Source organism: Salvelinus namaycush, chromosome 18, assembly GCF_016432855.1.
Source record: "Salvelinus namaycush isolate Seneca chromosome 18, SaNama_1.0, whole genome shotgun sequence".
In the NCBI taxonomy this organism is placed as follows: Eukaryota; Metazoa; Chordata; class Actinopteri; order Salmoniformes; family Salmonidae; genus Salvelinus; species Salvelinus namaycush.
In genome coordinates, this window is record NC_052324.1 from 19332216 (window position 1) to 19404304 (window position 72089).

The following is a 72089-nucleotide window of genomic DNA, read 5'->3' on the forward strand; positions in this document are numbered from 1 at the left end:
CTAAAACACTTAAGTGTCTCTCTTGATCCTAGGTCCTGGCAGAGTTGTGCAGACTCAGGACAGCTGAACTTTGGAGGAATACGCAGATTTAAAGAGGAGTCCGTAATTTGCTTTCTAATGATCATGATCTTTTCCTCAAAGAAGTTCATGAATTTATTACTGCTAAAGTGAAAGCCATCCTCACTTGGGGAATGCTGCTTTTTAGTTAGCTTTGCGACAGTATCAAAAATAAATTTTGGATTGTTCTTATTTTCCTCAATTAAGTTGGAAAAATAGGATGATCGAGCAGCAGTGAGGGCTCTTCGATACTGCACGGTACTGTCTTTCCAAGCTAGTCGGAAGACTTCCAGTTTGGTGTGGCGCCATTTCCGTTCCAATTTTCTGGAAGCTTGCTTCAGAGCTCGGGTATTTTCTGTATACCAGGGAGCTAGTTTCTTATGACAAATGTTTTTAGTTTTTAGGGGTGCGACTGCATCTAGGGTATTGCGCAAGGTTAAATTGAGTTCCTCAGTTAGGTGGTTAACTGATTTTTGTCCTCTGACGTCCTTGGGTAGGCAGAGGGAGTCTGGAAGGGCATCAAGGAATCTTTGTGTTGTCTGAGAATTTATAGCACGACTTTTGATGCTCCTTGGTTGGGGTCTGAGCAGATTATTTGTTGCGATTGCAAACGTAATAAAATGGTGGTCCGATAGTCCAGGATTATGAGGAAAAACATTAAGATCTACAACATTTATTCCATGGGACAAAACTAGGTCCAAAGTATGACTGTGACAGTGAGTAGGTCCAGAGACATGTTGGACAAAACCCACTGAGTCGATGATGGCTCCGAAAGCCTTTTGGAGTGGGTCTGTGGACTTTTCCATGTGAATATTAAAATCACCAAAAATTTGAATATTATCTGCTATGACTACAAGGTCCGATAGGAATTCAGGGAACTCAGTGAGGAACGCTGTATATGGCTCAGGAGGCCTGTGAACAGTAGCTATAAAAAGTGATTGAGTAGGCTGCATAGATTTCATGACTAGAAGCTCAAAAGACGAAAACTTCTTTTTTTTTTGTAAATTGAAATTTGCTATCGTAAATGTTAGCAACACCTCCGCCTTTGCGGGATGCACGGGGGATATGGTCACTAGTGTAACCAGGAGGTGAGGCCTCATTTAACACAGTAAATTCATCAGGCCACGTTTCAGTCAGGCCAATCACATCAAGATTATGATCAGTGATTAGTTCATTGACTATACCTGCCTTTGAAGTGAGGGATCTAACATTAAGTAGCCCTATTTTGAGATGTGAGGTATCACGATCTCTTTCAATAATGGCAGGAATGGAGGAGGTCTTTATCCTAGTGAGATTGCTAAGGCGAACACCGCCATGTTTAGTTTTGCCCAACCTAGGTCGAGGCACAGACACGGTCTCAATGGGGATAGCTGAGCTGACTACACTGACTGTGCTAGTGGCAGACTCCACTAAGCTGGCAGGCTGGCTACCAGCCTGCTGCATGGCCTGCACCCTATTTCATTGTGGAGCTAGAGGAGTTAGAGCCCTGTCTATGTTGGTAGATAAGATGAGAGCACCCCTCCAGCTAGGATGGAGTCCGTCACTCCTCAGCAGGCCAGGCCTAGTCCTGTTTGTGGGTGAGTCCCAGAAAGAGGGCCAATTATTTACAAATTATATCTTTTGGGAGGGGCAGAAAACAGTTTTCAACCAGCGATTGAGTTGTGAGACTCTGCTATAGAGCTCATCACTCCCCCTAACTGGGAGGGGGCCAGAGACAATTACTCGATGCCGACACATCTTTCTAGCTGATTTACACGCTGAAGCTATGTTGCGCTTGGTGACCTCTGACTGTTTCATCCTAACATCGTTGGTGCCGACATGGATAACAATATCTCTATAATCTCTACACTCGCCAGTTTTAGCTTTAGCCAGCACCATCTTCAGATTAGCCTTAACGTCGGTAGCCCTGCCCCCTGGTAAACAGTGTATGATCGCTGGATGATTCGTTTTAAGTCTAATACTGCGGGTAATGGAGTCGCCAATGACTAGGGTTTTCAATTTGTCAGAGCTAATGGTGGGAAGCTTCGGCGTCTCAGACCCCGTAACGGGAGGAGTAGAGACAAGAGAAGACTCGGCCTCAGACTCCGACTCGCTGCTTAATGGGGAAAACCGGTTGAAAGTTTCTGTCAGCTGAATGAGCGACACCGGTTGAGCAGTCCTACAGCATTGCCCTCCAGAAGCCATGAGAAAGTTGTCCGGCTGCGGGGACTGTGCGAGGGGATTTATACTACTATCTGTACTTACTGGTGGCACAGACGCTGTTTCATCCTTTCCTACACTGAAATTACCCTTGCCTAACGATTGCGTCTGAAGCTATCCTCGCCGTAAGGCGATCGTTCTCCTGTATATTATGAGTACAGCGACTGCAATTAGAAGGCATCATGTTAATGTTACTACTTAGCTTCGGATGGTGGAGGTCCTGACGAACCATGTCCAGATAAAGCGTCCGGAGTGAAAAAGTTGAATGAAAAAAAAAGTTGTGAGGGAAAAACAAAAAATATAAACGGTAATTAAAAAGTAAAAACCGTAAAGTTGTCAGGTAGCAAAGTAAGGTTGGCAACAAAACGCACAGCAATACGTAAACAAGTCTGCAAGTTGTGACCTGAAAAAATTGATTTTTATTTGGATTTCATGTAATGGACATACATAAATTAGTCAAAATTGGAGAAGTGAAATGAAAAAAAAAAAAATGAAAAGAGGTACGTGCATATGTATTCACCCCCTTTGCTATGAAGCCCCTAAATAAGATCTGGTGCAACCAATTACCTTCAGAAGTCACATAATTAGTTAAATAAAGTCCACCTGTGTGCAATCTAAGTGTCACATGATCTCAGTATATATACACCTGTTCTGAAAGGCCCAGAGTCTGTAACATCACTAAGCAAGGTGCACCACCAAGCAAGCGGAATCATGAAGACCAAGGAGCTCTCCAAACAGGTCAGTGACAAAGTAGTGGAGAAGTACAGATCAAGGTAGGGGTATAAAATTTTTTTTAAAAACTTTGAACATCCCACTGCGCTCCATTAAATCCATTATTAAAAAATGGAAAGAATATAGCACCACAACAAATCTGCCAAGAGAGGGCTGCCTACCAAAACTAGTGGAACAGTCAAGGAGGGCATTAATCAGAGAGGCAACAAAGAGACCAAAGATAACCCTGAAGGAGCTGCAAAGCTCCACAGCGGAGATTGGAGTATGCGTCCATAGGACCACTTTAAGCCGTACACTCCACAGAGCTGGGCTTTACAGAAGAGTGGACAGAAAAAAAGCCATTGCTTAATTAAAGAAAAAAATAAGCAACCACGTTTGGTGTTCACCAAAGGGCGTGGGGGAGACTCCCCAAACATATGGAAGAAGGTACTCTGGTCAGATGAGACAAATTTTGCTTTTTCACCATCAAGAAAAACGCTATGTCTGGCGCAAACCCAACACCTCCCATCATCCGGAGAACACCATCCCCACAGTGAAGTATGGTGGTGGCAGCATCATGCTGTGGGGATGTTTATCATCGGCAGGGACTAGGAAACTGGTCAGAATTGAAGGAATGATGGATGGCGCTAAATACAGGGAAATTCTTGAGGGAAACCTGTTTCATTCTTCCCGAGATTTGAGGCTGAGACGTAGGTTCACCTTCCAGCAGGACAATGAACCTAAGCATACTGCTAAAGCAACACTAGAGTGGTTTAAGGGAAAACATTTAAATGTCTTGGAATGGCCTAGTCAAAGCCCAGACTTCAATCCAATTGAGAATCTGTGGTATGACTTAAAGATTGCTGTACACCAGCGGAACCCATCCGACTTGAAGGAGCTGGAGCAGTTTTGCCTTAAAGAATGGGCAAAAGTCCCAGTGGCTAGATGTGCCAAGCTTATAGATACATACCCCAAGAGACTTGCAGCTGTAATTCATGCAAAAGGTGGCTCCACAAAGTATTAACTTTGGGGGGGTGAATAGTTATGCACGCTCAAGTTTTCTGTTTTTTTGTCTTATTTCTTGTTTGTTTCACAATAAAAAATATTTAGCATCTTCAATATGGTAGGCATGTTGTGTAAATCAAATGATAAAACCCCCCCAAAAAATAAATTTTCATTCCAGGTTGTAAGGCAACAAAATAGGAAAAATGCCAAGGGGGTGAATACTTTCGCAAGCCACTGTAATAATGGGTGTGGTTTTTGAGAGCGTGTGATGATTGTACCTTTATATTCAAAATATCGGGTGCAGAAATATACCATTGTACTATATTATCCGCACATATACTCTAAAAGGTACCGAACAGTACCATGTGAGATTTTATGTATACCCCTGAAAGTACATTATGTGTATTTTGATATTTTTGTACACCTGGGAAAAATACTGTACCCTAAACGTACTCTTTTGTCTGAGAGTGTAGGATGGGTGTGTTGGGTGTTTGTGTGTGCCGTTGCTATAACCAGATTTGTGGTGTTTCGGTGGAAGTTGTGTGTATGCCGTTGCTACATGTCCCTCCAGTGGGACGGACATGTTCTCTGCAGCACATCAAATATAAAAACAGCCCCACATGCTCTGGGATTAATGGCTCCCTATGCTTCTGTTCACATTGGAGGCGGAGTTTATCAATGGGCTGCTGTATCACAGGAGACCTGAATGCCTAGCCACCTGACTGCCTGCACTGGGCCTATAGGGCTGGCCGCCCCTGACAAGCCTCACACCGTCACTCTCTTGACTTCCCTCTCCCTGGTCACCGCAGCACAGGGGAAGCAGGCTTGTCAGAGGGAGAGCGTGAGGCTAAGCCAGTCTTAACACAGCCCCTCAAACCACCTCATAAATACAGACTTCCTTTTCCAATTTCCAACTGGCAGATCCACCTCTGTCTACTAGCTTGCACACTGTTCCGTTCCAAAGTCTTGGGTGTGAGGTTAAAAATGACTATGGTGCATCTGGCCTGACTCTCAGAGGGCGGAGCTTTGAAGTGCTGATCCAGAGTTTAGTTTAATCAGTCAAATCTCACATGTATTGTAGCTGAAAAGAAGATATCACCATGACAACTGTGGTATATAGCAGTGACAGGCATAGCAGGGAAGTTACAAAGAGATGCCTTTAAATAGTTCCACAATATATGCTTAAATGTGCTTAAATACACAACAACTCAAAACCTCTCCGCTAAAGACACATGTGCAAGCCTCTACCCTTTTAATTACAGCATGAGTTTACACAAAACAGGGACAAAATGAAGGCCTATTCCTTTTTGATTTTACAGTGTGGTTTCTGCATATCATTATTATTTTTCAATATCATAAAGTGGAGCCGAGCGAAAAGTGAAACCATATGAGGCAGCTTTGTGAAAGGGCGCTGGGCATGGCTTTAGAAGGAGCTGTGGTTCTGATGGAGGGCCCATTCTGAGCCAATCTGCTGGGCTAGGCTGGCCACACTCCCAAGCTCACCAGCAATACGCCCCCACAAAATTGCCCAAGTGACATGGGCAACCACAGTCTAAGGGTACAAATTCAGCAGGAAATATCACATATGACCTGCTGTGTTTCTATTCTGGTCTGCTTGGAGCTATGTTACAATTATTACCTTTCAATCCATGAACAATTAGAGAACAATAGGCTTCTTTTAAAGGTGTCAAGAAAAAAGTCCATAGTCACACTCATGTTGTTTGCCAAACTCTGGGTTTTAACCTGATGGATCAGGTTAAAATGGGTTTAATGCTGACCAGGGTATGATACAACAGATACCGTCGCAGGCTGATAGCAAACCTTTATTAAAGGGAGCACATACCCTTGTCATTACCGCTGCTCCATTGTCACATCACAGTGCTCACCCTGCCTTCTCCCAAACTATATAGAGAGCTTCTCAAACTGTGAAGAGAGCAATGTGGTGGCATTAAGACCTACCCCCTGCTTACTTCTAGAGTAAAACATATGAGTGTGCGTGAAGTGTAGTTGTGTGTAGTTCATTGGGGAGGTGCGTGACGGTTCTGTCTCGGGCTGTCAGTGTACTTTAGGGCTTCACTGATGTGGGGTGATGGGTGTCACCTTCATGAACAACAACAACCAAAAGATGTAACAACGGTTCTCAGCAGAGTGTTCCTGAGTCACCTCTATTGGTCAGGTTCAAACCGCCGAACAGGAGACAGACAGCCACAACACAGAGGATTGTCATCTGTTGCACACCGCTAAACACCTGGGAATACTAAAATCCATTAGGAGTTTAGGTAGAAATTATATTAACACAGAAATCATACATTCATAAAGGTAACAAGCAAGTCTAATTAAAGAAGCAAGTCATTAGATTCATGTAATTTCAGAAACTAATTAAATCTGCAGAGATGAGCAAATAGATTCTGATATCTCAATTTCTTCAGAATGATACATTTCAGTAGTTGTTAAATTACATTGATGTAAAGAGACAGAACATGTTATGGAGGGGGGGGGGGGGGGGGGGGCGTATTTTTGATAACATATTATAATAGGGTCTGGAATGTGGGTGGGGGGGGCTCTGAAGTGGTGGCTCTGATGTCATGAAGCTTTGCTCATTCTTACTGCAAAGTGCTCATGATGGACTGACTCTGTGATGGATGTGTGTGCTTGCTGAAACAAGTGTTTTTCATACACCTTCAAAGAGAACTGACTACTTGACTGGATCTGTCTGTCTGTCAGTGGGAGCAGAGCAGTGAGGCAGCCTCCCATTTATTCTCTGAAGTCTCAGTCACTGCTACACAGCCTCAATCCTACATGTTACTCTGACAACCAAAAGGGAGACATGAGATTCAGTGGTAGTCATGAGATTTATAAGGTGTTTATTCATTCTTATACATTACATAACTGAATAATATAATAATATACTGAATAACAATTGATTTAAAACAATTCAACAATCATATCAATTTAACATGTGTATAGCCTATTTGATTGTACTAACTTAGCATTTCCCAGGACCCCAAGAGGTGCACGTTTTGGTTTTTACCCTAACACTACACAACTAATTCAAATGATCAAAGCTTGATGATTAGTTGATTATTTGAATCAGCTGTGTAGTCCTACGGCAAAAACCAAAACATGCCCCCCTTGGGGTCCCGAGGACAGAGAAACCCTGTACTAACTCATTATGAAATATTTTCCTAAATAAAAACTAGAAAAGGTATCAACGTATTTGGAGATGTGCTACAGGATTAAAAATACATTTTCTGATAGCTTTACAACATATGAGGTAATTTGGTTACTGTGGCTCTTATCACACAATCAATAAGTGAGCACAACAATTAAATGAGCGTTAAGCGGAGTTTGCACAGTATTATTATGATCACAAATACAAACATTTGACCATAACTCTGAAACATACAGAGCTATGGAGAGATTAAAAATGCACATTTAACAACATTTAGAATAGTTACCTCCAATATTATGATACTTGTAATTTAATGTTACTAACTTCACATCCTGTTTGTGAGATTTCTGTTAGCCGTTAATTTGAGATAGATTAGAATCCTGTTGACTTCTGATATGAGGGACTACTGTGAATGTGGACTCTAAACTGAACATCAGAGACATCATTCCAGTAAGTGCTTCGTTGTTGTGGAATGAGAGACCATTTGTGAAGGTGCTGTAGTTTTTTACTCTTTTCCTATTCCTCTAGAGCGTTCCTCACTCAAAGGCTCTCTCAGTACTGGCTCTGGGTGGGCCTGGGAGGCAGGGAAGTGCCGATGCTGTGCTCCGTGCTGAAGTTGTACTCATACTGCCACAGGATAGAAGTATAAAGGGATTTAAAATACAGTATATCCAGTACAAACTGTTTGTATATGAAAACACTTCTTCACCAACAGCATTGAGGTTTGTATAAGTAGCTCTTTCAGTAGCAGATCATTATGCCTTTAAGATTACAAACTGGGTATGGGTTTGGGTATGAAGAAAGCTGAAAGGAGAAATGTGTGCAAATACTGTCCCCTTGTGGAATAAGATGAGAATGTATAACACGTTTATAAAACCACAGTACTTATGAATTTTCTTCACACCATCCATCTCCCAGATACATGCACCTAATGCACAGTTCTTCTTGGCTTTCTCAATGGATAAAATAATATATCCTTTGGTCACCAAAAAATATAAATAACCATTGCAATGAAGGAGAACAATTCAAATCAGTTTAGAATATATTTGGAGAAAAAAAAAACTCCAGTAATCAATTGTGATGTTGTGGTCAAAATATATTTCAAGTCATTGTTGAAAGAGTAGTACCACATACCAACTTATACCATTGCTATTTTACTAAAACAAGCAAGCACATACCAACTCATCACTTCAATACACTCTGATCTGCAATACTGAATCACTGCACTAGGTGATGCTGCAAGATCATCAAATGCCTTTTAATATCTATATCCAAAGATCCCAACTAAGCACAATGGATTTATTGGGGATCTCCAACCAACACCCCTCTGTCTTTCAGGAAACTATAAGTTACGAGTCACATGCCACAAGACGGTTAGTTATAATAAAATTCAGCCACGACACCTGGCAAAATAAATAAACAAATAGATGTAAGTGTGAGCGTGTGTGTGGATGATGGATGGGGGAATGGGGTGTTATCAGGGAGAGCATGTATCACTGTCTGCCACTTTTACACGCGGGCTGACAGGACAGTGACACACAAGAACATGGGCGGCAATCACCCAGATGAACAGAGCTTCATTTCCTGTCCCTGCTCCACTGCTAAAAATATGTGACATGTTGTCTTCATTAATTCCACCTCTATTTGGAGCTCTCTCTCTTTTCTCTCCTCTCTCTTCTCTCCTTCTCTCTCTATCTCTCTCTGTCTGTCTCTTACACACTACATGCACCCAGTCACACACACAGTTTACTGCTGAAACACACACACGTCCATAGGTGCAAATGAAAATGTCTGTCAGATTCATACACACATATGAAAAGACATCCACACTAACAGACACACTCTCACACGCTAACTCTGAAAATCATTAGCCAGCCGCCAAAAACAAACATTTTTAGCAGTACAAAGTACATAAAGACGTCAGCTCAAATCGCTTACTAATTAACACTTAAAAAGACACAAATTAGATATGCGTGGATAAAAGCAATTATAATCTCCACAAGTTTTGCGAATCATTTGGGAAATGAAAAGAATGCCTAATTGCTGGAACCAACATCATCTGAGAAGTATGGCTTAAGTGATGCCTGTTAGGAAACGTTCTTATCTGTAGCACTGTATATGATTACAACAGTTTTCCTCAATGACACGTGCAAATGTCAAATACCACCTCTCTTTTATGTATGTCTTTAAAGAAATGTATTGGACATCAGTCAGTTAGAATCTCATTTACCATAATAATGTTTCTTCGCCTGAAGAGAGAAAATGAACTCCTCCAGTGTACACTGACAGGGACCTCTGCTGGACAACTGAACACCACTCACCATGAACAAGAACGGCCTGTTTGTGTGACTCCATATTATAAAGGCTGCACTAAATACTGCACTATTTATTCATAGTGGTATTGGATTTGATCCACTGAAAACAAAAAGATCTAGTACATATTACAAATACTACTTAGCTTTTGATAACTGTAAATATCTGTACATATATGAGCAGGCGTTACTATGTAGTAACTAGGGGGTGCTCAGTGACTATATGTTTTGGCTTCAACCTTCAACCTAGAACAGAAAACTAGTATCTACATTTTATAGCCTAAAATTAAATTATTTTTTATTTTTATTTTTTACAAAAAAATAAGCACTCCAAAAGCCCTGAATATCTATTTGGCATGTGTAATATCAAACTGAAATGCGATATTAATTTCCCATCTCTAGAGATATTGTACTGGCATAATAATGCGAGAGGAGAGAAGTAAAAATAACACAATGGTGAGGGATGTTTCCTCTTGGAAACTAATTATCAAGCTAAGCTGTGACTTCATCCCCATCAGCCTGGCCCCACCATTAATCTTGTGCTGTCGTCCACTTCACTAAATCCTGCGTGTTACACTATCTCACATTTACTTCATCAGTTCCAGCTACCGCTGCGGTAATTAATGATTCCTAGCGCTCTTCCCTTCCCCTCCACGGCTCAGCTCGCCATGTGTCCTGCTGCTAATCACACTAACTGAAAGGAGAGGAGAGCTAGCCTACGGGACGAGCTGCCAGGCTGTCTCCATCAGCAGACCGCAGTGGCCACACACACACACACACACACACACAGACACACACACACACACACATAATATTAGTACCTGAGCTGACAATGACAATGAGCTCCATTCTCAGAGACCAGATGACAAGATGGCGACTGTGTGATTTCTATACTATGTGACAGTATACAGAGCCAGGGAGCAGAACAGACACCCAGTTTGATGAGGGAGTGTTTGCTCTGTAACACATCTCAAACCCAACAGCACCTGTTCTTTTACAGTGGTCTGTCACTTCCTGGCAGTTCTGATACCCAGATATCGTGCTAATGAGAGAGAGGGGGAGGGGTTCACTCTCCTTCATGCACACACAATAACTGTGTGAGAACACACACATGCACACACACACAAGCACAAGAACACACGCACGCACGCACGCACACACACACACACACACACACTTTTCTAATTTTTTTCTTACTAGGAATGCCTGTAGGGTAGCTAGTTGCTCTGTAATAATACACTGTCTGTATTCTTTTCATTTACTCTGCATGAATTTGTATCTCTACTGTCTGTATGCTGGCTGTCTCATTGGGTAAGAAAGATCAAGTAAGGCTAATTGAAACCAAACACATGCAGTATGTGCATCATACTGGCAATCAGTTTCAATAGTGAGAAGACCACCAAAAAAAGAAAAGAACACCAAATGGAATCCAGAGTGTTTTTGTGCAGGACACAGTGAGACTAGTCAGTTCTCAGAGAGAGTGGCTGACCAGGCCCAGTCTGGGCGGGCTTTAATTCAATCTGGGTTTAGTGGAGCCAAAAGGGCCTTGCCCGTCTCAGACACTTAATTACAACCCCCAAGAATGTTTGCTTTGCATTCTGGGCCAACGGTGTCAGTGGCAGCCGAGCGTTGCAGCCCCTACTCACTTCCTCCTCGATCTCTGCCAAGGATTTGATCGTAATGCCCATTAAATTGACTCGCTGCATCTGAAATCAAAAGCAGAGAGAGAAAAAAACAAGAAACACGGCGTTAGGCACATGGCTAAGTAAGCATGCTTAAAATCTTTAATCCTCTCCCTCTCTGTTTCAATACAAAAGGTGATATAGTGACAGCCGCCGCCAGCCAGCCAAATGGACTGCATTGAGCCAGCTCTGCCTGGCTGCATGCATTCATCACTCAGTCTACACTGGAAGAGAAGAGAGGAGAGGAGAGTGCAGGAAGCTGTGTAGACCTGACTGGGGATCAGATCCTGGAGAAGGAAGAATACAGGCTACAATACAATTGAGGTATGTCCTCAATTGAAAAGTGGATGGATAAAAGCTACGTGTAGAGAGCACTTTGTACCTCACAATTTAACAAACTAGAGGCGATGAAAAGAAAAAGGCTTTTTAGTTAGCATAATTCAAAAGCTTTGTGTAAACACTCACTTCTTCAGGGGTTCTTGCAAATTTCTCAGAGATTGTGAAGGGCACATCATCCATTGCTGAAAAGAGAAAATAAAATGTTGAGTGGAAACATAAGAGAATAAAAACATGACAACATGTTTCATACATTTCATACAAAACCAATCATTCCAAAATCTTCATACTGAGTATCTCATCCTGGCTAAGTGTAAATAAAATAATTGAAGACCAGCTCCCCTCAATCCCCCTCCCACCCAACCCTTCCTCAATAGCTTGAAGATGAAAGGTTTTTTATTCTCCACTGTACTTGAGTACCTCCACCCACCCCCTTCCCTCCTTCCCCCAAAACCATCGCCAGCCCGACTCCTCTTTAATTACTCTTGATTATTCCTGATTCTGTCTTGTCAGAGAGATGTTCCACTCCAAAACAAAGACACTCACGCAGAAAAAGGGGAAAGAAGTGAGACAAAACATTCACCGGATACTGATTTGCATGAAAATAAGCCACAGTGTTTGGCAGGCAAAAAGTGGATTGAAATGAGGACTTGCCAAGAGCGTGGTAGTGTAATTAGCATTTGACCAAACAAACGAGCTTCAACAGAGCTATAATTAAGCAGCCCTGTAATTAAGTGTATGCCCTTTATCATAATGATCATGGTTAAAATGGTGTGATGGCTGCCAGTTGATTATTAATGGTGCAACCCCATACTGTACGCAGCCTGCAAAGGAATCAGAGTGTCACTACTGTCAGGCTAGAGAGCAGCCCTTTGTTTATAAAATACATTAGGGCCCAAATTAACGCAGGGTGACAGGGGACACAAAGGCTCTCGTTCCTTTCCAGACGAGAGGTGGTGACTAACTGCCGCTGCTCGGCTACACCAAATCACGAAGCACACAACTTCTAGCTCCCCTCTCTCTCTCTCTTTCTCTCTGAGGGGCCACAAATATCAATTGGCCAACCTTCCAACTGGTGTTATTTTACCCATAGTCCATCAGCCTGCTGGCACAGGAAAAGGAACTCAGAAATAAATGTAACCAAATGCTTCTCATGAGTCACTGTTTTGGATCTGATATTAGTCTGTGGAGAATACAACTTAATAACAGTATTTCAAACAATGTCATTTGAATGTTCCTTCATTCTGACACTTATGACTGCCTTTTTGTGTACCTCAACAGTAGGGATCCATTATACCGTACTTTCCACCCATAAATGTGATTTTTACTGCTACAATGAGGTCTTTGTAATCTACCCGTGACCTCACATAATGTAATGGCTACAGAGCTCTGAGGAAAATACATTGAATATCAGCCCTACCTAAAACCCACCATCACCATTACAAACCACTACTGGTAATCTACACTATGGGTTAGGACAGATGAGAGAATAGCCTTTGGCCACCATTTACCATCACCCTAAAGCCATTCAGAAAGCCAGCCCTGGCATGTGTGCTTCAACCCGCTCAGAGGAGGACTATTTAGCAGCAGTGCTAGCTGAAGGGCTATCTGCAGCAGCAGGGCTGGGTGATTGGGTGGATATGATGGCTTGTTTAAGCCCATAAAAACAAGTGAATAAACATGTGCTACTGTGTCACTGGGAGCAAAGAGGTAGGCGGGCGGGGGAATATATTAGAATCAATACCCAGCAATGGGAAGTGCAGATTGCACCCTGTTGATGGATCTGTGTGTAACAGACAGATTAATCTAGAGCTGAAGGCTGGGGTGCTTCTTTGTTGTTCAAGGATTACATTTTAAATCAGATCTCACTTAGTATCCCCCCACCATCCGTACTGGAGGGTCCATCTCACACCCAGACCAACGGAGGAACTTGGAGCCGATTTTACTGGGCGAGAAATTGATAATTTACCAGGCACACGTACATACAGTAGTGGAAAGTCCTGAAGTAATGTTAGTCCAATCTCATGGTTGAAACACTCCCAGTCTAAAGCATTCACTACCTACTCAAATGGCCAGGGCTAGAGTCTGTCTGAGCAATGAATCAAGTTCCAGCAATTTGTGTGAGGAAAACAAATATTTGACCATTGGTCATGTGGTCCAATCTATATTTGTGTAAATGGTGTAGTAAAAATGTGCGCGTTGTAGAGTGATTGTGTATTTGGTATGATGACATTTTCTATCAAATCAGAGTCCATACATGTGCTCTAATTATGACTCCCTAATGAATTTGATGATGGTTATGATGGTGATCATGACGATAACAACAATGATGATGATGGTGGTGTTAGCGAGTAAGGGCCCTGTGGCCTGACTGATGGTAGTGTAAAGAACGGAGTCAGCACGGGCCCAGAGTGGATCACTGGCTTATTAATGGCTCTATCAGGTGAGATGAGGAATGGCTGCATTGTCATCTCCAGCCCCTGGGCGCAGACGAATGGCTGTTTCAGGACGGGATGGGCTCCCTCGTCTGCTGCGCAGAGCACCAATCCCTCACAGTTCTGTAGTTGGACGCGCTGTCACTGTGGACTACAGCTTCAGTCCCGCTATGACCCATACACAGGACTATAACGCACACAGACACATGTACACACACACATGCACTCACGCATGCACACACACACACATATTTATACAGGGTAATGCTCAGACATTGACTGATTGAGGACTGTGTGGGTGATCGAGCATACCTCACATTACCTGAACCACAACTCTTAATTAACAATGGAAGAATGTTAAATAACTTTTCTTTCATGCTTCACTAATTCAACGTACCTGCACTGATCTGTGTCCACTATAATTACTCAGGTGAATCAAACTGACTCCAGGATCAGCTGGAAAAGTACTGAATATTTACTCTAATACAGTCTTACATGCATATGTATTTTTAAAGTGGCCATATGAATCAGTAATGTTTGGGTTACTGTGACTAAGACTGTGGTACTTCTGCTGAGATCCAGTGAGGGGAAAGCGGGAGCCGAGTATGAGAAATTTGACGTAAAAAAAGAACCAGACTGAACCGTTCCCGTTGGCCAAAATCTATCACAGACTCAGTTTTGAAGTTATTACGGGAGTTTCCAGTTTCCATCTAAGCACTTCCCTGTAAAGACATGATATTAACTGTTTATTGCGCCTTGAGGATTGATGCATCTACTATATATATATTTTTTACAATAGAAACTTTGTGCACAACCACACCAGTGTCCAACTCCAAATACTTTATTCTAGGTTCCTTGCCAGTGTCTCTGCCTCATTTAAGGTAAACGGAGTTTGGATCCACATAGATCAAGAGGAGGAGGACCTCTTCTGCCCACTCACAGCCCTCACCCCGACTAGACACTGACATGAGAAATAGTGGCCAGTCCTGACAGCATCTCTGAGACAGATTGTAGTTTATTTTGTCGCCCGGGCATACCATCTGTGCCATTCCAATAGAGGCTGTTTTCTCAGGCTGCTGTAGGAGAGAGGGCACGAGGCGCAGGGTCCCTCAGTAGCTCTGCAGCCGCGGCAGGTCATTAGTCAAATTGCCTAATGAGAGAGAATACAAATTGCCCCCTACCCTGACAGGAGGTGTCAGAGCTCCTGACCCGTGCTATGAGAACAGATGATCGCGCGTTGCTATTTTCAGATGATTTTAATGACTGTGGCTCTATGATTTCCATTCTTTTCCCCCTATCTTTTTTAAAATTCCACCAGACAGAATGGGAGTTTGGGGGGGAAAATCCTATGAAGATTCTGAAAATGTCCCATTGAAAAGCAAAAAAGTGTTACTTTTAATGATTACAGCAAATGAAAAAAGGGTTGCTAGGGATGACAACTGAATATATTAACTTTATTCATATCCTTTTTCACAAGCATTACAATTGAGACGTTATTCAAATGATATTCAGGATATATTTTACAACAGGTTCATTTTGGACATTGGACTCTATACACTTACTAATGTAGCACAGTAACCCTAGTTAGATTGATGCAGTCACCAAAAATAGATACCCAAACAATATTTATGAAATGGAGACAATTGTAAAATGCCAACACCAATACTGAAAAGAGTGATTTAAATGGTTTTAAGACACACTGCTAGTCCCAGATAGCTTGGAGGGCATGATTCTCAGTGCAGCTAATCATTTGTACTGGTGGATTATATAGGTGTCTCTGTAGACTCCTCAGGGGCAGCAGTGGGGCTGCTAAACACCCAGGTTTACACAGAGAAAGAGAGGAGGGAAAGCGGAGGAGTATTTAGCAAGGAGGGAGTAGAGTTATTTTTCCATCTGTGTGACAAGCAGCCCTTGAAATCTAGTTCTGGGTTGGGAGCCAGGAGGCAGTCCCAGTCGGGCGCTGGTCCATCAGTCTTCCAGAAAGTGGGCACACCTACAGTGAGTTGGCCATAAACACTACGGCACAACAGTGGATATTTGGAGCTCCACAGTCTAATTTCACATAATTTCTTCTATTTGAGGGCCCATATTTTTCTCTCTCTGTTATGAACATTAAATGCATATGATGATACAACAGACACCTACAATTCTATAAAAGGGCGGCTATAGCATAATGATCAATCATGCATAGAGAACTTATCTGGTCGCACATTCTATTTGTAAAATGTTATTTGTATTGTGCTACATGCTATTTGTATTGTGCTACATGCTATTTGTATTGTGCTACATGCTATTTGTATTGTGCTACATGCTATTTGTATTGTGCTACATGCTATTTTTATTGTGCTACATGCTATTTGTATTGTGCTACATGCTATTTGTATTGTGCTACATGCTATTTGTATTGTGCTACATGCTATTTGTATTGTGCTACATACTATTTGTATTGTGCTACATGCTATTTGTATTGTGCTACATGCTATTTGTATTGTGCTACATGCTATTTGCATTGTGCCACATGCTATTTGTATTGTGCTACATGCTATTTGTATTGTGCTACATGCTATTTGTATTGTATTTTGGGGGCTCCCGAGTGGCACAGTGGTCTAAGACACTGCATCTCAATGCTAGAAGCATCACTACAGACACTGGTTCGATTCCAGGCTGTATCACAACCGGAAATGATTGGGAGTCCCATAGGGCGGTGCACAATTGGCCCAGCGTCGTCCAGGTTAGGGTTTGGCTGGGGTAGGCCGTCATTGTAAATAAGAATTTGTTCTAAACTGACTTGCCTAGTTAAATAAAATGTAAAAATGATGCTATTGTATTGTGCTCTGTAATTGCAAAGTCAACAAAGTCAAACATCCCTTTCAAAGTTTCAAAACTCCAATGTAGGCTAACCACGATGATCACTTAGCACAAGTCTGGGAATTGAATAAACATCAGAACTTGATAAGCAGTACATTGTCTTTAAAGACTTAACAGTGGCACCAGCATTGAGCCCCAGCTGTGGTTACTGGTAAATGTGCAGCAGAATCTGTGTATGAATGGGGTACGCCTCTCTGGACAAGTGTTAAAGCTGGCAGAGGGCTGACAGTAAATTGCTTGCGCCGGATGGGACACAGCAGAAGGCACAATTACACAAATCCCCTCTTAATTAGCGGTTCTGTGGGCAAACTAACCTGTAATGATGCAAGGGATGTGGTGAGCCCAAAAAAACTAACTAGGAACACTCCAGAATACTGGTGAGAGGGTCACATGGCCATGTGCCTTCTGAAGAGGATCAGAGAGTGACGTGTGATCCGTTGTGATCAAAGCAGCTGTACACTATGGTAAGGGATGGTCCCCATGCTGCCCTGCTCCCCCCCCAGCTCCTAGCACTCTCTGAGCTCCTTGCCCTCTGGACTGAGGGCAGAGCAGCAAGTCCTACGAGGTTGTGGGTGGCGTTATTAAGTTTTCGATGCTCACAGTACCAGGCAATGTAAAGTGGCACCTCACATGGTGAGTAATGAGCTGTGCCAGGGCGGAAGCAGGAGGGATGACAGCCAGAGAGGCTTCCTTGGCAGCCACTAAGCTGGGCCTCAACCAATTCATCATCCGCCTAAACCAATCCACCAATGCCGCGACGCCATTTGTCATTAATTATGCTAATAAACACACCATTACTCTCCTGGTGAAACAGGCAACGGTTATTAGTTAAGGCCTTTCGGATAGGTTGACACATTGAGGCATGTTTGTACACATCAACGTGTACACCCTTAGAAAAAAAGGTGCTGTCTAGAACCTAAAAGCGTTCTACGGCTGTCCCCATAGGAGAACCCTTTTTGGTTCCATGTAGAATCGTTTTCCACAGAGGGATCTACATGGAACTCAAAATGATTATACCCGGAACCAAAAAGAGTTCTACCTAGAACCAAAAAGGGGTCTACCCGGACCAAAAAGAGTTCTACCCGGAACCAAAAAGAGTTCTACCCGGAACCAAAAAGAGTTCTACCTGGAACCAAAAAGAGTTCTACCTGGAACCAAAAAGAGTTCTACCTGGAACCAAAAATGGTTATATTATGGGGACAGCTGAAGATCCCTTTTAGAACCCTTTTTTCTAATACTGTAGGTCAGTATACTGTATGTGGGTGAGTAGGCCTATAGTGTTTCAAGTTGGAGAGACAAAACAATTGATTCAGTTGAAATGTTACAATAAGTGAGTGCATGGTTCACCTAAAAAGAGACTTACTGATTTTCATTAAATCATAAGGAAAAAAATTCTTAAACAGGCTCTTTGCTATGCTCACAAACATAATGACTCCATCTTTGTAAAAAGGGCGATTGTTTTAACATTTCTAAAGCATACTTCATAGGTCCTCTTAGAGAACCAGTCTGAGCAGAACTATTTAATATAGCTTCTGGGAGCCCCAGATGCCCTTTTCCAAAACTACTTCATTTCCAGAATCTCAATGTGCTTTTTACATCACACTACGATATGTATTATGAGATCATTAATTACAAACTTAACAAGTCAGCAGAGCCATTAAAAGATCTTTAAGGCATATTTGTCCATAAATCTCCTTAAACTATATTTAATGACTGGATTTTGGGGAAATATTTTTTATCAAGTTCTAATTAGATGTGTGATAACAAACCCTGCTGTACATGGAGGGAATGAGGGAGCTGTGACAGGCCATCCATTGATGGTCTCCATGTCTGGCCACTGAGAATAATGGAGCACTGCTTTTATTCCAGGGAAGAATAGACAGCAATGAGGGATGTGAGTCCAGTCTGGTCTGCTAATGCAAAGCTATTCAAAGTCACTTATTTGAGTCTAATGGGGTTCTGAAAGATTGTATTCATATAGTTTGTTGGTAAATATATTAATATGCTTAAATGTATGGCCTTTTGAAATTAGCAGATTAATTAAACAGAAACAATTTGTATTAGCTATCTAGGTAAAATGTGTTGACAAAAGAAAATAGTTGTAATATTCAAGATACTGATAACCAAAATGGTAAAATGATCACCATCTTTTGGGGATGTTCACTGTGTGTGTAAGCATGCTTAAGCACTCTCTTGCTTCTCTCTCCACACTGACCATAAGAATAAATCATTAATTGGTTTTAGAGAAGACACGTCACAGTTTTTCATGCCTTGATGCAAGCCGAACCCTTTGGCTTTGTTTCAGACATTTAGAACGTTTTATCGTACAGGAATTGCATACTTCAAATCTTGTATCATCTAAATTAAAACACAGCAGTAAATCTGCCCAATACCTCCCCCCATTAAATATCCACGCAAGATTAATTTGGCTCAATTTACTTGATCCAGGATCCTTTGGATGGATGCCTTACATGAGAGGAAAACACCACTCTGGTTAGTGTTTTAATGACCCACCAGAGGTGCCACAAGGCCATTGAATAATAAAAACCTGCCAATGACTTTTGTGTCACTAGGCAGAGGTTGTTTTTTAATCCCTCAGCCTAAAGAATGTTGTTATTATAAAATATAACCACACTGGTGCAGAGGCTGTGGAGATACATCATAGCGGGTTGAGATTACAGTTGGAGATTAGCGGGGCTGAACTCCTCCCTCTGCAGAGGCTAGCCTGCAAGCCCAGCACCACAGAGGGAGATAAGATGGAACTTTTGTTTGAAACCTGATGAGAAGCCTCTTAATGAAAGTGCTGGGCCAAAAATAATCTTTTTTCTCAATGTTAGTCAATCAAAAAATGGTGTAGTTGGAGAAAAAGAGGAGAAAGAAAGTAATTTTGTATAATCAGTGAGCACCATCTGGAACAATTAACTGAATTCCACAAAACCCATAGGATCAGTCATATTGGCTTATTAAAGATCCGGAATTATACAAGTAATAAATCCTTGGAAAAACGAAGCGTAGACCCCTGCCTGTCACGACTATTTTAACTTCAAATACAGTGGAATGCTTGATAAGGCTGAAAAGAGGAGATTAATATATGCAAATTATGTCGAGCATTTAAAAGCCCCCCAACAACTGTCTCTTATTACGGGGCTTTATGTTTTATTCATACACCAACTCACCTGTCATTTCATAAGATATAATATTATGAGGGTATTATTAAACAGCGTAAAGTGGCGCTTTAATTGGAAAGCCCCATTGCATTTTCCAGATGCACAAAGTTTAATAAGGATTCTAATATCGTTCCGGAAAATCAAAAATCATTGTCATCCTTCTGCCATTATATTTTGCAAACCCAAGTTAATTTTGAATCTTCCTTTTTTCTTTCTCCTCCAATGGATGAACTGTCTCCCGTCAGTTAATTGAACTTCTTTTAATGGATTAGGAAATAATTGCACTCCATATTACGTTATATCTGGGCCAATGTCAGGATTTTTTGATTAATGTAATAGATATGTTAATGTATTACTTTTTATCACTAGGATGTCTGCTAAATATGACATGCTGTTCAATGGATACACAATAAAGCAAATAGTATATGAACTCCATTCAAAACACCATCATCTTTTTATGCTATATAGTGAAGTAAAGGGAAATAAAAGAGTACTTCTAATTATGTAAATTAATAGAATACTATATACCAGGGGTATTCAACTCTTACACTACAAGGTCCGGGGCCTGCTGGTTTTCTGTTCTACCTGATAATTAATTGCACACAACGGGTGTCCCAGGTCTAAATCAGTCCCTGATTAGAGGGGAACAATGAAACAAAATGCAGTGGAACTGGCTTCGAGGTCCAGAGTTGAGTTTGAAGGCTAAATACCTTTGAAGATGCATTTTGTTACAATACAATACATTTCCTAACACATTTCATAAATGCACATTTCATTATAATTACATGCACCAGAAATAACTTGCTCCCCTGTCAATAGTATAGGAAATAATTGGCAAAGAAACTTGCCTTGGATCAAAGAGATACAGGTGAAATAAACAAAAGGTTGGGGCTGTTGTGAAAACTTCATCTCTGTCAAAATGAGCTTGAACTGTCAAGTGAGAGAAGCTTGAAAAATCTATATGAATCAGTTTTTAATATTCTGGTTATAAATGTCAAAGCGCCCGCACATCACATCTCCACATAAAGTGACTGAAGATGACAGATTTCCCAGACATGTTGCCTCTCCTCCCCTCTCGTTTTTTTGTTTTGTTGGGAAGTGACGGAGGGTTTAATCAAGAACGCAGGCAATTCATCAATCCTAAAGAAGGCTCCTGTACAACCCTGACAGAGCGCACATGGTTTTAGACCAACGTGAACCTGGCCAGCTGTCAACACACCACACACACCGCGCAGCTCACAATTAACACAAACCTGTCGTCTGCTCCGACCCCACACTTGGTCTGCAGGTCGTCACACTGTTAACGAAGGAGGAAAGATACTGCCTCTCACAATCTAAATGTGTGGCTGGAAGGCTCTCTTTTCAAGACAAATGAAGCTGAAAGAGAAAGTCTTTGTACAGTATGACTGGGAAGATGAACCCCTCTCTTCAAACCCCACAAAGTGATTCAAAAAGAGAGCAGGGCTGGAGATTTTGTGACATGGTGATAAAAGAGCAGACACCAACGACATTCGTATGATTATAGAGCACAGCCTCTATTGATAAATGATGATTGCTGGCAGTGTACTGAATCTCTATGGTTCTTATTGTCACTCAAATACTGTCCTAACAGAGGTATAACACATGGAAGGCCACAGACCAGACCAATGTAGGTAGCAGGTACTGTAGATAGTTATTACAAACAGTAACATTATCATTCTAAATAACATAGAACAAAAATTATCCCTAAATCAGTAATTATATGTTATGAACTTTGTGTGAGATCATATAATAGTGGACTGGTAGACTTGACTATCGTTAAAAACTTGTAAGGACACGGTCAGTGTGTGACAGGGATAACTGGGATGATAAGTGCATGCCACAGCCCCGCTATCTCGCCACTGTGGAACAAGAGGAAACCTCACCACATGGTGTCTCTCTCCAGCTGGATAAAACCTGCCTGCTCTACTCTCCACACTCCTCGTCTGGAGAAGCACCACCCCACACTACGGTGTTTCAGCAAGTTCTGACTCCATAGACTAAGCCAAGTTTAAACTAAGTTCCAGACCAGATCAATTTCATTCCACTTTCCACTCTATTATTACTAAAAGAGCATTCAGTTTGCATTTCTCCTACAGCAGAAAACTGCAGGTAAATGTGAGCGTGGCATGTGATGAATCATATTTGACAGCTGTTAAACGTTCTCTTGAGTGTAATGCTGAGCTCCTCTGGGAAGCACTGTTCATTCTTTCAGATAAGCACAGCTCTTTACACGTCTGTGATAAAAGACATGGAATGTGTGCATAGATCAATTACCAAAGGAGCAATCTACACGTTGGTGGAGATTAAATACTTTTATAACAACATATGGCTAGAAATATTAAAACACCTTGATTCTGCAATGAATAGAAGTGATAGGAATTTAAGTCAGCTCACTGGGGGTCAGATTGGGGCACAGTGAGAGAGCTAAACTGATTTAGTTCAGAGCATTTGCAAGACGCCTTACCATACTGTATAATTTGCACAATCCATATCATACACAGTGAGACTCCCTATGTGTAGTTGAGTTTGGTGCAGTAAAGATACAGTTTACCTGATATGGTATAGAGACCGGAGCTCTCTGTGTCAGGCCTGCTTGTGCTCCTCCTGTAGGGGCTGGTGGGGAGCGCTGCAGGTATTTGCCTGGAGGAGATAAAGCACCATGTCACGTCAGACAAGTGTACCACAACATTGAAGGTGACATGTTCTCTGAGATCTGGAGAAGAACGCCAAGGCGTGGATTCAGTGTCAGGAGAAAAAGGGGTTCACTGGGGCAGGATCTTACGATTCCAACCCCATCATCCCCATGACGACACCCCCACCCTCTTCAAGTCAGACAGCGCGTTGATCAGGACAAGACACACCTGACAGAAAAGGGGCTGGATATGGAGACATGAAATAAAAGCTAACCTGTACGTGAGCTGCCCAGGGGGTTTAGTAGGTCTTTAATGGTTTGGGTCTGGGATTAGGGCCTGGTTAGTGCTAAAGGAATATAAATTATATTACTCAAGGGAAGTCTGTTTTACCATACTACAGGCTTGCATTACAAAAAAACAGCATGCAATGCACTTCATGGGCAGTTGGAGCTAACAAACCGTATAAGATTGCAATCCTCATCAATCAAGCTATCATGAATTACACCCTGTGACTAAGCCCTACTGATCGATAAATCCACAGCAAGCGCAAATTATTTCTCAGCTTCAAGAGAGCTGCATAATGTGACTTTGAACATGCATTGAAGTTAAAATGAGTTTGTCCAGAACTCTGATATAGCGATAGGCTACAGTGTGTCCAAATGTAGGGTAATGCTGAGCAAGGTGTTCATGTAATATGGGAACTTTAAATACCCTTAGCTAGGGTCACAAGGATTCAAACAAATAACTCAAATACTGTAGTTGTGTATTGTCTGTATGTTTACGTGTATTTGCCCATTTGCAGTTAGGACAAATCATCTTCAGGGGGCTAAAAAATTCATTTCCAAAAGACTAGCGACATATCTGCACATCCGCATATTCTGATGGCAACACTGCATGAGTTGTGGCCATTCTACATTTCTATCTCTTTTGATTAGATAAATAAATGCTATCATTTCTATCAAAAACAATAAAACAAACTCCCTGACAGGTTGGGGTATTTATGAGCTAAGGCTTGCAACTCAGATTTATTTGCCATGATAGGGTCGACTTTTCCCCTGTTCATTTACATCAGCATTTGGCCATCTTAAATCCAGGCCAATGGTGAATTTTTAAAAGGTTGGCATCAATCTTGTGGAACCGATTGCCACATTTAATGAAGACTTCCCTTACCTTGCAAAGGTTGACTCCAATGCTGAAAAGGGAAGGGACATGCCTCTCCAAGCAGTGAGACATTTCACAAACACTGATAAACTGAAGGGAGATTGTTTAGATGCTCTTTTGAAGAAATGCGCTTGAGCGGTTTGGTTCATGATATAGCATAGAACAATGAACAGATCCATTGAGATACACAAATGTAAATGAAGCATTCAGAGAAAACCTACTTTGAAACATCCATTTGCTCAAATATCATCAATTTGATAAGGTCAAAATGGAGATATGTTTAGGTGGCCTTTGAAAACTATTGTACTCAATATTGCATCTTTCCTGGTACAAAAACAAAGCACTTTATAATGAAATGATGGGTTGCCGCTAAATGAAATCATGGGAAGATCAAACATTGCCATGGAATAGAGCATGGTTGAACCTCCCACACCAACAAACCTTCATGGACCAATGAAATGATCAGCAAACATAAAATCTACCGAAGAACTGTATTGAATGAAATCAGCAATTTGCTCACATAAAGTGCATCTTCTTGTTATAGTATAAAGTAAGGGGTCTAAGAGTTTCCATTTTCATATTAAACTTAAACCCCAAAGAACTGTCTTATTCCAAATTCTGGGATTTCTAGACATGATTTGGGTATACTGGATATAGGGTACCATGTGGCAAATCAAGTCTAATTCTTAAAATAAAAACATGGCAAGTGTATTGCTATGTAATCAACGGTAGCAGTTGGGCTCAGATTATGTTGGCCACTGGAGTTTTGACTACAATGAATCATCATTCTAGGCAACGAGAGGAATATTGACACTTGTTCCTAATTTGAATATTTAATTACAATGTAGTTCCTCATTAAATTACTGTAAAACTGGGAACATAGCCTGAAAGATTTAAACAATTACAACTTCACTCAGGAGCCCATTGGCCCAATAAAATCGATGCGGAATGTAATCACAAACACATATGCATAAAAGCCATATGCATAAATAACAACCTGATCCACTTTGAGCTGGCTCACATCTTCAAGTCAAAATGTTCTAAGTAAAACTAGAGTACTGCTGATTGCTTGATAAGATCAATTAGCTGTCTAAATCCTAATATCAATTTATGGTTTTATATATTTGTTCAGTGTGGTCGGAGATAGAAATGAGGTAAAAGAAAATGAAGCTGTCAATCTGAAAAGAAGAGGAGAACATCTGTTAGACAGTGGACAGACAAGTAGTAGTCTGCAGAGAGGCAAGACAAGGATAAAAAAAGAATATCAGGGAAGAGCCTGAGCTGCCATAGAGGGAGTTGGGAGCGCTTGTTTTGACACTCATCCAGCCTCTTCCATGACAACATCTCCACACCTTCCTCAATATGCAGACAGTCCTGCTTTGCAGGGGCTGCTTTCTCACCCATCATTATCTTCCTTTAAGGTTTGTGTCAGGTGCTGAAAAGAATAGCTGCATGAATTCACAGGAAAATCTCTGAGCACACGGAGCGCATCAGGTTTCACTTGATGATTCTCTCGTTTGTGGCACCGTTCTGCATCCATTTGCTTGATTTGAGATATACATTTGCCAACTTATTTAGGATTCCACAAAGTAAAGAAAAAGAGTGCTTTCAGTAAGTTTGACGATGTCATTATGGCTGGGGGCTCTGTCAAAACAGCACACTCACAGACAATGATGGCCTCCCTCAAGAATATGGTACAGTGCTGGTTAGGCAGCGAGGAATGGGGACAGGTACAATGCCACCGCATATCAGCTGGGACACTGTGGAAAGTGTCAAAAGCAGAGGAAAGGACAATATAAAAGCTAGAGGAGACTGCATCCATGTCAATTGTGGCATTCAATTATATTTCCTGACCCCCATCAGACAGTTACTTTATGAATAATGTTTTAAACCGCAAATCATACAAATATGGTCATGTTACGGTGTGGAAAAGATGATTGGCCTTAACATTTTTATCGTTAGGCCATTTGATTTAAAAAGTGTCCAGGTATACAGTACATCAGGCTATTATTCCAAGAGAAATGTAAAAAAAAACTTGATTATGCAGGAGAAAAAAGACATTGCAATATTAGCACAAGGCTAATTTATGCCACCAGTCCATCTAGAGGTCAGATATCAGCCTTAGCAATGACAGTTTTATCAGGAGAACAAATAGCAGCGTTGGAAAGGAGGAGCGTAGATGAAAGGAGAGGGGGCTGCTGTAGTGGATGCATTAAAAGCCTGACAGGACAGCACAGCTTTTCCACATAAGGGAGTCAGGAAGTGGCTGACTGGCTTCTCTCAAGATGGAAAGAGAGCTGAAGTGGTTGACACCAGGCCAAAGCAATAATTTAAAACGGGACATGGCAGCAAGTAAGGATGTTCCAGACGAAACTGATCAGAAAAAGTACATAACAGCTCTCTTCAGTTTAGCTAAAGGCTCAGGTTATTCAAAACAAGGCCTGTCTGCTTGTTCTTGGATGCTATTATGGCACTCACTGAAGTGGAGGCCAAGCACGTGCAGGGGATGGTCATACGATATTATTCTTCTAAACAAATTAATTGGTTGTACAAATCAAATGAAAATGGAGGAAAACCACTCAGAATTCAGTACCAAAGTACACTAACTTTGACCTAGATGCTGACAGCTTTAAATGCTGACAAAAGTTTAAGTGGCTTAGTGGTTTAAGTCAGAGCACAACTCTAACAAGCTCACATTGCCTGGGGCAACCTAACATTTGTAAGGGATCACCAGCATTCAAAATTACAAGGGTCATAAAAAATGTACACAAAATTGACTGCGTTTAAAACATATTTTCCACTGACTGTGAAAGGCACTTACATTTGAGGGGTGCCGTTCTCAAATGGCCATAAAGTTGTTATAGATAGCCCCAAGACAGCACAGTGTACAGGAGGGAATTCTCAGACGCTGAACATGGATGAGGAAAGAGTTCAAGTGATGCAAACAAGTTTTCAGAATGACAGTTACCAGATACTAACTGCCGGTGTAGTTCAAAAACATGGACATACTTATTTTGGCTGATTGAATCAAACATCGCTCATATGACACTGAGCACACACTGGTTGAATCAAATCAAATGTTATTAGTCACATGCGCCGAATACAACAGGTGTAGACCTTAAAGTGAAATCAAAGTTGTTAACACGTCATTTCAATGACGTTGCGTTGAACTAACATGGAATAGACGTTGAATTGACATCTGTGCCCAGTGGGATGCCTCATAAACACTCCAGAAATATTGCAATGTATGGTAGCACAAGGTACTCAGTGTAATGAAAGTGTGGCCATTCCATGGGTTGGTTGTTTATCTGTCTATAATGAGGAGTCTGGAGCAGCCAACAAAGAACATGCCAGCAATATTCACTTCATAAAATGGCATTGTCTACCTTGGCTGGCGAGAGTTTCTTATTCAGTATATCATCTTGCTCCTATGTGTCTGTGCATTGTGGATGGAAAGGAACTAAAGGGAAGGCTCTCAAGCTGTGACATGAATCTGTTAATGTTAATACAAAAACATGAGCCTGTGATCTCAGCAGGCATCAGAAGGGGGTTTGATGCTTCGAGGTGCAATTTATTCTTACCCCCAACGCCTCAGTGACTTGAAAGTGGGCTTCAAAAGAGCTAAGGATTACTGGTAACAGTTGAGAGGGTACACGGCCTAGGCTTTCTCCATCGTTTCGAGACATCAAACATTATTAACTATCTGCTCCCCAAATATTCGCGATTCACACAACTCTGATTTGTGCGTCTCTCCTCTCAAATCATAGTTTGCGCACTTCATACCTTGCCTTTAAATCAAACAGCTTTCTCTCATCACCAGTAGCCATATGAACAGTCTCACCTTTGAATAGCACTCCATCAGTCTGGCCACCTTCACTCTGACCTCTGCTGTGGAGTGGAGTAGTCTTCATACTGCTCTCCACATTGAGCTTCGAACATTCCAGGAGCAGCACTCCAAGCCGGCAAGCCCATCGATACCCCTGCCATGCCCCCCTCTCCACCGCCATTCAAAAGGAATCTTGATTGTTTACTTACAATTTGCTCTGGAAATCCCCAGTACTTCATTACAATAAATAATTAGGCTGTTGGATCTGGCCCCAGTACAAAGGCCTGCTCCTTCTCTGTGGGCCCCAGGCAGGGCAGACAGAGCAGCTGAGGATGGGGGTACGGTACAGCAACAGTATGGCATGGTGGAGCTCTCTGCACTACCTGCCTCTGTCTTCCCCTCCCTTCCTCTGCAGCTGTTTCTCTCTTTCTCTCTCCAGGCTACGTTTCTTCCCCTTTGTCTGCACAGTACAACAGCACTAATGTCACCACAGTCAGAGAGCGAACAGGCTCTCCAACTTGAGACAGAGACCAAATAGCAGGAGTTCAGCCCTCGTTGAACTTATGTTCCCATTCAGGGGATCCTGTCTAGTTTCCCTTTCTCTCCAGTACTCCTTCACTGCTTTCTCTGACCAGGCACAGCTATCAGAACATGTACTGTATGAGTATGAACTGTCAATCACTTGTGTGTAATAAACTACATCACTCAAGAGGTATTGACTGACTAATGGATCACAAACATACCTAAAGGAACACAAAACGGACAAATCTGAACTTGGGACTCATGTTTCCAAATACTGTAAACACAAAACAATGGCATGGTCCTTTTGAACTAAAAGTTGAGAGAGAGGGTGTTGATGCTTGGTTATAAAAGTCTCATTAGGAACTTGGTATGTACCTTGTGGTGTTGGGCATTGAGTCGTAGATAGCGGTTTCGGTGGATGGATGCACATTTCCCGTTCGATACAAAATGTCCATATTGTTTAGCTCTCTGTAGAAACAAGAGTCACACACCAGTCAAATGGGAAATTAAACTCCTAAATTCATGAGCAACACTGTCACAAGGACATTCCAAAAAGATTCCAAGACCAAATCCATTATTCTAATTCAATGACATAATTGATGAGAGTACAGCTCAAATATGATTGATAAACAGCAGACATGTGGATGATCGGAGCAGAAGACTGAGTGAGCACTTTGTTTCTCTTGCATACCTGTGGTGAAATGAGGTACTACTGACAGACTGTGCACTGTTTATGTCCAGGCAGGTGCCTCTAGCAGGCTGCAGGCAAAGTATGTTTTGAGAAGGGAAATAGGGATCCTGCTCATTGGAGACTATGCAAAATCAATGAAAACCTAATGCGCACGTTGCCACAGAACTGCATGTCAAAAAACAATGCTATGAGTGTCAGGTATTAAATACAATATTCCTTCTGCTTTTACAGGTCCGTCCACTCACCCAATACACGTGTAGTGTGGACGGGTGTGCTTGGACTTCCCCTGGATCTGGATGTCACACACAGCAGTCTCTGTGGCTAGGCGTAGGCCAAGCCTAATACACAGCCTCTTCTTCCTCAAGGCAGGCTCCTCTGACGGACAAGGAGAGAGACAGACCATATTAGGGATCATGAACAAGAGGCCAAATTCATCTCTTGGTCACGGCTATGCATAAAATAATGATATGAACTATAAACACACAGAATACTGCTAAGCACCGACAAAATCCAATAATGATAACTAGAAAACGAAAGACAAATGCTAACCCGTACAGTAGCCACAATATATGCTGCCAAATATGAATGTATTTTTTTACTGGATGTGCATGGTAACATTTCATACATCACGTTAGATGTATACACTAAACATGGATTCACATAAAGTAATAAAACATTACATTAAACCATAACCCAACAACACATCATCTTTCTGTTCCTCATTCCAGCTAGAAAACATAACCATGCTTGCCCATATTACTTCTGTGCCTCCCCCATTTATTTCCAACCACTGATAGAACGTGTAGAGTAAATGTGATGATAATAAAAATAATAAACATCTGTTCCTCACTCACTCACCACACCACAATATTATTACATTTTCAAGGCCTGGATAGTGAGGGGGAATACATAGCACTCAAAGAGCACTAAAGCATTGGGGAATGCATTTCATTAATATTAGATAACCCCCATCCACTCGTCCTCTCCCCAAATAAATACATAAATAAATAAGCCCCTCATAAAGAAAAGCACAGCTCCAGCTGAGATAAACAATGACTCATGATTCTCTTCCCGTGTACCTCGAGGGCAAAATGTTTCTTTTATTCCCACAGACTATCATAAATTAAGCTAACCTGCACCCATAAAACATTCACTATCTCAAGCTAAGCTGCCCCAGAGGACTTCCACAGAGGCTGATTAAAGCAAAGTCAAAGCTAGTGAGGGGCCCGAAAAACCTTCAGAGGTACGGTTGTGGTTTAGGGGGAAATGCTTACTTACTGGTGTCTATTGTTTCTTGGATGGGTATGAAGCCCTCTGGTAGAGTGTCCTTCAAATCAATCAACCTCATGTCAAGGAGCACATCTGACGACTGGCTCTAATGTACAGGAAAACATTCAAAATGACATATGCACGTTTCAGATGTAATAGATTGTAAGAACCACTTCTTATTACAAAAGTGTAAGGGTTATTCCGTTTTTGTAATGGTCTGAAAAGAAATTACAAAGACAACTGAATCAATGATTTCCTAAAAGCTTGGGAAGTCTCTAAAGAGAGGAGTTGACACGTTGGTGAAAGTAATTACTCCATAATAGCTTCTTTTAAAAATGAGAATGCATCTGTGAACTTGCAATCATTCTCAAGCCTTGGAGGGAAACAGCGGGGTTGTATGTGAGGCAGGCCGGATTGCCTGTTCATCAAAATTTGGTTAAAAACAATCAGGGACTGTTTAGTTGACATTTTCAAGCATGACTCTTCTCAGCCTCCCAGCCTCCAGTCATTATATTTCAATTTTTCGCCGTAGTAAATTGCAATAATACACAGCGGCAATGGAGAGTGGGGTGACCGAGTCGTTACTTGGCGCGTCCGAAAATCTGGATTCCACTACTACTGTTGCCCAGCAGTCATCACCGTTAGAGAAATGTTGTATTGATTGTTTTTATTCTGACTTAGGGTGGAATATAGATGAATGTTATTACTATGCATGAAACCCTTTCTTCAGATGTTTTTTTCCCATCAGGACCTGACAAAAGGGCCATCTACCTCCAACCTAGAGTATAAATCACAAAGTATTTACTTCCTTCAACGTAATTCAGTGGCTAATTTTGCAGAATCTGTTTTTGTCACCGACAGTTACAGAGGGGGCTACATTGACTGGCAGACAAAATAGCCTTTGTTGATGGCTCTGTCATGTTTTATTTGTGCCAAAGTCTTTAAAACAGAGTGGACACACATTTTAAGATAATACACAGGAACATGGGCAAGGCTATTTGTGTGACACATACTAAACTGTGGACCAGACTGAGATCCGTCCCAGGCAGGCAGGCAGGCAGGCAGGCAGCCGTTAAGAGGTGCATTTACAAGGGCTGGCTTCAACCACTCTCACAAGGATTCTAATGGAACTATTTTCAGAATTAGTAGTAGTATCCAACCACAAATGATTGATTTGTCACGAGGATATGTCAGAGTGAACACAGAGAAATAATTCATTGCTTGCAAAAATGCTATTATGTCTACAAATGTGGGCATGAGGTAAAATCATAGTTTTATAAAAGAAAAGTGTGAGTTTGACAGTATAAAATGTTCTAAGGGTGGAGTCGAGTACTGTTCAATGGGGCATTCATTCAACTGATAAAGTGACCTCCTCTAACTCCAACCGCAAGGCTGTAAACTGAGACACTGACAGAAACTGTGGGAGGAACAAAGGTTGAAATGTCTGTCTAATCATTACAATCCTGTTGACATATTATCAGTCTTTTGGGCTGAAGTATGTACATGTACTGTATAGGTCCCAAATCATTGCTTGGTTAATGTAGGACCATTAACTTGATCAGTCAGATGAATGGAGTAAACCCATGTCATATATTTATCTGAATTTGTTCAAATTCTTTACGTTTAAGTTTCAAAATGATAACATAGTAAGCATAGTTAAACACTGTTACATTTTATGTAACTAATATGCCTTGATTAGATAAGCATTCACCCTCCTGAGTTAATGTTGGAAACACCTTTGGCAGCAATTAGGGTGTTGAGTCTTCTCTCTCTAAGAGATTTGCACCTGTATTGCGCAATATTTGCCCATTTTACTTTTCAAATTCTTAACGCTCTGTCAAGGTGTTGGGGATCATGGGCTAGACAGCCATTTTCAAGTCTTGCCATAGAGTTTCAAGCAGATTTAAATCAAAGCTCAGGAACATTGTCTTCTTGGTAAGCAACTCCAGTGTAGATTTGGCCTTGTGTTTTAGGTTATTGTCCTGCTGGAGTGTTAATTCCTCTCCCAGTGTCTGTTGTAAAGCAGACTGAAGAAGGTTTTCCTCTAGTATGTTGCCTGTGTTTAGATCCATCCCGTTTATTTTTATCCTGAAAAACTTCCCAGTCTTTGCCAATGTCAAGCATACCCATAACATGATGCAGCCAACATCATGCTTGAAAATATGGAGAGTTCTACTCAGTGACGTGTTGCGTTGGATTTGCCCCAAACAAAGCTTCGCATTTAGGCCAACAAGTTCATTCCTTTGCCATGTTTTCTTGCAGTATAACTTCAGTGCCTTTTGTTCTGTATATTATATTGTTCTTTTCAATTTGTCATTTAGGTCACTATTGTGGAGTAACTACAATGTTGTTGATTCATCCTCAGTTTTCTCCCATCACAGCCATTGAACACTGTAGCTGTTTTAAAATCACCATTGGCCTCACGGTGACATCCCTGAGGAGTTTCCTTCCTGTCCTGCAGCTCAATTCAGAAGGATGACTATATCTTTGATGTGTCTGGGAGGTTTATACATCAACCACAGCATAGTTATTAACTTGACCATGCTTAAAGTGTTATGAAATGTCTGATTTGTTACCTATCTACCAATCACTGCCCTTCTTTGGGAGGCTTTCGGAAAGCTCCCCGGTCTTTGTAGTTTAATCTGTGCCTGAAATTCAATACTTGACTATCATGTCAACCCCTATTATTTCACACAGAGTGAGTCCATGTAACTAATTACGTGATTTGTTATGCAACATTTTACTCCTGAACTAATTTAGGCATGCCTGAACAAAGGCAGTGAATACTTATGCAACAACTATGTTTTAGTTATTTAATTTGTATTAATTTGTAAATATTTGCAGAATAACATTTTTAGCTTTGACATTATGGAATATTTTGTGTAGATCAATGATGGATTTTTTTTAATTTTTTAAAAATAAATGTCAATCCCACTTTGTAACGCAAGAAAGGTGAAGAAAAATCCTGATACTGATGATACCCAGTGTTTTCTATTTCATGGTCATTTATCAAATCTACTGTAGGCTTTATAGCAGGATAATTGGTGTTCTCTATTCTCAAATTTTAAGTGTAAAAAAAGACCATGAAAATTTGCCTACCAGTTGATATGTAGAGAACGTTCAAGGAGAGCTCAATTAACAGAGAAGTTATTACTGTTATTTTAAATAGGTGCCCCATTTCCAACCATATTGAACTGGCCTTTTGAAGTGTAATTTCTTATAAAGGGAACAACATTTTTGATGTGTGCATCATCTTTGAAGAATCACTGGGAGGTATCCAGATTCTCTACAGGGACAAGGTTAATTGGAAAAAGTGAAATAGTTTAAATAAAAGCTCATTGTAATACTATGAATAATCATAAATCTCCCTCTCTGGAGGACACAAGAACATCAACGATATAATCCTGGGAGCCCACCAAGATATCACACATCAATAATATAAATGCAATCATATAATCAAAGGTTCATATTGGTATTTACATTAATAAAAAAAACAGACTTTTAAAATTCATTGAACATTATGGCACTTTCAATTATCAAAGTGCTGCACAGGAGAACGCTAGAGAGGGCAAACCAAGCAAACCAATGCCAAAAAAGGTGTTAGGGATGAGGTGTTATTGCATGATGCATAGGGAAATTGAGAAGTTTACATTTCCACTTACATTATCTCTGGTGAAACAGAGGTAGCGGGTGACCTTGGATTTGAATAAGCCGTCCTTCCACAGGTCGGCGTCGGAGCCATCTGTTGTTTGTGCAACCTACGTGAAAAAAGGAATAGAAAAACAACAAGGAGAAAGAACATGCATGAGGTGGGATAAAGTTAATGTATGTACGCTGTGAGCGTGTTGCTTTTTGCCTCTTCTCTTGCATACTTCCCTTAATTAACGGTCGCCTGCTCTAGCGCTCCATCTCATTAGTGCCCTGTGTGGGTAAAGATGGAGCCTTAGCCTCCAAATAGGTGGCTGAAAATATCATCCCCTGGAATAGGGCTGATTAAATAAAACCTGACAAAGATCTGCTCTAATAAGGAAAAGCAAAGTTCACTGTGCTCCTAAAAGATCCTGATGGGGATGGGGAGGTATTATTTGGAGGAAAAATAAAATAAGTGCCTGAATATGGCAACATAATGCACAAGAGCCCAGGCACATCATAGAAAAGGCTATGAAGGACAGTGTGGGCAGCATATCTATAAGTGTGCATGCACTCAACAATGATAAAGCCAAAACTTCCCTCACATGAGTAAGTCAGACATTTCTCCATAGCTACCAGCAAACAAGCTTGGCTGAAACGTCATGTTACATTGGCCATCGTCGGTAAATCACCAAAATGACTGCCAGACTTATTCTCAGAGAGGATCCTTTACAAAGACGATTCAATTTAATGAGGTTCATTCAAACAAAGAAGTTCTGGATCTCTGCCCCCACCCACACAAATTACCATCCTGACAATAATGATGAATGACCCTAGCAATTGGCTGTGGAAAACATGGCAGGGAGAGACTTATGCAAAACCACCAGTGACTAGAGGGAGGAGAGAGAGTGAACAAGAGAGAGAGTGCGAGAGAGAGAGTGTGAGAGAGAGAGAGAGCGGAAGAGAGAGAGAGAAAAAATAGAAAAAGAAAGAGAGAGAAGGTGAGAGGGGGAGAGAGAAAAAGAGAGAGATGCAGGCATCTCAAGCGGGCGCAGTCCCATGAGGAGCCCATACATCACCAGAAGCCCCCACCTCCTTACAAGACAACCCGTCTTGGCCACTTTTTCCAGGTCAGTAGCCAGTGCATCCTGTCAGCGTAAACAAAGGGCTGGCTGTGTGAAACCCAAAGTCAAGCAAGGGAGTAACGAGGGCACAGCGCTCCTAGGAGGCACCTCAGGCGTCATCCTGCCACAGCTCCGGCAGCAGGGGGCGACGCGCCCAGAATGTGAATTGCCACCCGCAGAGCCGCAGGGGGAGAGGTAAAGGGGTAAAGTTTTGGTGGACTTACTCTCTATTTTCTTTTTACTATCTACTGTAATATGGCTCCCATCTTCCAACAGAGCTCATTGCTGGAAGTGTTTCCGCTGCACGAAAAGTCTGAAGATCAGAGGAATCACAGGATCTGACTTTAAATCAATCTTTGAAATCTGATCTTGTCATTTGGATGTTCATGTACACATATCAAGTCGGCTGATTGACTGATATATCCAACTGCCGATTCCCAAAATCTGTACAAATGAAAATGAATAAAAACTGTCATGGAATAGGTAAGTCTATTGGGAGTACTGGTATTTCCTATGACAGATCTCAAAAGACAGAGAATGTCATTGAGGTTATAATGAGAGAGAGCACTAAGAAGCAGATGAAAGGCTACTGCTACTAGGGATGGACATTTGAAATAGTGACATTTTAGGATATCCGGATAGTCAAAATACATTAAAAAAACACTCTTGACTTTCTTGACCAATCAAAATGACGCAAATGCACATCGCAGAGATAAACAGCGGACAGACTGCTCAATGAAGTGTTACAAAAACTACATTCAAAAGTTGTTGTTTTATTAAATTAAGAATATCAAATGTCATGGTATATCCTTGTAGGTCACAATGTCACAATGATCATTTAAATTACATTTAGACAAAGCTTTTTGATTGTTAATATAGACCCAAACATTTTTTAGAAAAAAAACTAACTCACTGAAGTTATCAAATACTAACGTCCATTCGAATATTTGATTAAACGATTAACCGTACCCATCTGAGGTTGGTAAACCGATTCAGCGGAGGCCCTAGCCAATTACAGTGGGCTCAGATCTCAGGCTAGCGCCACACTCCTTCAAATAAACGTATGTTAATGTGTTCATGAGGGTAGCATGTTATAGGCTCAGGCAAATTTGAATTACACACAGCTTCCCTTTGCGGCCCTAAGTGTCTGTGTCACTGCCTGCTTAAGCTGTTTGATGTGGGGTGGCTGCTACAGCTTGAGCAATGCTCCTGATTCCTGTGGAACAGTGTTTGATCTGGGCCTGCTCTCTTGCGTAGGAACAACCTGTTCAAGTTCAGAGATGTGAGTGCACCGTAGTGGAGAGCAAAAGAGTTACCGTAATTTCCGGACTATAAGCCGCTACTTTTTTCCCACGCTATGAACCTCGCGGTTTATACAATGACGCGGCTAATTTATGTTTTTTTTTTTTTTCACAAGATTCATGCCGCCAAAAAACTGAGCACCGTCACATAATGTGACGTAAATCAAGCGCGCTCAAACTTGCCATCATTCTGATTACGGTAGTCATTTTGTCACCCTCATCTTGGCAAAGACACGGAGAAATGCATATGATGCAGCTTTCAAGTTGAAGGCGATCGATCTGGCTGTTGGAAAAGGAAATAGAGCTGCTGCACGGGAGCTTGGCCTTAATGAGTAGATGATAAGACGTTGGAACTGTGCAGATCCGACTGAAAGCCAAAACAATCGCCACCGCAATGAAGTTTGACTTTCTTGGTAGGCTACTGTTTACTGCTATTTATTTTTTATTTTTGTTATAAGCCGTGTTTCGTTAAAGCCTATTTATTTTTGTTACAAGCCGTGTTTCGTTTAAAGGCTGTGTAAAGTTCATTTGTTTCAATGTACCAGTAGGCACTTGCGGCTTATAGACATGTGCGGTTTATTTATGTACAAAATACATATTTGTAAAAAATTCAGTGGGTACGGCTTATATTCAGGTGCGCTTAATAGTCCAGCAATTACGGTAATCAGCTCATTGATCTACGGCATAAAATGTATTTCTTAAAAGCAGTCATCGTTGAAGATGAATTCAGAAAAAGGAAGCAACAAAAGTAGGCCTAGAATATAACATGAACAGTAAAAGAACATGACTAAAAATGGACATAAGCAGACGACCAAAGGGAAGCAACACCTCCACTCCCTTCTGTAACAACATAGAGATCTATCCTACTGAAGAAACCAAGCAGGAAGTCTCATTCTCATTCACTGGCATGTGGCATGCATGGAGTCCCAATGCCAGTATGCAAAGCACCGTCACAATGCCAACCCACCAACACCCACCAGAGATTACAACAGTTGGGCTGTGTGGGGTGGAGCAGGAAGAAAGAGAAGGGTATGAGAGGAAGGAAAAAGAAAAGAGAGAGGGTAGAGAAAGAAAAGGAACAGAGATCTGCCCTTGAGCCCACTTCAGGCTATATCACTGTGTACGCTTTGTGCTTTGTTAAATTCACAAAACACATTCCTCTCTCCATCTCTCTCTCTCTCTCTCTCTAGCTCTCTCACTTCTCACTCTTTCACAAATACAAACATGGCTCCCACGGGCCAGTGATATCGCTGTCCCACTTTCCTCTCTCTCACAACCAGATTGTTCAAACTCGCTGGGGTGCCAAACAGCCGGCAACCCCTCTTTACTGTGAGAGTGTTCAACAAACATGGGGACACAGTGCCAGAACTGTGGGGGGCATCCACCAAGGGTTGTTAAACCATAGCCTCTGGTACGGCTGAAGGACTAATGGCAACAAATAAGCCTGCAGTAATCATCTCCATCATCAAAGTAAACTGCATGAATTAGTTAGTTATTCAATTCCGCTCACAAAAAACTTAACACTACTCACAAGTGCTAGCCAAGTACATGCCCAAGTGCTTCATGGCTACCCTCCAAAGACAATATTGTAGAATCCACAACAATACAACAATGTTATTAAGAACATGATTTCAGGGCCGTCCCTAGCCTTTTGGGGGCCCTAAGAGGTGGCAAAACATTTGAGTGGCCGCCCTCTTGACGGTGGAGAGAAAAACATTTGAGTTCAATTCTATACATTTTGCCATGGGACGTAGAGAAAGTGTTGCCGTTTCAAAGTAAAATTTTTACATTGACAAGTTTTAGCAGTTTTTAAGCTAATTTCCGTCAATTCTACACATTTTGCTATGCCGAATGCCATGTTAATATGATATCTGAGTGAGAATGACTAATCATCACTGTCAAACGCTCCCTAAAACACTTTCTAATCAACCTGGCCCGGGTATCCTGGAAGGATATTGACCTCATTCCGTCAGTAGAGGATGCCTGGTTATTCTTTAAAAGTGCTTTCCTCGCCATCTTAAATAAACATGCCCCATTCAAAAAATTTAGAACCAGGAACAGACATAGCCCTTGGTTCACTCCAGACCTGACTGCCCTTGACCAGCACAAAAACATGTTGAGGCGTACTGCATTAGCATCAAATAGCCCCCGCGATATGCAACTTTTCAGGGAAGTTAGGAACCAATATACACAGGCAGTTAGGAAAGCAAAGGCTAGCTTTTTCAAACAGAAATGTGCATCCTGTAGCACAAACTCCCAAAAGTTCTGGGACACTGTAAAGTCCATGGAGAATAAGATCACCTCCTCCCAGCTGCCCACTGCACTGAGGCTAGGAAACACTGTCGCCACCAATAAATCCACGATAATTGAGAATTTCAAAAAGCATTTTTCTATGGCTGGCCATGCTTTCCACCTGTCTACCCCTACCCCGGTCAACAGCCCTGCACCCCCCTCAGCAACTTGCCCAAGCCTCCCCCATTTGTTCTGAAAGAGCTGCAAAATCTGGACCCGTACAATCAGCCGGGCTAGACAATCTGGACACTCTCTTTCTAAAATGATCCGCCGTAATTGTTGCAACCCCTATTACTAGCCTGTTCAACCTCTCTTTCGTATCGTCTGAGATCCACAAAGATTGGAAAGCTGCCGTGGTCATCCCCCTCTTCAAAGAGGGAGACACTCTAGACTCAAACTGTTAAAGACCTATATCTATCCTACCCTGCCTTTCTAAGGTCTTCGAAAGCCAAGTTAACAAACAGATCACCGACCATTTCAAATCCCACCGTACCTTCTCCGCTATGCAATCTGGTTTCCGAGCTGGTCATAGGTGCACCTCAGCCACGCTCAAGGTCCTAAACGATATCATAACTGCCATCGATAAGAGACAATACTGTGCAGCTGTATTCATCGACCTGGCCAAGGCTTTCGACTCTGTCAATCACCACATTCTTATCTGCAGACTCAACAGCGTTGGTTTCTCAAATGACTGCCTCACCTGGTTCACCAGCTACTTCTCAGACAGAGTTCAGTGTGTCAAATCGGCGGGCCTGTTGTCCAGACCTCTGGCAGTCTCTATGGGGGTGCCACAGGGTTCAATTCTCGGGCCGACTCTTTTCTCTGTATGCATCAATGATGTCGCTCTTGCTGCTGGTGATTCTCTGATCCACCTCTACGCAGACGACACCATTCTGTATACATCTGGCCCTTCTTTGGACACTGTGTTAACTAACCTCCAGACGGGCTTCAATGCCATACAACTCTCCTTCCATGGCCTCCAACTGCTCTTAAATGCAAGTAAAACTAAATGCATGCTCTTCAACCGATCGCTGCCCGCACCCACCAGCCCATCCAGCGTCACTACTCTGGACGGTTCTGACTTAGAAAATGTGGACAGCTACAAATACCTAGGTGTCTGGTTAGATTGTAAACTCTCCTTCCAGACTCACATTAAGCATCTCCAATTCAAAATTAAATCTAGAATGGGCTTCCAATTTTGCAACAAAGCATCCTTCACTCATGCTGCCAAACATACCCTTGTAAAACTGACTATCCTACCGATCCTCGACTTCGGCGATGTCATTTACAAAAGAGCCTCCAACACTCTACTCAGCAAATTGGATACAGTCTATCACAGTGCCATCCGTTTTATCACCAAAACCCCATATACTACCCACCACCGCGACATGTATGCTCTCGTTGGCTGGTCCTCGCTTCATCCTCGTCGCCAAACCCACTGGCTCCAGGTCATCTATAAGTCTTTGCTAGGTAAAGCCCCGCCTTATCTCAGCTCACTGGTCACCATAGCAGCACCCACCCGTAGCATGCGCTCCAGCAGGTATATTTCACTGGTCACCCCCAAAGCCAATTCCTCCTTTGGCCGCCTTTCCTTCCAGTTCTCTGCTGCCAATGACTGGAACGAATTGCAAAAATCACTGAAGCTGGAGACTCATATCTCCCTCTCTAACTTTAAGTACCAGCTGTCAGAGCAGCTCACAGATCACTGCACCTGTACATAACCCATCTGTAAATAGCCCATCCAACCACCTCATCCACATACTGTTATTTATTTTTTTGCTCCTTTGCACCCCAGTATCTCTACTTGCACATTCATCTTCTACACATCTATCACACTCTATCGCTAAATTATAATTATTTTGCCACTATGGCCTATTTATTGCCTTACCTCCCTTATCTTACCTAATTTGCACACACTGTATATAGACTTTTCTATTGTGTTATTGACTGTATGTTTGTTTATTCCATGTGTAACTCTGTGTTGTTGTTTGTGTCGCACTGCTTTGCTTTATCTTGGCCAGGTCGCAGTTGTAAATGAGAACTTGTTCTCAACTGGCCTACCTGGTTAAATGAAGGTGAAATATATATATATTTTTAACTAACAAAATCAGTGGAGGTCCCCTGGAGGTCAGGGCCCCTGGGCACGTGCCCTGCATGCCCAGTCGGTAATTCCACCATGATTACAACCAGTTTAGATAGCTGGCTAGATTACTTTACCAATCTAAAAATGTTTAGCTTACATAGGCTAATTGAGGGACTGTCAGTGACTGATATATCAAGAGAAAAACTGCTGATGCACAACCAAATTAAAAAATTGCACCTTGTGTATTCTACTATTCTGACTCAAAACAGTAAGACCCTGACTGAGTTCCCCAAAAAATGTAATATTAATAAAGACCTGCATGGTTTTGATTAATCACTGATTACAAAAAATATAGAATTTATACATAAATCATCATGCATAAATCATACTGCATCTACTTCACAACATATGCATAATGCAATTGATTTGCCTACAAAATTGGGTAGAATTCAAAGTAAGTGGAAAATGCTGAGCGAAGTATGGTAAAATCCATTCACATTCCATGATAAGCTATATGCTTTTATTTAATAATGTATCCTCAGTCTAAAGGAGTGAATGATGAAAAAAGCTCTGAGAAGTTACTCACAACAGAGTATTCAGCAGGTGCCTTGCTTCGGCACGCCACCACAACAACTCCGGTGATGGGCTCTGAGGTCAGCTCTGGGAGAGCCTCAGACTGTTCCTGTACCTCAGGCATCATGCTGGACCCTTGGAAAGACAGCAACGTTTACTTCAGGGCCTTACTGGGATACTAGTAATAGAAGTAGTAGTGCCTTCACTCCCTCACAAAATACCTTTTCAACACATGTGAACATCTGGGGGAAGAGGATTAGAATCTTAGCTTCTGAGTCAATAATCTTAATTTCCATGTATTGAACTATTTCAAAAACACTTTTCTCCCTCTTATATGGGTCTTTCCCATAGTGCTGCATGTAGTCTAATGCTGTACTTTCTGGACAGAAGATTTTGAGCAACAGCACAGCTCATATATTTTGGAGTAAAGCATACTACATCATGACTAAACCCATAAAGATGTTTATCTTGGCCAGAATGATAACTGTCGCCCAATATTGACTTCTGTCAGCTTCTTGGGATCCAAAAGAAAAAGTGGCCCCTGAGCTTTGCATCGAATGACAAGTGAGACCAGCATGACAAAAAGCAATTAATGGTGACCCAGTGAAGTCACCCAATAACAACTTAGATGGAGTGATCACATATTTGCAAGAAAATCCAGATCAATTGTTATCTATTCCTGTCTAAAGAAGCTATAGCGTAATGTGTATGCAAGGCTTTTACAAGGTTAAGTGGCTTTGCAGAGGTTCCTTTGCCATTTTATTAAATTATGTTTAAAGCATCCTAGTAGGGTAAGTGACACAGTTACTGCATTCCATCTAAATGTTTACTGAATTTATTTTAATTAAGTCTATTGAATTTGGTAGATTTAATACAGGAATAGCTATTTATTTAAGAAATGTTAGTTGGATGGACTTATTCATGAAAGAGATCCAGGATAGCAAATTAGTTTAGGGAGGGAGAATGTTAATTTGTGGACTAATCAATCTAGCTTTTCCTAACTGCAGCGTAGTGGTTGGAGGCAAACTGCCATTAAGCCACACTCTGTAAAATGTGCACATATCAAAGAGTCGGCCACCAACAAAACTGTAAACAATAGAGCAAATTCAATACGGCATCCCATCAAATTGTCACATGCAAATGCACTTGTGTGATGTAGACGGTCTGGGTTAGAACTAGGGCTAGCTGAGGAAATCTACACTCTCCATTTACAAGTACAAGGGAGTTGAGTAGCGATGAGTGTGGGCAGACTGGAGCTCTGACTACATCGAGTCGCTGTAAAATCTTAAACCCTTACCATGTACCTATGTTTGTCCCGTTTAAAGTCAGGCTTGTCTTTGTTTGATGAAATCCATATTTTCTTATGAATCTATCGTTAAATACAACCACCGACCGTTTCCTCGTTTCTGTTACTCTAAAAGGGCTCTAAAACGTAGATTACATAATGTAATCTGAGATTCAATTGGCAAATGCGTATTCCCTCTGAATTGCCATATTAGAGAAACAGAAACAAGTACATGGTCTGTGGTTGAATTTGACAAAAGTGGATTAAAAAGTATGGATTTCCAATGTGGTCTCAGGGCAATTTGTATTATTCTGTATGTAAATCTGTGACACTCCATTTTACTGAGCAAAAATATAAATGCAACATGTAAAGTGTTGGTCGCATGTTTCATGAGCTGAAATGAAGATCCCAGAAATGTTTCTCCTTTGCCAAGATTATTCATCCACCTGACAGGTGTGGCATATCAAGAAGCTGATTAAACAGCATGATCATTACACAGGTGCACCTTGTGCTGGGGACAATAAAAGGCCGCTCTAAAATGTGCAGCTTTGTCGCACAGCACAGTGCCACAGATGTCTCAAGTTTTGAGGGAGTGTGCAATTGGCATGCCGACTGCAGGAATGTCGAACAGCGCTGTTGCCAGAGAATTTAATGTGAATTTCTCTACCGTAAGCCACCTCCAACATCGTTTTATAGAATTTGGCAGTACGTTCAACTGGCTTCACAACCACAGACTACGTGTAACCACGCCAGCCCAGGACCTCCACATCCTGCGGGATCGTCTGAGACCAGCCACCCAGACAGCTGATGAAACTGTGGGTTTTCACAAATTAATCATTTCTGCACAAACTGTCAGAAACCGGCTCATCTGCCGACTCGTCATCCTCACCATGGTCTTGACCTGACTGCAGTTTGGCGTCGTAACCGATTTCAGTGGGCAAATGCTCACCTTCGATGGCCACTAGCATGCTGGAGAAGTATGCTCTTCGCGGATGAATCCTGGTTTCAACTGTACGGGGCAGATGGCAGACAGTGTGTATGTCAATGTTGTGAACAGAGTGCCCCAAGTTGGTAGTAGTGGGGTTATGGCAGGCATAAGCTACAGACAACGAACACAATTGCATTTTATTCTAATGCACAGAGATATCGTGATGAGATCCTGAGGCCCATTGTCGTGCCATTCATCCACCGCCATCACCTCAAGTTTCAGGATGATTATGCACACCCTCATGTTGCAAGGATCTGTACACAATTCCTGGAAGCTGACATTTTTTTCCATGGCCTGCATACTCACCAGACATGTCACCCATTGAGCATGTTAGAATGCTCTGAATCAGCATGTAAGACAGCGTGTTCCAATTACCGACAATATCCAGCAACTTCGCACAGCCATTGAGGAGGAGTGGAACAACATTCCACAGGCCACTGTCAACAGCCTGATCAATTCTTTGCAAAGGAGATGTGTCGCGCTCCATGAGGTAAAATTGACTGGTTTTCTGATCCACACCCAACCTTTTTTAAGGTATCTGTGACCAACAGATGCATATCTGTATTCCCAGTCATGTGAAATCCATAGATTAGGGCCTAATGAACTCATTTCAGTTGACTGATTTCCTTACATGAACTGTAACTCAGAACAATCTTTGAAATTGTTGCATGTTGCTTTTATATATTTTTTCAGTGTGGTGTGATATGTTACGTTACGTTATGTTATGAATGGATTACCAATCGTTCAATATCTTATGAATTAGAGGACATAGTACGATAGCATGCGAATTGGATGATTTAACTCATCATAGGTCTTGGAGGACGTATAGTACCATATGTCTTCCTCTGAGAGACCGGGTCGTTTGTTGCATCCTAACAACAAAGGGGAATTATGGGGAGAATTTACATTGGTGGTTAGGTGAGCTAACAACAAACGTTAGGATAATTTATGTGAAAGGTTAGGGGAACTAAAACGACAAAGGTTAGGTGAAGTGCGTTCAATTTAGAGGCTTAGCTAAAATGCTGAATTTGTCCCGACATTCCTACATTTTGTAGAAAGAAAGATACAGTTATAAAGTTCAACCTGATGACGTCATCAAAATTTAAAACATTTTAAAACAGTGATTTTCAAACACTGTGATATTTGCGGTTGCGTGGGGAGCTAGAAAAGAACCCCCCCCCCCCCCCCCCCCTCTGGCTAGAGACTCATTACAGGTTTTGGAAATAACTGTTTATTCACTTTAAATTCTACCCTGTGTTGTCACAGAGAAGCATTTTTTAAACCTTTTTACCTTTTTAATCACAGATCATAGAAATGCGCTGTTTTCACATGTGTAGACACAAAAAATGTTGCCAACGTCTCCGGCGTGCTTAAAGACATTTTATGAGAGCAACATTACATTCATCAAATCAAATCATATTTTATTTGTCACAGCGCCGAATACAACAGGTGTTGACCTTACCGTGAAATGCTTCCTTACGAGCCCTAAACCAACAATGCAGAGTTTTTAAAAAGTAAGACAAATTTGATAGATCAACTAAAGGATTCATTATCTATGTATTCTATGTAGCCTATTATCGGTGAGTAATATTCCTTTCAAACATACTAATTTCCATTTGCAGAGCATGATTACCCAGATGGATGGCCATTTACAGTTTTTTCAAGCGTGTGTCAACTTTTAAGAATGGACCAGCCAGCAACTGGGATTCTTACCACAGAATGAGACCGCCTGGAAAAAATGTCAAGTGTACCTGCCATATGGAATAGGACAGAGAGGGACGCATGGTGCTAGACAGGTAGGCCTGTAATTCTTACCTTGGTCAATTGTTTTAAATGTCGTCCTGCTGTGGATCCTTTGAGGGTGCTGCTTGTGTCTTTTACTACAGAGCCAGTGTCAATGTTCTTATCATGGCTCAGAAATAATTAACTACAACCAGAGACGGTTCAACTTTTTTTCCTCACTACATAACTCAAATTTCCTCACTACATAACTCAAATTTCCTCACTACATAACTCAAATTTGTGTGCCAATTTTCCATTGATATTGTATGCAAGCATCTTGAAAAGCCATTCACTAGTCTAGTCTAGTCTCATTGACATGTTAGAATTTGACTTGTTTTGTGAGTTGACAGTATGGTTTGGTTTCACAATCCCACCTGCAATAGTAATTTGCAATCAGTTCAGTCAGTGCAGGTCAGGCATGGGCAACTGGCAGCCTGGTTGTGTATCAGCAGGTTTTTTCTTTATACGTCAGTCACTGATAGTCACTCAATTAGCCCATGTCAGCTATAATTTTTTGGGGATTGGTTAGTCTAGCGACCAGCTATCTAAATTTAGTAATCATGGCAAAACGTGTAGAATTGAAGCAAACTTGCTTTAAAACTGCCACATTTTCTCTACGCCCCATGGAAAAATGTGTAGAATTGAACGAAATGAACTCTATAACGTAAAAATGCACATGTGGGTACGCAGACCCGCAAGCAATTGCAGCCCCTCATGATGAGTTCAGGTTTTTTTGTGGCCCCACCCCCATCAAAGTTGCCACTCCCTGGTGTAGGTTATAGGCTCGGCCTGTCTCTATAGGTCTATCTAACCTTATCACACATAATCTTGTCCCATGCTTTTGGAATAACCTTGGGAATACCCATTTCAGGCATTCATCTGATGATGATGGAATAACATTTTCAAGAATTTTTAACTATCTAAGTAGAAAAGCTTGTCAAAACAGCATGTAAGCAGGTAAGAGTCCTAGAATTGTTGTAGGCCTACCAAAATTCAGAAATTCTGTTCCCCTTTGTCATCGTGTTGTGGATAATAATTACATCAAATAGGGCCTGCACATAATTGGGGGTGTGCTCTATGTTAATATTTTCTTGTCAAGGTTTAGGCCTAATGATTTCCTGCTTCTCCAGTGGTCTCTAGTGTCTTCCTGTCATGTACTGTATTTGTGCTTTGGGCAGAGTTAACAGGTTTTAATTTATTCTTATGGCCACATTGATCCCTTTTCACCATTCATATGATGAAAACCATTCAGCCAAGTCAAGCATAGAAATAAACAGTCTGTAATCCCACCCAAGCACTTTCTACGATGAAACCTTAACGATAGAAGTTGAAACAGCCATACTGGAACACAGTGAGATGGAACAAATTGTGTTGCAGCCAATTGAGTGGTATAAGAACATATCAATCAGCATATTGTAATGGCGTGCACACAGGGCCATAACACTGATTGATTCAGGCCTGTCATTTCTAGGAACAAGTTAAGAACTGTACAGAGAGCAATGTGGTTGTGAGCAAGAAATACGGTAAAAGCATCTGTTACAGACCGAACATCCTATTTGAGTTAATAACGCACAATGAGATCAAACACACAGGAACTAAACAAGATTTAATGAACATAATAAGGTAATGAGACCTCTTATGCTCATCATTATTCATGACAAACTGACAATGAGTCAATGCCAATAGCTCATAGGAGCAGAGTGCGTCACTGAGAGAGTAATGGCAGTCGTCGTTGAGACTGAGCATGACTGTGTCAGGTTGGCAGAACACCAGCACTAAAAAGCCCCAAGATACACATGTCAGACAACATACACCGGTTGAGCTCCCAGACAACTTAACCCTTTTGTCCTACTCTCTCTATGTCCCAAATACGGGAGGCACGCTGACAGAGAAATCCAAATGATTGTGCTAGCTAGATCACACCAATGATCACACACACATCCCTGTCCTTATACGTTATGTACAGCTGTATGCCAGCGTTGTTCTGTCAGCTTTTCCCAACCAATCTCACACCAGGAAGTTTCGACAACCCCCAAGAAACAGGCATTCTCACTTCAGCTAGATTTTGCTAATTTGCTCAAATAAAATCTCAGGTATAAGAGAAAAAAGCATTTGCAGTCTGAGGAAGAGAGGTGCACCTGTTAAAGTAATGGTCTAGTTATGGAAAAGGTGATGAAATGCTCAGTGCGAAAGTCTCAAGATATCAGCAACACATGCTAACTGTGAAAGCCATCAGCTGTTACTGTGTTTTTGATGTGTGCCACGTCACACACTGAGGATTGTGGGGTAAGATGAATGATGGCTATGGCTGATTCTCTGGGGGAGCAGTGCACAAATAGAAAGTATGCAGAGCCTTACAGATGGCATGAGGCAGGGGTTAAACCCAGGCCCCTTTGTTCATGCTCTTTATTTAAGGCACTATTATTCCTCTGGTCCATGCTAAATATCATTTCATTGCCAAATCAAACTGTCATTTTGATCCCCATTTTTGCAGTAGCTGGGATTGAGTGATCAACAATGCCTTCACATTAATATACCACCACTATTGGTAGCCATCTCTCTAAATCAGCTAAATCGCAAAATGGTTATGAAGTACTACTCTGTGAACTGTAATTGGTCAGTGAATAAAATGGCAAAGCCAAAAGTATATGCTTCGTTAAACCGCCCTCATAGTTTCACTGCTTTCCTCCTTGTGTGTAAAGGTCATCTACTGTGTTTTCTAATTTGGTGGCACTAGTCTGGGGAATTTAAAGATGGAGATTCCTTTGTTACCACGGAGGGGTAATAATATCCCTATTTTGACATGGGAAATCTACAGTGCCCCAATGCCCCCATCACCCGTTTGAACCCATTACTGACTGATGTGTTGAAATCTGCAGGTCTCATATCAAATATAATTACATTTCCCCATCTTCAGTCTGCCCATAAAGAACCCCCATGTCTCTTGAATAGCTTATAATAATATGTTTAAAGAAGCCCACACTTAGTGCCCCCAAAGGATCCGGAATTGCACTTAACTGTTTGCTGTACTGTATAATATCCTTGCTTTTCTGATAGTGTAAAGGTTTGTGTGGGCTATCCCTGTGTTTCCCTGAATAACAAATCTCCCATGTTTTCACTCTCCTCCATTGCCTTTGCCAAATGCGCTTGAATCTCTTTTGGCGCCATCTGTTTTCTTGGCACTAAAATGCATAAATTGAAAGTATACCTCTTACCAGTACACTAACATGTCTCACCAGTAATGTGGTTGTTCACAGTAGCTATTCAGAGGTACAATAGAAGATGAATGAAATCCACCAATTACATGTTTTGAAGGCCGAGTAGTATTTTGTTTGGTTACATGTTGAGGTCTGACAGAAGACTTTCACTGTGAGTACATTTTTCAGATGATTTTTCCATTGGGGATTAGATCAACTCTAATCTCATTGTCATGACATCTCTTGACCATCTCAATCCACACTGGCTGTGTTCTCATCCCATTGCAGAGTTGACAAACTCAACAAAACCCTTAGGGGACATGCTGGGTGCCTCACTTATGATTCACTGTCACCTTATACTTCATCACCCTACACCATACACACACAAAACATGCACACACACACACACACACACACACACACACACACACACACACACACACACACACACACACACACACACACACACACACACACACACACACACACACACACACACACACACACACACACACACACACACACACACACACACACTCAGACTCTTACTCCCGTCTGGTGGGGAGTCTGGCCTGCTCCGACTGACTGCGCCTCACTGCCCTCGTGCAGTGGTGTGCCAGTTGTGCCTTCCCCCATCGCTGTGAATGCCACCATCTGGTGTGCCACGTGGACATCATAATCTCTCCTTAATTACATTAGCAGCGCAATCAGTTACTGCATTACAAGGCCGGGCGAAGAGCTTTTAAATCTTGGAGGAAATCATAAATAATTGCACTAAGTACCCGGCACCAGATGTGCGTGCCAACTTGGCTGGCATGAGATAAATTGTAACCTCGACAACAGTGTTCAATATCGTCTCTGCAAATGTTTTTTGGACAGTGTCATCTTTTTACCCTTTGCTCTGCTCATCTCTATTTAGTCATGGGGTGTTGGCGAGCCTGCCTCCGTGTGATAAAACCCAATAAGTGTTTAGTGTCCATTCACACTGCCGTACCTGTTGCTGCAGTAGTTCTCTTCAGTATTGAATAGCACAGTGCCCAAAGTCGGTGACGCACACGTTTGGTCTCACAGTCCCTTTCAAAGCCTTTTATCCCCCGCTCCACTCTGCGTTAGTGTCAAACATAACTCACTGTATGGAATTGGATTTTGATCCATGGTTTATAGGCTTCATTCTTGAATCGTTTGCTCTGGAAATGCATGGTTATAAATGGTTGTGTTTATTATTATCTAGTTAGTGTGTGAGGCTGGCCTGCCTGTTTATGTGGGTGTCTGTCTGTGTTGAAATTGAATGGGCTGTGCACATTATTAGCTAATGCTATCATGTCTCTGGTTGCATTGAAGGGAACGTTGGTTGTGTCAGATAGCACCTCTCACTCGTCTTCCAGCCATCTCCCCTGTCCTGGGGACAGCTCATAGCGAAACACATCTCACAAAGTCCATTGTCACCCCAGAGCGGATCTATATCTCCAAATGACCACACAATGACAGTGACATTCCTTTTGTGTTAGACCATAAATGAACTACATAGTTTGAGTCCCCAAATTCCAATAGTCGCTCACCGATTCAAACTATATTATTGCATATAGTTCCATTTGACTGTGTGGATGGGATCAATGAAGAAAACAATCATGTATGTAAATCCCCAGTTACCTAAATGTCATAATTTACAACTTAAAACTACAAAACCTTTACTGAAAACTAAAACTGAGACAATGAATAGAGTCATTCATTGTATCCAAGTCTTCAGAGCCGCAATTATTTGGTTGTTTTGAAAACGTAAACGGCTGCGCCATTCATCATATTCAAATGAGGCAGTAAAATAAATGATGCCCCAGTGTTTATAAACAGGCACTAGAGCAGACTGTGATTTCTAGATGGGGTTTCTTAAACATGTAAATGAGATACAACATTTGCAAAAAAGACCCCTTTGGTGATTTGTCTCCTTGATAGAGTTATTGATATTGACCTATCAGATGTCCATTATCATTTTATCATAACATGGCCTTCAATGAACTTTGTTTCAATGAAAACGTGTCATTTAATTTGTTTCTATTTAAGCCAACCCTTGTGAGAATAAAACAGAGTGAGGTGAAAAAAGATAATTACAGGTAAATATCTTATCATTTATCATAATTTCTCCATCCACTTTGTCGCAGTTTCCGTATTTAAGGAAGATCGATGACACAAGATGTTGTCTTGTCTTTCACACTCTCTCTGCTCTGTGAGTGTGTCCGAATAGGGAATTGTTTTACTATTTTACTATTCTCTAGTATGTGTTTCGTAACAATGTTCGCACTTCAGTCAGTTTTTATATATATATTTTTTTACTTCTACTCTTCAGTGTAAGATGTTCACTTGGTGGCCTATGCAACCAAATACGATATATTTGTGACTTGTCAATACTAGGATATCAGGGTTGGGGTTAGCCCAAAGGCTGGCAGATGGCGATATTGAGTCGTTTCATTATACCGTCCAAAGGGAATCCATGCAGCCGGCTATAGACTTGTCTCCCCGTGGACCGGTTTGTACATTCTCCATTCAGGCTGCGAAGGTGTTGATTTCTTCCTTAACTTGATTTAATGGCGAGAAGGTGGAAAAAAACAGGGAAAATACTGTATGTGTACTTTCTTTATGAAACGGTGGCTAATGCTACTTCTGGACATTGCGTACAGCATTCAGACAGAGGGTAAACAACCGACTGCTGCATCCTGATTGGCTGAATGTGATATGCAAAAACATCCTGGACTAGAATGTAGAATGGTGGTGGAAAATGGTGTTTCATAAAAAAATTATTAATATTTTCCCCGTTTTTTTGTGCCTTCTCACTATTAAATCGAGTTAAGGAGGAAATTGATGCCTTGGCAGCCTGAGTGGAGAATGTTTTATGTACGAACCGGTCCACTGGGGGATACGAGTGTATAGCCGGCTGCATGGACTCCCTTTGGACGGTAAGATAAAACAACTCAATATCGCCATCTGCCAGCCTTTGGGCTAGGTTGGGGTCAATACCATTTTAATTCCAGTCAATTCAGGAAGTACACTGTAATTACAACTACGAGTTTCTTCAATGCTTTTCAATTAGGAAAATCTGGAATTGAAATTTGGTTTACTTTCTGAATTGACTGTCTCGTTGAAATGTAATTGCCCCAACCCTGTAGGATATTAATGGAAATGCATAATCGTGTGTCTATAGCTGACACAGCCCTTGAGTTGTCTTGTTAGGAGAAGGCAACTTGCAGTGACTTTTTAAATGTGAATAGAACTTCCCAGTTTCATATTCACTGAAGCCATAACATCTGAAGCTGTTTTTAAACTCACACATGAATATGTTAAAAGGCAGTGCCGTTGGAGGCTGTGTCTATGAAGCTACAATGTTGCCTACTGTAGGTGGCCATTAAGGAGTGAGACTTTGAAGGGTGTGGCATGTGCGATGCCTGGTGGGCATTCTGCTGAGGTGGCCTGCTCCACAAGGGCAGCCATTAATATCTCAGTGGTTATATTCCCATGGTGAGGTGACTCGTAGGAAAAGGTCCCGCTCCGCAGTGTAGCATCGACACCTATGAGCACAAAGTTCAAAAAAGAGCTGACTTACTCATAAACCTGGATGGACCCAACCATCTGCTCTCTCTCTACTTTAGTCTATGTGTGTGAAGCATATTTAGTATTTTTTAAATCACAGTGAAGAAAGCACACAGCACACGTCAGTGGACAACGGCATCTGACTAATGTTAACTCTTAAATGTAACTAAATATAATCAAAAATGTAATCTACATAATCCCCCAAAGTTATTATTTATCATGAGAGGGCCATAAACAATAACTAGTAATGCTGCATACTCCAAGAAAGGTTCAAATCTCACCTTTCTGGTAAGAATAGTTACAAATTGCTGAGGTGTAGTCATTTTTTGGGACACATGTACACAGTATGAATATGATACAAATATAAACATATGAAATATTTGATATGATGTATTTCCTATTCAACAGAACAGTATGAATAAGGCTTGAAATGACTTATGTGCTTTCTAAATATAGTATAATCAAATTATAAAATGACTAACTATAAGATTTCACCTTCCTTATAACTGTAAAATACATATTTGTATATTTAGTGTTAGAGAAAATGTGCATATTTTCAAAAGGTCTCTCTTGATCAAAACATCTGCCCCCATCGCTGTGAATGTCTCACAGAGCTCTGGCTTGGCTTCCTGAACTCGTTAGAAACTCTCCTTTCATCTCATATAAATCGATATCTGAATGTGCTACAGCAACCACTCTGTCCTGCTGCGTTACGTTGTAACAATTCCAGGCATATGCGTTCTTAGTGGCTATGACATAGGGTTCAGCCAGGAGTTGATGGACAGTTGGAAGAGTGAATGAAATGGTAGGAGGGACATTTTTTTCTTTTTATTTCACCTTTATTTAACCAGGTAGGCTAGTTGAGAACAAGTTCTCATTTACAACTGCGACCTGGCCAAGATAAAGCAAAGCAATGCGACACAAACAACAACACAGAGTTACACATGGAATAAACAAGCGTACAGTCAATAACACAATAGAAAAAAAAGAAAGTCTATATACAGTGTGTGCAAATGGCGTGAGGAGGTAAGGCAATAAATAGGCCATAGTAGTGAAGTAATTACAATTTAGCAGATTAACACTGGAGTTATAGATGAGCAGATGCAGAAAAGTAAATAAAAATAATATGGGGATGAGGTAGGTAGATTGGGTGGGCTATTTACAGATGGACTATGTACAGCTGCAGCGATCGGTTAGCTGCTCAGATAGCTGATGTTTAAAGTTAGTGAGGAAAATGTAAGTCTCCAGCTTTGGCGATTTTTGCAGTTCGTTCCAGTCACTGGCAGCAGAGAACTGGAAGGAAAGGCGGCCATGGTAGGTGTTGGCTTTGGGGATGACCAGTGAGATATACCTGCTGGAGCGCGTGTGGGGTGGGTGTTGTTATCGTGACCAGTGAGCTGAGATAAGGCAGAGCTTTACCTAGCATAGACTTATAGATGACCTGGAGCCAGTGGGTCTGGCGACGAATATGTAGCGAGGGCCAGCCGATGAGAGCATTCAGGTCGCAGTGGTGGGTAGTATAGGGGGCTTTGGTAACAAAACGGATGGCACTGTGATAGACTGCATCCAGTTTGCTTAGTAGACTATTGGAAGCTATTTTGTAGATGACATCGCCGAAGTCGAGGATCGGTAGGAAAGTCAGTTTTACAAGGGTATGTTTGGCGGCGTGAGTGAAGGAGGCTTTGTTACGAAATAGAAAGCCGATTCTAGATTTGATTTTGGATTGGAGATGATTGATATGAGTCTGGAAGGAGAGTTTACAGTCTAGCCAGACACCTAGGTATTTGTAGTTGTCGAACGGTTGAAAAGCATGCATTTGGTTTTACTAGCGTTTAAGAGCAGTTGGAGGCCACAGAAGGAGTGTTGTATGGCATTGAAGCTCGTTTGGAGGTTCGTTAACACAGTGTCCAAAGAAGGGCCAGATGTATACAGAATGGTGTCGTCAGCGTAGAGGTGGATCAGAGAATCACCAGCAGCAAGAGCGACATCATTGATGTATACAGAGAAAAGAGTCGGCCCAAGAATTGAACCCTGTGGTACCCCCAGAGAGACTGCCAGAGGTCTGGACAGCAGGCCCTCCGATTTGACACACTGAACTCTGTCTGCAAAGTAGTTGGTGAACCAGGCAAGGCACTCATTTGAGAAACCAAGGCTGTTGAGTCTGCCAATAAGAATATGGTGATTGACAGAGTCGAAAGCCTTGGCCAGGTCGATGAAGACGGCTGCACAGTACTGTCTTTTTTGATGGCGATTATGATATCGTTTAGTTCCTTGAGCGTGGCTGAGGTGCACCCATGACCAGCTCGGAAACCGGATTGCACAGCGGAGAAGGTATGGTGGGATTTGAAATGGTCAGTGATCTGTTTATTAACTTGGCTTTCGAAGACTTTAGAAAGACAGGGCAGGATGGATATAGGTCTATAACAATTTGGGTCTAGAGTATCACCCCCAATCTTTAGGGATCTCGGACGATACGAAAGAGAGGTTGAAAAGACTGGTAATAGGGGTTGCAACAATGGCGGCAGATCATTTTAGAAAGAGAGAGTCCAGATTGTCTAGCCCAGCTGATTTGTACGGGTCCAGGTTTTGCCGCTCTTTCAGAACAGCTTTCCAATCTTTAGGGATCTCAGACGATACGAAAGAGAGGTTGAAAAGACTGGTAATAGGGGTTGCAACATTGGCGGCGGATAATTTTAGAAAGAGAGGGTCCAGATTGTCTAGCCCAGCTGATTTGTACGGGTCCAGGTTTTGCAGCTCTTTCAGAACATCTGCTATCTGGATTTGGGTGAAGGAGAAGCTGGGGAGGCTCAGGCAAGTAGCTACGGGGGGTGTGAAGCTGTTGGCCAGGTTGGGGTATCCCAGCTTTAAGTGGTCAGATTTCACATCCTTCTTCACACAGGCAGAAAAGACAAACTCCTGTCTCAGTGAGAATCAGGGCTTCAGTTCAATGCAAGCCATTTCGATCTATGGTGTCCACATATCAATTTATAAGCGAAAGTGTCGGTCAGAACCAGTACCAGAACCATGCAGGTCCCCAAAACAAGGGCATTTACATCAAAGAGGATTTATTAGTAGTTGTACTGCCTACAGCTTGATGGATATTCACTTAAGATATCTGCCTTACAATTGTAACTTATAATAGCTTTTGCATTGGCTGTTAGCTGTAGCTTGTAATAGCTATAACTTTAAAGGTAGACTCGCATTTGTGTTTAGTGAGTCCGCCAGATCAGAGGCAGTAGGGATGACCAATGATGTTCTCTTGATAAGTGCGTGAATTGGACCATTTTCCTGTCCTGCTAAGCTTTCTAAATGTGACGGGTACTTTTGGGTGTCAGGGAAAATGTATAGAGTAAAAAGTACATTATTTGCTTTAGGAATGTAGTGAAGTAAAAGTTGTCCAAAATATGAATAGTAAAGTACTGATACCTCAAAAAACTACTTAAGTAGTACTAGTATTTTTACTTAAGTACCTTACATCACTGACAACTAAGAGCGTTAAAAGCGCGAGGCTCAACTTCTCCACTGTTTTGGTCCCGTGGCTACCACGCTGTAACAGTGTGAAGCGAACTCGTGCACGTGTTCAGATACTGTGTGTGAGAGCGACATCTTGCATCTCGCTCATCTCAATATCGGCGGGGGTGCTCATGGCAACGTAATTTTGCTGAGTCTACCTTTAACATCTTGAAAATCTTAGAAATCACATGGCTCCCCTCCCTCTCTCTGAACTCTCTGATCATCCATCCAGCCCATTCACAGCTTTCTCTGTGGAATTGGAATAGTGAATTATCATAATCACTCATAGGAACAGAAACAAAGAGTAAAGGGTGAATATAAAGAGTTATTAGTTTAATAAGAAACAACAATAGTATCACAAAGCCAGAGTTGCCTCCCCTGTCATGTTTTGATTCACTGATATACATAGCTATGAAACACACCCAGGACTTTGTCACTCAACTCTCACATGTATTTGAATGTGCTGTTGGCCCTGGTCGGGTGATTTAGCGTGAACCTTTTATCAGAGCTCAGGCAAGCAAACTCCACTGGGGTGCCCACTGTTTTATAAGGGTATAAATAATCAATGACACTGCATCTGTAATTGGCCTGTAATGCTGTTTGTTTAAGCTCCCACCAGAATGGTATGTTGTTCGCAGTACAAACAATAGAAAGATATATTCAGTAGTGACTGAAAGGAGGGATATCTTTCACTTTGCCTTTCATTTCTGTTATTGCCTCTCCTGCTCTTCAAATTTTGACAATGTCAGCTATTTTACATTCAGGTATATTGGATTATAATTTGCATTATTTTCTGATTGAGTGTAATTTATGTAATCTTTTGACTTTGAGACATGTGACTTGCCCACATCAGCACTGTTCTATCAAGCAAGAGGTTTGGCAAGTGGGAACAAGTCTCAACTCAGTTATATTGTCAAAAACAAGATCTAAACAGGGGTCGGCAACAGGTGGCCCACGAGCCAAAACCCGTGATGGATTTTTCCGTTTTTGGTCAAAAGAAGACTGTAAATCACCAGGAATTCAGCTGAAATGATTTTAATGTTGCACTTTGTGTTGTAAATTAGCATTGATGCACTTAAATTAAACCATTGCTTTTGTTTATCTGGTAGTCATCATTGATAACAGTGGGATGTTGGAATATAAGAGGTGTTATATATCTACTTGCATTGTGTCAAAATATTATCTTTACACGCAAACACACACACACACACACACACACACACACACATTTTGAGCATTGCCCCCACCCAATCTCACCCCTGAGTCTCTCATTCCCATTATTATTAATATCTGCCTTTTTAATTTTCGACTCTGTCATAATGTGTCGGCCTAAACTGCAAGAGACAATCCCTTATTGATTACTTTCCCAGCAGCCCCAGCGCATGCGTCAGCTGATCACGCCTCTCACGCACAGACATCGCATGCATTTCAGATAATAAGCCGCTGCTCCGGAGTTGATACAAATTGGATATGCAGTCAGTCACTGTCCAAGTGAATCATGTTGCAGTCTGTCAGTGGGCTAGGCCTGGATTATCATTTTACCCAACCGAGGCAAAGAGAGGAAAAAATGCCATGAGCACCTGTTATAATGTGGTGATGGTATAGAGACACACATGTTGGTGGGACTATTGATGATGTAGGCTATACAATTTGAATCACAGCTGCATCTTATATTTCTACAATATTACAAAGTATTATTAAGCCTATGTGAATTTGAATGATGTTTAAAATCCTCCAAAAAGCATTATTCTATAACATGAAATACAAGTAACATGCTAGACAGTCCACATCTTTGGACCACTTTACGGGATAGACAAGGAATGGGTATGGGGTTGTGAAAAGATAAAGAGTTTGTCAGAGCTCAGGGTATGACAACCAAGCATTGTTTTTGTAGGTATCCTGTAAATTAAATGTATTTTCTTCTCTCAACAAAATCAATGTCACTCAAAATAATAGGTTGTGGAGAAATCCATTTCTGGATTAAATCTACTTATCACTGTCAAAATCACATTTGATACATTATGCCAGTCATGTCATGCCAGCATTTTACTAATTGTGAGGCCCTTTCAACTGCTGGCTTGTAGAGCCATTTGACTTGTATAAACATGACTATTGGAAGTTAGTCCAAACACCTTTAGACATTGTGTTCTGTTATAAACCCATTTTACACAGTATTTTGCTTTTGGATTTGCTTTCTTATAATTATAGGAAAAAAGTAAAGAAAGAGTGCTGTCCCACTGGACTTGGTTCCTTCAAATTTACTGTATTTTCTGGTTAAAAATCAAGAGGGAAGTTTTTAGGAGTTGTGCCGAGGAGCACAGGAAGACATGATTAATAATACAACAGGATTATAGAGCACAGACTGTGCAGTTCCGACTTTAATAAGCCCATGGAGGGAAAACAACACCAGACCAGGAACATGCACTTAGCACTGGCATAGCACACACCCCCACAGCCCCCGCAGTGCTAGGGGGGGGCACGCGGGCTCTGTGGGACCCAAACCAGAGCTGTTTCTGTGTTTTTCTTCATACAAAGAACAAGCTATTAATTGACAGAGTATGGTAAAAAATAAATACTATTCTAAATGTTCTTGATCGCGGTCATTTGTCATCACTCTTTTCAGGTGTCATCTGCTGCAATAGCAATGGAAAAAGAGCCTTATTTAAAAGAACAATACCTGAGCTGCTGTGCTGTGGTTCGGTTTGCTCCGAAGCCCTGAGAAGTTGAATAATTGGCACCCCAGTGTAAGGCTCCCTCTGTTAGGCAGCAGCTGTTTAAAATATGGATGATATTGTGGTCATTGTTGGGTTTTATTGGGTTCTACTGGGGACGTGCAGCATAATCTTCCCACTCTGACCTTTTCTGGCATGCAGAAAAAGTAAACAAACACAGCACTGATGTATTCTCTCTGTCACCAGAGGAGCTGAGCAGCCTTTGAATTGATCACATTCAGGTGTCTGCATTGTGGAAATCAACTGTGAGGGCCTGGGAGATAGGCTAGCTAAGAGGAAACGTCCCCAGTACAGTGTAGAAGCAGAATCATGGATGAAGGGGAGAAAGTTATGAATGTATTGACAATGTATTAATCAACAGATCAACTCTCTATTGGCGTGGTTCCCATGCAAACAGAAATAGATATAGCAAACACTACATATTGTATTTCATTATTGTGCATGCTGCAGCAACAATAATATTTCTTTTTCAGTTTTTCCTCCCAGCATGCATCAATCCTACTTACTTCTATTATGGTTGTGGGCTGATTTGACCTAATCCTGTACGTTGTGATGGGAACAGTGCTGCCACAGATTCAGTCATATCCTGTGTTGGATATGACATGCTTGGCATAGCGCCTGTTATCATTTTACACATGTTTGTCACACTAATCCTAGTCTCATTTCTTTATTACACTCTGGACATCCATTGTTAACTCTTGCATAAATACATAGATAACAAAATTATTAAATTAAAGGCTTTCCCGTTGCACACTGTCGCCTTAAATCATGCATGAACGTGATAATTACCAGGGCTAGGCCAAAAGGGCCCATCACTGCTGCTTTAAATCCCATAAACGCCACGACCTGATCATTATAATTGACCATCTATCAGGGTCATTGAGGAGTCCACTGTCGTTACCCACTGCTTATAATCCTTCTTGATCATTGCTAATTACGCATAGTGGGAGAAACCAATATCCTGGCACTACACTGATGGTAGGAAGAAGCCAATTGAGATGATGGTGAGGTAGGATAGTCTACTAAGGAAATAAGATGGTTTGTAAAGTGACATAAAATTCAACAACTTGAAATAGAAACTGAAAAAGCATTATGTTTCTTCGAGTTGTTGTGAGATTGTGACAGTGTCTTGTCAACCTGACTTCTGTTTTTGTATGAACACCACTTCTCCTGCTCCATTTTAAAACAGGTTCTGGTTGTCTCTCTATGGGGAGGTTTTGAGTTTCTGTCAAAGTGAATTCACCGTCTATGTTGAGCATGCTCATTTGAAGACAATACATGTTAGTAATTTTAATTCAAGGTCTGGTTGTTTCAATGTTCCTTTCATTATTTTTACGGTCATTGTTGATTTTAGAACATTTGGATTAAATGCAGTCAACTCAGGAAGTAAACTTAAATAACAATTCAAAATGTCAAAAAACATTCTATTTTCAGTGACTTCTAAATAAACTGAGGAGTTGAAGCTATTTATTTAAAACGTTGGTTTTTTTTTTGTTAAAAAAAAAATAACTTCCTGAATTGACTGCCTTCAATTCGACTTTAGGAACATGATTCACAACAACAACTGCAGGAGTTGAAACACTAGCAGGACTTTGTAATTGTTTGACTTCTTATGGAATTTCAGTTTCATTGCTATTGGTGAGGAACAGTTGACATGGTTGTACTGTCTTTTTATCTCGTTGTCTGTCACCATTGGGAATTTCCAAAGGAAGCTTGTGGTGGGCATTACTTTTGCCAGCACTTGCTCTTACTCCTCGTCTAGTTTCACTACTTCAGCCCTGCCAACAAGTCATTGAGACTTTCACCACACAATAACGTAAAAGCCATCCAGCCCTTGAGTAACCCTCTTTGTAGTAATTCATTTATGAGTTTGGTCACATAGGAGATGCCACTCTAGCCACTAACACCCTAAAACCTGCATGCTCGTTATGAGGATACATTCCACAATAAGCTGTGTTTTATTATCATGGAAGGTCTCAGCTCTCATTCATTCTGGCTCTATTTTCTTCATAAGCACATCATAAAAGTTATGAAATCACACTTATCATGAACTTGTTTCATTAGGAAGTTGTACTTTAAACCTTTTATTGGAATGATAAAACCAGATCTATTTTGGCATTCAAATGTTTTTTTTTTATTATTAAACACGTGCACTCAACCCAAATGTCAAAAGTGTATTTCGTTTTTCAGTATTTCGTCACAGTAAAAGCGGGAGTGATGGCTGAGACACTGATGAAAGAGAGCAATAAAAAGCTAGTGAAACCCCAAAAAGTTTGTGGGAAACGAAAATACAAAAGAGTGAGACAAAGAGAGAGTGAGTGAGAGCCCTATTCTCTACCGAGTAAGTGTACAGTGATGTTCGCACCGTACAGTATATGTAGCTCTAGAGATAAAACCCTTGGAGGCTTTTGGAATATGAAAACTCACTTCTTCTCTTAGGCAGCATATACCACTCTTTTTTCAACACTGAGCATTGTTCACATCTCTGTTCCCTAAAGCTTGAAAGCACACCATTTTTCAGCCACCTGCTCCCTCTGGGACTGAGGCCCAGAGATGGAGATGCAAAGGATTTGTTTTATTGGACAGTTGCAGACAGATACATCTAAATATGTATTTTGGTCATTTTTGTATGCAGGCTGCATCCAGAGGGGGTTGGAATGATTATAGGACATAAATAAAAGTGCAGTAGCAGGACATTAGGTCACGTGTTTACATATATTTCCATGGCGAAAAGTCACACTACTTCTTCCCATTTGGGGTGGAGTGTGAAGAATATAGTAGAAAGGAGTCATACCTTCCAGAGTGATCGAGGTACAGCCTATCAATGAGAGATGAAACTGGACAGGCACGTAAAATATGCATACTGAAGTGGATAAAAGTCATGGATGTATTGAAGCCTGCCAACGAGACACAAATCAACCTGTCCATTGCGGGGGGCTGTGCAGGTCACCCTCTTAATGAAATGGTTTAGGCCCACTGATGCGCTTGAAGGAAAGTCAATGGGAGGTGTCAATGAGAAGGCGGACGGGGGGCTCCTGCAATCATACTGTATGCTTTTTGATTGACACGTCTTAACCTGAGAGGCTTTCTAGGGTGTCAACATAGTGCAGCCCCCTAGTATGGCCTTCAGCGACGTCACCATACAGGACCAGTGTGAGTTAAGGACATAGCTCTGCTGACCAGCTTCACACTGTGGTTTGCTTTATATATCTCCTTCTCCATTGGTGTGGAAACATGAACCTCAGATTTCTTTTGTAGCTCAACAGTCTAATTGTATTTAATTTTCAATTGATTCTATATCTAGCAAACCCAACCCGTACAATGTACTGCAGTAACAATAGAATGAACCCAGGTGCTGCAACTTTTCAATCCCTCACTGGTGCTTTGAAGGTAGACAAAACCTGGGAAGTAAAAGCAGCAGCCTTGGGCATACTGTACTTCAGAGAGTTCTGCAGCTTTTCACTCTGACAATCGTGCTATCCTGCTGCACAGAATTATATCTGTGTGTCTAATTATTTATTTTCAAATCCTGACAATACAATACTGCATTCCACTTGCAAGGACGGAAGGAGAAGTGCCCTCCAAATTTTACGCACATCTGTCTGCATGTCAGCATAGCAACTTTCTAGACATCCCACGATTTAATGAAAGAGATGTTGTATTTCAATAGCACATTGCAAATGAAGTCTCTTTCTTTCTCTTTCCTTTAATCTTTTTTATCTCTACTACTCAACTGTATGCCACATTTGAGCATTTCTAGTCATTTTCTTTGAGAACATTACAAGATACAGTACAACCATATTAGCACTTCTGTTTTCATAGAAATATGGCATGTCCTTAGTGAATTGTAAACGTAGGATAGTAAGACTAGTGACCGTGAATCAATGTCTGGAAATTCATGTTCGCCATGTTGAAATATGTTGTTGGATGATTTATTCTTTTTTACAGTGATTACTGGCATGCTCACACAGAGCTACACATTATTTAATAGTATGGATTGTAAAATAATGCTAAACAGACCTACTGTACTGTAATATTCACATTGCCAATAGCAAATGGTTCTCCCATTCCCCTGTACAGTGACAAAGACTGCTTGTCATTCTTATATTCTCCCTGTACTTCTATTTCCATCCCCTTGTCTTCTGTGTTGCAGCGCAAGCTGTTTCTGCTGCTGTCTGGTCACAAGGGGGTAGCATTGACACAGTTGTTCAAGGCCTTTAGGTTGCAGCCAAGCGCTGGGACAAACTGCCTTTGATGTAATTGAGGTCTTAGACCTTTTACAAAAGCATATATTGGTTTGTATGGGCGAAATGTTCAAGGAACAATGGATTTCCATAAGTGGATGTAAAATTATATTTGGACCATCCCCGGCATGCTAATCACTCTCTAAACAATAAGAAAAAAAGGACTGCTTCAGGATGAGACTGGACATTCATCTGCACTTATGCGGTAGAAATGTAATGAATGTAACGGAATATAGCATTAGGATTAAATGTGTGACTAAAAGATCCAGACTTAACTACTTCTGGGCCCCTTCCCCACTGAATCATTAGAGTACATGTGCGGATTTCCATAGCCTTATACAGTAGTAGCATATCCGAGACTTGCCGGGAGCAGTACAGATGTCAGATTTTAATTTGATCACCCTATTGTAGGAGAACTTTCCTTACGGAAAAGTGGACATTATAATCTTCAGGAGCCTTTTTAAACCTCAAATACACTACATTTTGAGGTTTAAAAAGGCTTCTGAGGATTGCAATGTCCACTTTTCCCTACAAAAATGTCCATTTTTTTCTTCTCTTTTTTCATTAATTTTAATCCACATAATAATTTCCTGTTGCTACAGGGTTATTCTCCTGCTGTAGCAAACTGACTCAAATTAAGATCCTATCTGTATAAAGCCTACTGTACATGTCATTTCCCTTTTGCACCACGCATTTGACTGCAGTGGCTGAGTGTACATTTTGGGGGATTTGCAATGTTCAGTATACCAAACATATTGAGATACTGTATGGTTTCAGCCACATTGGAAAACAGGATTTCTACATTTCTGTCAGTGTAAATAAAAACCTGCAGGACATAGAGTTATTACCTCAGCAGCGCATAGATTAAGATGTTAATTATCAATCATGTAGAGCCCACACAAATGGCCTCCTAAAAAGCATTTGTATCTATCCATCTTATCATCCAAACTAATACTTAAATGTAAGAGCCTGGTACAAGGCTCATAAATAAAGGTTACATATTTACATATTCAAGTTATCATGAATATTGCAGACTCTGTACATACAAATACAAATGTACTGTTTATGAAATATGATCATGCAGCCAACATGAAAAGGTAGGTACATACACACAACAGTTCATTCATACATAGCAATGCTATGTTAAGTTATAACGCCCCGTTCTGTGATTAATAAAGAATAAAACAGACATTTGACCCACAGAGATATTCTGTCCTTCAAGGGTTTCTGTTTTATTAGTAGTATTGATCCGACAAATATTGTTTAGTGTCGGTTTTCCTGAACAAGGATTTTTTTTAACAAAGCAAAGTTCAAATCTGATGCCAGTCTACCTTGGATTATAAATGTATGAATTTCCCATTAATATCAGTGACATATTCAAACCCTCTACTTCCCTTAGCTCACCCAACCAATAAGTCATTGGAAAATAATGATTGTCATAAAACAAGTACGGAAATTCCCTCATTGGGTGTTTTGTTGATGGTGGTAGAAAAAGCTGTCTTAGGCGCTGCTCCAGAATCTCCCATACGTGTTCAGATAGGATTAGATCTGGTGACTGAGGCGGCCATGGCATTTAGTTTACATCGTTTTCATGCTCATCACACCATTCAGTGACCACTCGTGCCCTCTGGATGGGGGCATTATCATCCTATGGGGGCATAGCCATGGTAGCCAAAATAATGGCCAAAATAATGGCCTGCCCAGCATTTGTATACATGATCCTAAGCATGATGGGATGGTAATTGCTTAAATAACTCAGGAACCACACCTGTGTGGAAGCACCTGCTTTCAATATACGTTGTATCCCTCGTGAGCTCAAGTGTTTCCATTATTTTGGCAGTTACCTGCAGGTTACTACATTATTAGCTCAGATTAAACATATAAAATGATGGTGTCCACTGCCATAATAAATATTTCTCTCTGTTATTATCTACTGTATATGTTCCATTTGTTTCAGTTACAATTCTGAATTCTGAAATTCTGACACTTGCGGTACACTATCCCAAAAGCAAACACTGTAAAAAATATCATACTGTTCTGATTTTCAAGCAGCACCAAACACCAAGTAAAGCGTTTGCAATGTGGTGAAATGTGGTAAAAAGATTTTGTCCAATGCTATTTCCCTGTAATAATATCATATTATAAGAGCTCACCGTACGCAGCAAGTGGCTCATCTCCTACCATGAACTAGTTAACCTCAAAGAATACCATCTACAAATGTATTTCAGCAAAAGCAAATTACCTGGGTTTTGTGGAGGGGAACTAATCTCTCCAAGCATGACACTGGACAGGAAAGGGCTCTTACTGTTATTATGATGTGTCTACTTGTGTTAGATGGTGGGCCTTGATGGCCGCATCTGGAAGGAGAATTGGTGACTCCTCCACCATGACAGGCCTCTGATGGATGCAAAGGTGGAGGAGGGGCAGAGAGGATGGGGCGTTAGAGGAGTTGGGCTGGGGGATGGCAGAGCATGGTTATATGAGTGTGTGAGTGTCTAGGGGGGGGGGGGGGGGTGACAACTCCAAATAAGGGTGCATTACCCTGTATGATAAATGTCTACAGGATATAGGTCATTTTACAATTTTATGTTTCTAATTGTATAAATATTTATTCTAAAGAATTTGCATTTGCATGCGAACATTGTGTTTGCTTTGACACACACAGACATACACCAGAAATGTCAAAAAGCAGGACTTCAGACTACTACATAAACAAGTCAAAACAATATCCTGCACAAGCAATGCTATCTAATGCTGCACTGGCTGACATGAGTTGGGTGAAAGGAATGATCTGACTCCTAGACCAATGGATGAGTTGATTTGAGGCGAGAGGGGTGGGCATGTTGTCAAGAGACATTTTCTGACCTTTCTGTTTTCATATGACAGTGAGACATTCAAGTGTCTGTAATATGACTTTTCCGTCAGTTTTTGAATACAGCAGAGTAATTGAATGATACAGTAAGCTGGCGAACGGGGAAGTTGTTCTAGCTACAGTGTGATGCTTCAGAGAACTGTTGTTGATAGTCACCCAGCACTAACATCACTACTGCTACCTCCACTGCAATTAGGATTGATGATTCCATTACAGTTTGTGTACCACTAATACTAAATGGTTTGGTTGGGCTTGTTCACATCATGGTGAACTTCCACTGGAATATCATGGACCCTTAGCACTGTGCCTGTTAGATACAGTGATGACTGTGATGCTACAGAGGCAGCCAACATTTGAGTGCCAGCGCAGACAGGCACTTGTTGGTGTATCACAATCCTTCTTTTGGCTCCTGTTGGCAGCACAGAATGCTCAGTGCTCCGGTAAGGGAACTGTGGGAGCTCTGCTACAAACCAGAATGATCCATACTAAAATATTAATGCCTAGTTTTCCCCACATCAGCAGGGCCTAATTTGATTGCTGGTTAAGATATGCAGTTTTGGGGATACTGTCAGATCTCCCAATAGTTAGTTCTCCATTGGTCCCTTCCAGTCGTGGTCCCACAGGGGTCCGTAGAGAGTGTGGCATCATGGGGAGGTGTTGTGGAGAAGAATGGTGCTCCTGCTTGGCCTGGTAAAGATTGGGGGTGCAGTAACACAGCGGGACAGGTGTTGTGAGCGGCACACAAGGGAGTCTCACCAGGCTGCAGTGCCTGGCCTGCATCCATCTCTGTACCCCTGGAGATAAATGGCGAAACCGTCCCGAAACAGTTCAACATCACAGTCATGGCTGGAGTGCTTTTCTCCAACAATGGGGAGAGAGGGTAGCTACAAATATCATCACAAAAATGCAGGACAGTGCAATTAATTTAGACCAATAAATGAATGGGAACACAATACTGTGGCATTGATGAGCTATAGATTAATAGTGCAGAGTAGAAAAATAATCCTATCCCCGTACTGCATAACACCTATATGAGCTCCAATATTTGCCTCCTTCCTCGATTATCAAAATGTTTTGTCATCATGCAGACCAGAGTTTTCGGCCTTTATTGTATAAAATGATGTGATCTTTCGACTGCCCTTTGTCTTGAAAGAAAAATTTATTCTCATTTGCATTACCATGTCTAAATGTCAGCCACCGATATTTTGTTAGACATTAGTAAAGCTGGCAGCGAGAGGCGCTGGATAATTGCACTCAGCCTGGCAGAGGGATTTACATAATTTCAGACAGCAATTAAAGAATCCTTGGGAATTTTCTTCCTGGCCTCCATCTCGCTCTCTCTTATCCACTCCTCCAACAGTACAAAAGAAGCATTCGTTTACATTAAGCCCCATGCTCCTTGCTGTGCATTTGCATGAAATTATAGGTTTTCATGATCTTGAACAGCAGGGTAACATTTAAAATGATGTTTTAAAGCCCTCACCTTGGAATAATAAAATGCCCCTACGTTTTTTCTTTATTTTTCTCAGACTGTGGGAGTTCATTGAATGCCACTCCACAGCAAACTTTCTCATTTTCCATTCAATCATTTACAATATAGCACATTTAATTGAGTAAAGGATGGTTTTGACCTTCATTCCCACTCTTTACAAGGTCCCCGCTCCTTTGATCTGACCGTGTACTGTGCAATATTCCTTCCATGTCCAGGGAGAAAGAGAAGTGGTGTCCATTAAGGAGCAGTGTATTGTATCCACACCACTCACCTTTCAAAATGTCTGATGATATTCTGTCATACTGTGACTGATTGGACGGTAGCAGGTATTGTATGTACCATCACTTTGCATAATACATGACAAACTGTTGGTCATTCAAAACACACAGGGATCTATACGAGGGAATGTGTTGTTCTATAGTAGCAATGCCTATTCATGTCATGACGCAATATTCAAAATGGTCATTTATCGGCTTAGTTACAGTGAATTGTATAAAACAGCACATTGAGAGATAATATCTATCATAACAGAAACTGCTTAATATATTAATCCGTGGTGAGGTTGACTTGAATATGCACGTAAGAAGGCTCCAGTTTTAAAGTAGCCTAACAACTGTCATTGAGTACAATGGCACAATAATATTTCTGCCCCTCTGCCCAGGACAAAGACAGGGAGGGAGTGTTGGTAATGCTGTGAAGATGGCTCTCTTCTGGACTGTATCTTTAATTAGGTCTCAGTGGGTCTCAGTGTAATCCACCGTGCTGATTAGAATATAAGCATTAACTTGTCTAAGCTAAAATATATAGCTGTGAAAAGAATTGCAAAATAGCGCTGATACTTTTAGCACTGTTGCGCCCATCAGGAAAATCCACGACAGAACTCCCATTGTTAGTGTGGTATGGATGACGATGTGCACGTTTCAATGCAGGAGAAGGCCGTGTGTTGTGATTCTGGATGGCCAGATAACTTGCAACAATGACAAGAAACTGCCATCTGGGGAATCGTAGGTGGCTCGTTTCAGTTAGTTGTATCTTGTTCTCGATACCATGTCATGATTTTAGGTGTTTTGACTGATGTCACGTCTATGATCATATGGCTAAAATTCACTAGTTAGCTAACCAACTGTAACAATGTATTTGAGAGATAACAAGTTCTCATTATGCAACTTCATTTATATTCAATAAGCATTGAATATAGACTAAATATAGTTTACATGTTGTCAACAATCTCAGCCAACCCAGTCTGTTTTGCCCCATAGTTGCGTATGTTTCGTTTTTTTTGCTGAACAACCAATCCCTCTATAGGATCACCAAGATTAGTTTAACCAAGGCATTATTGGTTTAAACACATAGCTTCATCAAAACAATACCTTCCCCACTTCTTCCTTGATTTTCTGTCCTTCCTTAAAGGCATCACAGAACATTTTCACACTAGTCTTCCCACTGCTTTGATATAAATTGTGACAGTAACTCAATATGAACTGAAATAGCTGAGAAAGCCCTGAGCTCACATGTACTTACAGTGCTGTTTAATTCCATCTTGTGCCAGCCTGAGTTTTCTGCTGCCACTAAATATTAAACATGTACACCCGTTTTATTTGCATGTCGTAATGAGCTGGGAGACAGTGCCCAACTGGTCAAGCCACTGTTATCCCACTGCGCCAGTGCACCACGGGAACCACGTGGCCTAGGGTAAACCAACAGAAAGTGGTTTGGTGAGGTAGCGAGGGAGAGAAAAAAGAAGGCAGAGTGAGAGAGAGAATGTGAAGGGCAGCGAGAGAAAAGCATGTGTGTGCATGTATGGACAGTAATTCAGCATTCTGATATCATTCTAAACCGACCTCAAATTTTGTCGTCATGCCTGTCTGTGACCTAGGATGCATTTCTTGCAGCAAAATATATCAGTGGACTGCAGAAAAACACAGTCACAAGCATGGTGATGGCTGCATCATGTTATGGATATGTTTGTCATTGGCAAGGATTTGCGAGTTATTTAGGATAAAAATAAATGTAATAGAGCTAAGCACAGATAAAATCCTAGAGGAAAACCTGGTTCAGTCTGCTTTCCAACACTGGGAGACAAATTCACCTTTCAGCCAGAAAATAACCTAAAACACAAGGTCAAATATACGCTGGAGTTGTTTACCAAGATTACATTGAATGTTCCTGAGTGGCCTAGCTACAGATTTGACTTAAATCAGCTTGAAAATCAATGGCAAGACTTGAAAATGGCTGTCTAGCGATGTTCAACAACCAACTTGACAGAGCTTGAAGAATTAAAAAAATAATTGTGGGCAAATATTGTACAATCCAGGTGTGGAACGTTCTTAGAGACACAATTAATTTTAATCCCACGCCGAAGATGTGGATGTCGATAAAGGCAGCCCCCCGCACCTCTCTGATTTAGAGGGGTTGGGTAAAATGCGGAAGACACATTTCAGTTGAATGCATTCAGTTGTACAACTGACTAGGTATCCCACTTCCCTTTCCTTTCCTTTGTAACATAACAAAATGTGTAAAAAGTCAAGGGTTGTGAATCATTTCTGAAGGCACTGTATGTCATCAAGTCTTTTTTAAAATTTTAAATGCACCCCCTTTTTCACCCCAATTTTGATCTTGTCTCATCGCTGCAACTCCCCAATGGGCTCGGGAGGCAAAGGTCGAGTCATGCCCCCTCCGACACATGACTCATCAAACCGCGCTTCTTAACACCTGCCCGCTTAACCCGTAAGCCAGCCGCACCAATGTGTCGGAGGAAACACTGTTCAAGTGATGATTGAGGTCAACCTGCAGGCGCCCGGCTCACCACAAGGAGTTGCTAGAGCGCGATGAGCCAATAACCCCCCCCCGGCCAATCTCTCCCCTAACCCGGACGATGCTGGGCCAATTCTGCGCCGCCCTATGGGACCCAGTTGTGATAAAGCCCAGGATCGAAACCCAGGTCTGTAGTGGTGCCTTAGACTGATTCACCACTAGGGAGGCCCCATCAAATCTTTATAATTAATATATATTCATGATCTGGTAGTCCAGGAGGGCAGATGCCAGAGTTGTGTTTAGTAATTAAAATGCTTTCCCTCAAATGGGATCACCTGAGCGTCATTCTACAGTTATTTCAAACACTGATATTTATCTGTGTTATTTGTACTGTATATTTTGTAGGAGTCGTGGCATGTGGAATGATAGATTTTGGGTTCTATATTGCTAAGTAGGATCGATGAGTTATGGCAAATGTTGGTAAACACAAAGTATAGCTGTATAGCAATAAGTATTTTAACTCTTCTGGGGCATCTAAAACCCAAACTTTAGGTATTTGGTATTTTGTTAGGATCCCCACAGACACTCTTCCTGGGGTCCACACAGAACATGAAAAATGACATAATACAGAACATTAATAGACAAGAACAGCTCAAGGACAGAACTACATACATTTAAAAATGGAACACATAGCCTGCATATCAATACATACACACAAAATATATAGGTCAAATAGGGGAGAGGCACTGTATCGTGAGGTGTTGATTTTTTCGGATTTTTAAAAACCAGTTTTGCTGTTCATTTGAGCAATATGAGATTGGAGGGAGTTCCATGCAATAATGGCTTTGGGGACTGTGAAAAGACCCCTGCTGGCATGTCTGGTGGGGTAAGTGTGTGTATCAGAGCTGTGCGTAAGTTGACTATGCAAACCATTTGGAATTTTCAACACATTCAAATTTCTTATAGAAAGAATAAGTGATGCAGTAAGTCTCTCCTCGACTCTTAGCCAAGAGAGACTGGCATGCATAGTATTTATATTAGCTCTCTGATTACAATGAAGAGCAAGATGTGTCGCTCTGTGGGCCAGCTGCAGCTTAACTAGGTCTTTGCTTGCAGCACTCGACCACACGACTGGACAATAATCAAGATACGACAAAATTAGAGCCTGCAGGACTTGCTTTTTGGAGTGTCGTGTCAAAAAAGCAGAACATCTCTTTATTACGGACAGACCTCTCCCCATCTTTACAACTATTGAAATTTGCAGACAAATTTGCAGACATGTGTAGAAATCATTATTTCACATATGAAATAGCTGTTTTCACATATTGAGCTAATATTTCACATGTAAAACCAGATTTTCACCATCATAAAATTTGGAGTTCTTATGTTCATACCACTTCTCACATGTGAGAAGAAATATATGTTTTCACCACTTGTGAATTGCAGTTGCACATGTGAAATCACTTTCACATATTGAAAGTATTGAATTGTATTTTCACATATAAAAAATGATCGCATGTAAAAATCACATTTCTGCTGCAGGCGCACACCTCTCTTCTTCAAACGTTGGTCAGTGAGTGACCGTTGAAAGAAGCCCAGTGAAAATAACAGAGATGCTAGCGCTCTGAGTCGCCTTATTTATCCTGTTTGACATGTTCAAATTAGCGCTTTCAGAGTTAATCAGTTAACTCAAGTAAACTTTTAGTATTTTAGTGCACTTTTTTATCACATTGTCTGAAAGGATTCTAATACCGCCAGTTACAAAAGCACATGGGGAATGTTTAATATCACATATGAAATGTAGGGAAATGTCATGTGAAACACCCATGTGAAACTTCACATGTCCGAAAACCAACTGTCTGTTTTTCCCACTTGACATTTTTCACATGTATTTTGTTCACATGTAAAAATGATTGTGAAATGTCACACATGAGTCGGTTAAACCACTTCTGTGAATTGTTATTTAAAAAATTCAAAAAGATTTATTCACATGCTTGTTTTTTCACATGCTGTTTTCACATGTTTTTTTTGTTCATGTTGTTTTTTTGTAAGGGTTATTTTGCATAGTACTGACCAAGTACCACATTGCTCCTGAGTGCATCTCAGTGCTTGAGGCGTCACTACAGACACCCAGGGTCGAATCTAGGCTGTATCACAACTGGCCGTGATTGGGAGTCCCATATGGCGGTGCACAATTGGCCCAGCGTTGTCTAGGTTTGGCCGGTGCAAGCTGTCATTGTAAATAAGAATTTGTTCTTAACTGACTTGCCTAGTTAAAAAAGGCTAAATAAAATTTAAGTAGGTGCAAAGTTCAGATAAATGTTTTAGAAACATATGATTGTTAGATTTCTCTCCAAATGTGGTTGATGAAAGGTCTTTTGTTTGGCGTGTGCTTATATTGTGAAACAACATATTTTTGATGCTTTGTAGACATAAAATAATTCAAAATAAAGAGCTGCATTCTCTTTTGTCTGTCAAAATCTCAAGGCTTTGTAGGACTATAATCAGTTTAAAAAGGAATCATCTGTCAGGGACTAGTGTAAAGAAACTTTACAAATTAATTTCCCTTGTGAAACTCTTG

The 72089-nt window shown here is 41.2% G+C and overlaps 1 protein-coding gene across 2 annotated transcripts; it reads right to left on the reverse strand.

Annotated features, from left to right (window-relative positions):
* Window positions 1-6813: 6813 nt before the first annotated feature.
* Window positions 6814-45434, reverse strand: LOC120063198 (multivesicular body subunit 12B-like). Of its 2 annotated transcripts, XM_039013415.1 has the most exons (11): window positions 45159-45434; window positions 41292-41312; window positions 41084-41205; window positions 33730-33825; window positions 30077-30173; window positions 29044-29173; window positions 28483-28575; window positions 22517-22605; window positions 11604-11659; window positions 11103-11162; window positions 6814-7771 (listed from the first exon to the last, which is right to left on the reverse strand). In XM_039013415.1, the coding sequence occupies exons 3-11, from the start codon at window positions 41195-41197 to the stop codon at window positions 7697-7699; spliced, it is 810 nt and encodes a 269-aa protein (XP_038869343.1). In that variant the 5' UTR covers window positions 41198-41205; window positions 41292-41312; window positions 45159-45434; the 3' UTR covers window positions 6814-7696. The 2 variants fall into 2 exon arrangements, with proteins under 2 accessions (XP_038869343.1, XP_038869342.1); XM_039013414.1 differs by lacking the exon at window positions 41292-41312 and having other exon boundaries at window positions 45159-45433.
* Window positions 45435-72089: the final 26655 nt, after the last annotated feature.

Bases quoted from the DNA above. Each gene is read 5' to 3' on its own strand.
- LOC120063198 (XM_039013415.1), bottom strand. From the start codon at position 41,197: ATGATGCCTGAGGTACAGGAACAGTCTGAGGCTCTCCCAGAGCTGACC. The intron at 30,174-33,729 runs GTAAGTGGAAAT...CCTGTACATTAG, and splicing joins TCTGTTTCACCAGAGATAAT to AGCCAGTCGTCAGATGTGCT. The intron at 11,163-11,603 runs GTGAGTGTTTAC...TTTTGATTTCAG, and splicing joins TTGCAAGAACCCCTGAAGAA to ATGCAGCGAGTCAATTTAAT.